The sequence below is a fragment of the Magnolia sinica genome, chromosome 8, assembly GCF_029962835.1.
Source record: "Magnolia sinica isolate HGM2019 chromosome 8, MsV1, whole genome shotgun sequence".
In the NCBI taxonomy this organism is placed as follows: Eukaryota; Viridiplantae; Streptophyta; class Magnoliopsida; order Magnoliales; family Magnoliaceae; genus Magnolia; species Magnolia sinica.
The window spans coordinates 51,624,920-51,697,008 of record NC_080580.1 but is presented as its reverse complement, the minus strand read 5'-3'; the positions used below and the strand labels follow the sequence as shown (position 1 = coordinate 51,697,008).

At 40.3% G+C, this 72,089-nt stretch overlaps 1 protein-coding gene across 1 annotated transcript; it reads left to right on the top strand.

The window, feature by feature from the left end:
• Positions 1-18,731: 18,731 nt before the first annotated feature.
• LOC131253306 (cell number regulator 8) lies at positions 18,732-49,394 on the top strand. Its single transcript, XM_058254267.1, has 3 exons — positions 18,732-19,138; positions 43,971-44,173; positions 48,999-49,394. Exons 1-3 carry the CDS (start codon positions 18,841-18,843, stop codon positions 49,236-49,238), a joined length of 741 nt encoding a protein of 246 aa, XP_058110250.1. The 5' UTR covers positions 18,732-18,840; the 3' UTR covers positions 49,239-49,394.
• The last annotated feature ends 22,695 nt before the right edge of the window (positions 49,395-72,089 follow it).

Below are 72,089 nucleotides of genomic sequence, written 5' to 3'. Positions count from 1 at the left end.
AGACAAAGACACAATTGTAAAGGTTTGGGTGACTGGGAAAACCTATGTTGTTAGTGAACGCTAATATCCGTGTGAGGATATTAGGTGGAGTAGCATTTGTGTGATCAAGGTATACACTATGGTGAGACACAAGTACCACTATAAACCCTTGTGTTGTGGTTGATTGATTTATTCTTCTAATCTTTAATTAATTTTTGTGGGATGTATGTATGGTGGTGAATGTTGTACTTATTTCATTCAAGCTCTGTGAGAATGTTGTAATAGTTAGAATTTATTTTCCTTATTCCTTTATCGCTTGATTTTCAATTTCATTTGAAAGTTGCTCCAAGGTTGCCTGCCATTTTTATGGTGTAAGGTTGTCATAGAACAATACATTTTTAACTACAATTTATTCAGTTTGTTTTATTTTCGTATTCCTCTTCGATTTGAGATTGGATAGCAAAGATCTTTCTAGAAATAAGGTTGTACTACCATAAAACTCTGGTTTTTGGGGTAAGGTTGTCCTTAGAACAACGTTTGTATCAACCTCTCAAGATCTGAATTTTGAGGTAATATTAATTTACTGCTTTGTGATTTAAATTGGCTATCATTTTCTTTTTATTTCCGCTGTTATAAGTTTTATTTGGCATTGTCCTATTCACCCCCCCTCTAGGACATATAGCTTGGCCTTTTCAGCATCCCCAGGCCAATGTGCATTCATGCATCCATCTAATAAGACTGCATATTGCCTGTTTTGGATTACTGCTTGTTTTTCCTTTTAACTATGTTTGTTAAGGCGAAGATGTGTAATCTTGAGGAGAATTCACACTGAGCTGGTCACTCATCCATCAACTATCCAACCGTACAGAAAATGCAGGGACGGATGTAGAGGGCGTCGGTGCCAGCCTTAATGATGCCACCATGGAGCAAGAGGAGGAGTATTATGAGGACGAGCCGTATCATGACGCAGCGGCTTATTTTGGTGTTAATCAGTAGCTCTATATTTTATTTCCAATGGATTAGTATTTTGGGAACTTTTAAAATTTTGTAACTAAGACCCCCAGCTGAGCGGGTCAAATTTTGAGCTCTCATGAATATACATGCTTCTTTTGGCTATCGCACTCTGAGTTTATATTCCGACCTATGTCCAACCTATCTACATACATGATTCCTATTAGGTCCACTGTGTCTACCGGGTCCGACCAAGGTCCAATTTATAGGATCCGACCTATGTCCGACCTATCTATAGGATCCGACCTACATCCAACCTATCTATAAGATCTAACCTATGGTTGACCTAATCGCAAGATCCAACTTATGTCCAATTTATATACTGGATCCGACTCGACTATTGGGTGGATCTACTTAACTTAAAAGAATATGCGAATGAACACATTATCTTAAAAAATGGGTAAAATTCCATTGATAAAGCCCCAAAGGGCATGTTTACATCGATCTACATTTGAAAAAAAAAAGAACAGAGAAGTTGGTCTTTAAGCCTCAGGGGGTTGCTCGGGAGCTGCGTCGTCACCAGATGCGTCAGAGCCTAACCCAGTATCATCAAAGCTAAAGAGGTCTAACTCTGGAAAGGCCTCCTTCATAGTCTTAACACACTTTGAGATTTGGTTATGTGTTTTGTCACTAATTTGACAAAGGGGGAGATTGTAAGTGCTATATTTTATATCCCGGTCTGTTTTCAAAGTTGTGGTGCCAAAATCATTGTTATATTATATATAACTTGCATAAGTGAAGCTCTCTCAAGGATCAACATTCATGAACAAGCTAAGCTCACAAGACAAGACTCAAGTTGAAGCAAGGCAGTTGGTAAAGAACTCAAGACCCTTTCAAGATTGAGCTACATGAAGATTTCAAGATTGATCTACATCAAGACTTCAAGGCTCATACTTTAAGGTCACTTGTTCCTAATGTTTCAATGTCCATACTTCATGATTGAGGTTTGATGACCATAGGTTGACCTTAGAAGTAGGTCATTTCGGATACATAAACCGAATGTTTATTTTACATGTGATTGGTCTGTTTCTTCGACTAGTCCTAGACTTGCTTCGACGACTAAGAAATTCCTCGATCATCGTGAGTTTGTTACAAATTCCTGGATGAAAATAGCTTCGACTAGTCCAGAATCATTCGACCATCGAACATCTTCGACTAATTTCAAGCTTTTAGGACCTACGACGCGAAGGAGAGCTACGACGTAGGTGACTCACGACCGTAGGAGACCTTCGACTCGTCAGAACGGTCGAGCATATCCCGCCGAATTTTTCAAAAATCGTTGTTGCTTCGACTAGTCGAAGAGCTCCTTAGACAAACACGATCTGCTCACCTATAAATAGTGCACGAATCTCAGAAGAAATCATCGATTTAATTAATTTATTCAAGCCAATCTTCATCGAACTTCTGAGAGATAATTCTGTGCTCCATCTAAGCTAAGTGTGCTTATTTAATATTCTCTTTCCTTAGCTTTATTTTAATTAATTTTGTTTCTGCTATTCCAATCTGATTTGATAAGAGGAATTGTTATTCCCTTTCTTTGGAATCAAAATCAATTAAGGCAAGCCCTATTAGGTTTAATTTAAAATCTATTAGAATTAGAACCATTGTAATTGATTGAACTTGGACATTCAATCATCTACTCTAATTTGGTTCTACCGGGCTGCTACAATGAAGGAGATAATCATGTATTTTACATTTAATTATAAATCCCTTTCTATTTTGGTTTCTTTCAAGATTTGCCAGAAAAATCTTGTTGTATTGGTTTTTTGAGGAGAGCCAGGAAAACTCAGAAGTGGGGTTTTTTTAATTGTGTAAGTCCACAGACAAAGACACAATTGTAAAGGTTTTGGGTGAACTTGGGAAAACCTATTTTTAGTGAACGCTAATATCCCCTGTGTGAGGATATTAGGAGTGGAGTAGCATTTTGTGTGGCTGTTGTATAACAGTTGGTGAACACACAGGCGAACCACTATAAACCCTTGTGTTGTGGTTGATTGATTTATTCTTCTAATCTTTAATTAATTTTTGTGGGATGTATGTATGGTGGTGAATGTTGTAATTATTTAATTCAAGCTTTGTGAGAATGTTGTAATAGTTTAGAATTTATTTTCTGTTATTCCTTTATCAGCTTGATTTTCAATTTCATTTGAAAGTTGTTCCAGCAAGGTTGCCCTGCCATTTTTATGGTGTATGGCTGTCCCTAGAACAATACATTTTTAACTACAATTTATTCAGTTTGTATTTAATTCTGTATTCCTCTTCGATTTGAGATTTGATACAAAGATCTTTCTAGAAATAAGGTTGTCCTACCATAAACTCTGGTTTTTGGTGTAAGGTTGTCCTTAGAACAACGTTTGTATCAACCTCTCAAGATCTGAATTTTGAGGTTATTTTAATTTACTGCTTTGTGATTTACTTTGGCTATCATTTTCTTTTTATTTCCGCTGTTATAAGTTTTATTTAGCATTGTCCTATTCACCCCCCCTCTAGGACATATAGCTTGGCCTTTTCAGCATCTCCAGGCCAATGTGCATTCATGCATCCATCTAATAAGACTGTATATTGCCTGTTTTGGATTACTGCTTGTTTTTCCTTTTAACTATGTTTGTTAAGGCGAAGATGTGTAATCTTGAGGAGAATTCACACTGAGCTGGTCACTCATCCATCAACTATCCAACCGTACAGAAAATGCAGGGACGGATGTAGAGGGCGTCGGTGCCAGCCTTGATGATGCCACCATGGAGCAAGAGGAGGAGTATTATGAGGACGAGCCGTATCATGACGCAGCGGCTTATTTTGGTGTTAATCAGTAGCTCTATATTTTATTTCCAATGGATTAGTATTTTGGGAACTTTTAAAATTTTGTAACTAAGACCCCCAGCTGAGCGGGTCAAATTTTGAGCTCTCATGAATATACATGCTTCTTTTGGCTATCGCACTCTGAGTTTATATTCCGACCTATGTCCAACCTATCTACATACATGATTCCTATTAGGTCCACTGTGTCTACCGGGTCCGACCAAGGTCCAATTTATAGGATCCGACCTATGTCCGACCTATCTATAGGATCCGACCTACATCCAACCTATCTATAAGATCTAACCTATGGTTGACCTAATCGCAAGATCCAACTTATGTCCAATTTATATACTGGATCCGACTCGACTATTGGGTGGATCTACTTAACTTAAAAGAATATGCGAATGAACACATTATCTTAAAAAATGGGTAAAATTCCATTGATAAAGCCCCAAAGGGCATGTTTACATCGATCTACATTTGAAAAAAAAAAGAACAGAGAAGTTGGTCTTTAAGCCTCAGGGGGTTGCTCGGGAGCTGCGTCGTCACCAGATGCGTCAGAGCCTAACCCAGTATCATCAAAGCTAAAGAGGTCTAACTCTGGAAAGGCCTCCTTCATAGTCTTAACACACTTTGAGAAGCTTAGCCGGTACAAAGAATTTTTGTCATCCATGTATGCCTGGGAAGACTTCTATTCTTTGACAGCATCCTCCCGAGTTAAGGCAATAGCTGCTTGGGTTTCTACCTTGATCTTCTAGAGCTTCGCTTCAATCTCCCTAAGCTTTGCCCCTGCACCCTCAAGCTTCGCCTCAAGCTCAGCCTCCCGCCGAGTCGACTTATCAAAAGCCTCTGCAAGAAGCTTCTTTGTGGCCTCCAGCTCGGCCACTAGAGAAGAAACATGAACCTGGGATTGTGCAGCCTCAAATTCCTTCTGCGGACCTTTTGATCAGTCTCGCACATTTTCCCTTATAGACGAGTGATCTCACTATGCACCTTCAACATACAAGGGGCAAGCTGCCAAGGAAAAGAAAGAATGAGTAAAGTCAAATGATCGGGGAGAAAAATGAACTACTTATGGAAACGCACTTATCCCAAGAAGGCTCGTCACTACAAACGTGAGGACCGAGTTTGCGGGAGAGTCTAACAAGCCAAGGAATTCGGCCTTGAACACTGCCAATCTACCCAAGGAAGGATCTCCTCGATAGCTCGGAAGAAGCCTCGACCTTCCTCCTCTTGGACTCCTAAAGGATGACCTGAAAAATGACAACTGCTCCCTCTGGAGGATAATTAAGAAGCTCGTGTGGAGAGGGAATCCAGAGGATTATGGACTCAGGAATGTGATAGCCCAGTCTAATTCGATCTAATTCCGCCTTAGTAAGGGTTGAGGGCACAAGACCTCTCGAACCCTACTCACCAGAGGACTCCTTTAGATCCTCTTCGCCAGATAGGCCACGGTCCATCCTAACTAGCCTCTCTACCAGGGACCTCTCTATCACCCTCGATGACTGCGATGCCCAGAAATCGGCATCAACTATCATCACCAACGACGACGGTGGGTTCGACATAGTCCGAAGGCTACTCGCCCCACTGTCACCGCCGGAAACCCCCTCCCATAAGCTCAAAGAGTTAGACATGGTAGCTTTTATAGATGTTGAGAGTCGCTGACAAAAAGGAAAAAGAAAGGAGGGTGCGGGTAAAAAATGGAGCTCACCAGGGAAGAAATCACGCTTGGTTTTTGGAAAGCACAGTCACCAGAAATCGCTTCTGTGGCTGTAACGCCCTAAATTTCGGGGGTCAAACAAAGCTCCACTCCTGAGATCCAGCACATCACTTATGCAATATGGATGATAATGTTCAGATTTCACCCATATTAATGGGTTGAGCATAAGTGAGATTATACTAAAATAATATATCATACTCTGGATATAATTAAATTAAGCAAGCGGAAGACTGAAACATATATATTTAAATATGTGGGTGTTTTACCAACTCCAGAGTATGAGTATGTAACCAGGCTAAATATATACAAGTATTGTTTCAAAATATACAAAAAGGGGAAATGTAAAGTGTTTAACTACATCAAAATCCCAGTGTTCCTTGCGTATCAGCACGAGGTCTACATCGATCCGCCTGATAATTGAAAGTAGGAGAACTCCTCCTCCTCATCCATGTTGTCATGCTCTATAGCATAGATTACCTCAGTACCTGCATCTAAACCATAGTTTGGTTGGTATTTTAAAACACCATCCCAAGTGAGAATGAGTAGCTAATTCAGTGGAACTATAAAGCAAAGGTTAATATGTTATTAAGTCAATCAAGCAGTAATGGTAAAACAATACAACAAGCATTTTCTAACTACTCTTATTAATGCAAGGGTGATATGCAGTAATGATGTATGCCCTCGCACAAGACTCCCTCAAAAGTGACTTCATCAACCACTCGCGAATGACGAACTTCCTAAACGTGCACTTCCTCGCCAAAGCACATGCAAATGCGGTGCATGGTCGTATAAGCCAAGTACTTAATTAGGCTTATTCATACAGCAGATTTTGGAAGCTAAGGTACCTCTCTTTATATCATTTACCAAACCGAAGGATCCATCTAGGGTCGTCAATCCTAGTTAACCACATACGATAGGCAGGTTATAGGGCATCACCCCTAATGAAAAGCAGTGGATAAGCAAATTCAAGAGTTTATATTTGCGATCATTACAGGGAGGCTCGTCATCTCAGCGCAGGCCGACAACTCGAATACAGTGTCCCATACCACCATATTCGGCTCACGAGTTTGGGTTGCTCACTGGTCACTACAGGGAGGCTCATCACCCCAGCATAGGCTGACAGCTCGACCACAGTGTCCCATACTACCATGCCCGGCTCATGAGTCTTAGCGAATCATGGTACTATGGTTAAAATGGACTTTTACACTGGTGGGGGTATCTTAGATTCAAGCAGTGGTGTCCATACATGGTGAACATATAATAGGCTAATCGGTTTGTTAGGGAAGTTTGATTAGTACAGGTACACGTTGATTTAGTCGACATGGAGCGCATAAGCACCTCGTGTGGCCTAACCACTGCCGACAATCCTCGTGTGACCTGAATTCGTTGAATTTTTCCAATGTGAAGCGATTAATTTGGCCACCTGAACAAGGACTGTTACCGATTGCCTGGACTACATTGTAGTCCCAATCTTACTCAGATGTAGCGAATAAATACATGTAATAATCATTTTAGCATAATCTAAGTAAATACTTCATTTGAGCATTTTATCAAACACCTTTAACATGTTAACAAACACTTGCATTTTATTCATAAATTGCGTAGAGGCAAGTATGATTACATGAAATAAATTATACATACGTACAAGGTAATGCAAAATACTATCTTAAAACTTCTAATAAGTACAAATCATCAACAATTTCTCATTCAGACAATTCATCAAACACTTAGACTACACTGTGCCAAATACATAGACTAGGTTAGTTACAACACACATTTTAGCGATTCCTTATATGGAGAGGTTAACTTACATATATGTCAATGACTAACCTTAGATCAGAAATCATGGAACGCACAAATCATATTCAAATACTCTTTCAAACATTTCAACAAACACATGGAGTGCATATTTTTTTCAAAATAATTTATACATGTATATTATACAAAAATCGGTGTATTAAAGACAATATGACAACAATCAAGTCAGACATAAATCATTAGCTGATATTGAAAGCATTAAAAATCATAATCTAAACGTTTATAATCCGCACCTTTCATCGGAATACTCGATTCAGACGCGGTTCAAACACTACGTTCCCGAAAACGAAACGTCGGGCACCTAAACAATGAAATAGGTTAGCTATTTCGTTGATTACTCTATTTGGATCTCTAAATCAAGATTAGGGTTAAAATTTCTTACCCAAATCGTAGCTAAAATAGATCGTGTAGCGAAACAGAAGAGGTGATTCAGCACGTGGAGTAGCGGGAGAGAATCACAGCAACAATCTCCCTATTTCTCTCCTCTCCTTACTCTCTTCTCTTCTTTTCTCTCTTCTCTCTCCTAGGGTTTGGAGAAAATCGTATGGGAGAGATATGGGGTGGTTTAAAGGCTATATATAGGCCCAGAATTGATGTAAATGGCCCCGGGGCCGTGGTATACTTGATTTCCATCCAAAGGGCGACTGTTTTTGACAAACAGGGCCCATAAGAAGGTCCACAACTCACATACATCGCAGGGTAAGTTCTCTGACAATGGATCTATGCCATGATGTGAATTTTGGTGCGGTGGGATTAGTTGATTGACCATGGAGGACCCATGTTAGATCAACGGTCGTACTTACTCGATCGAGGCCACAAGTATACGGATATGTGCAGGAAAATTTTCTTTTCCCATGGGTGAAGTTTGGTCAGAAATAGACGGTCCGAAATCCTCAATTTCGTACATGAGCGAATGACCCAATTCACTTAAGTTCTAATATATTTTCTAAAGATATTCATGTTTCTCACACACTTCACTCAAGGCTCAAGTTGTGCATTTTTGGATACCATCTGGCTTCAATTCCTGCGATGGTTGTCAAGCCCAATAGGACGAACATAATCCTATAGTTTCGTGGTCATCGGACCTTCGACGTGCGGTCTAGGTCTGATACAGACTTTCAATGTACTCCCAAGAGCGATAGGCTCTTGGGATTTCTCCTAAGTTTTTAATGGACATTGAGTCAATGGTATTAATAATTTTGGGTCTTGTCATTTGTGGAAATGGTGGTTCGAGTTAAATCCACCAATTATTTAGTTTAGTACTTAACTAAATTCCACCCTAATTATGACAGAATAAGGTCCTAGGGTAGTTTTATGTCCTTTTTTGATACTTTTGGTTAGTATATTATTTTAATTATTTTTTCAGTAGTTCATCATCAAGTTTACTTTATCTTCACCAAATTTCATTAAATTTCGTTTTCTTGAAAATTTTTAAAAATTATGGAAGTAGCAGCTGTCCGAATTAATAATTTTTCGATAGTTGTCACATCAACCTAGATTTAACTATATTAAAATTTTTATTTTATTTTTCACTTATTTTTATATGAAATTAGACTTATCAAGATTCAATCTAACTTTTGAATCACCTAAATCAGAGTTATATTGATCGAGATATGACTTTTTGAAGTCGATCGAAAAATGTAAAAAATTGCAGCGAGGGTCCACCAAAATTTGGTGCACCAGTGGCGCGCCGCTGACCGGGCGATGGTGTCGTGCCCCTTTGGTTTCTTAGTGGTAATTCTGCCACTCAGTTCTTAAAATGAGTGTATCTTGTAAACCGGAATGAGTTATTCGATGTGCAATATATGATTTTGGGGTAGGAGAAGCTAAGCTATCCAAATAACCTAGTTATTTCCCTAGATTCCATTAGGCTAATGGTCTAAAGTCTATTTTATTTATATTTTTACTATTTATAGTAAATTTTAGTTTAATTATAGTTTTTCATCCTTTGAGCTTTAGGATTGATGTCTAATATGGAAGTACTTAAAAAATTTTGAAGAATAAGGTGGTGAAAGGTGAGATTTTTGAAAGAAATGGGTTGAAAGGGGATTTGAAACTTTGGGATTGAGTTTTGAGAAGTCGATAAGGTATTATGATAGACCCATTGCCCAAGGACGTCCATCTCCAAGTTGGTAAAAATTCGAGATGTTACAATGGGTTAAGGAAGACGACCGCAAAGGGAAAAAATGCAAATGGGCATCTGAAGCGCATTAGGGCTTTCCTTATAAAGGTGAGCTACATGGCGACTCTCGAGTGCACCCATCAATGCGGGTTCCATACGATGCCCTCTTGACTACCCTGGCTCGACACATGGCGCGACCCCATATGTCACTCGACTCTAATATCGAGAATTGGCCACGTGTCATGTTCTCATTAGTCTGACACTAAAACGGCAACTTGGCATATTACGTGACCTCGAGCCACGAAACGCCACCTTGATTATGCCGTACATGATTACTGACACGCTCGACTACCGTGTTGGTCACCATACTTGGCATTTATGATAACATAACCATAGGTCAGATATAGCTTGGCTATATGTCGGCTGCGGGTCAACCCGACCATAGGTCGGACATAGCTCAGCCATAGGTCGGCATAACTTCTAAAAAGGTGAATGTTGAAATGTCAAAAGGCTCAACATTATCTACTTTAACTGTATCTAGTGCCTCCACCATCCAACTTTTTCCCGAAGTAGCAGCTCAGGAATCCCTCCAACGGCCCGAAGATCTTTAAGAGATAAAATCAGATCCCACGGATCTCGGACAACCATAATCTCAGGAAGATCCCTTGCGGATCTGGAAATCTATGCGAGAAGATCTACGACATATCAGGAATCCTAAATAAGAAAGACTCCCTATGGTGTGATCTTCTCTCTCATATACATAGGAATGTTTCTAGCCAATGTGGGGTACACATACATATCCTTATACTCACCCATATACACAACTGGTGACTCTTTTCCCTAAGATCATCTCCTACAAAGACCCGAGATCCTAACTTAGGCATCAGAGGGTCCCCTGTACTAGTCAGGGCCTCTTTTATCTCTTACTTTCTTCTGTGCAGGGCCCAAAGGGTTAACCAGGGAGGGTCTATTGGAAAACCACATGAACAAAAATCAATAAGAATAAAGTACCAGAACACCAAGGATTTACTTATAGCTATTCATTTGTTTAATTCACTATATTCAATTGGATTACTCAATTGGACTCGAAGTTCTATCATATACAATTGAATAATAGAGCAGTTAAATCACCGTTCATAAACTCAAAACAGATTTGAACTTCGATTAAATTGATTCTCACTTAATGCATCAAAGTATTGATCGCAGGGAATTAAAAGCATCTAGAGTTTAGGTGAAAGTTGTGCTTTACATTAATTTTGAATCTTTATAATCTGTATTATTTTTAGAATTGTTTGAGTTTATAGAAAATTTGTTCATCTAGTTTTGAAATATATTATGCATGTTTTGCTCGGGACTAGCAAAATACTGATTAAGAAGTGTGATAACGCCTAAATATTGCATATTTATACCCTATTTTGTTTGCTTTTATCATATCCATTAATTTAATTAATTATAATTATGTGTGTTTCATGTGCAAGGAGATATTTGAAGCCAAAGACCAGATATGAGTTAAAGGTGATGATTTAAAGCCCAATGACAATCAAGAGTACTGTGATTAAAGATTTAAGAGCTCAAGGGATAAAGATCAAGCAGATTCGATTATGTGGACCAAAGGAGAGTAAGAGAAAGTCGAATGATGCTTGAAAATAAGTAAAGAAACCAACGAAAATGAGTCATGAAAATTTAGGGCCTGAAAATTCAAAATTTGAAATTTAAGGGCCAAAAAGATAAAATCTTGAAAACTGCAAAAACGACCCTTCAATGTCATCAAGGATAGTTTCAATGTTATCGAACACAACTTCAATCCCATCAAACCTTCTTCGATCCCATCGAGAAATTCATGAAATTTTCAAGGTAATTGCTAAACACATTCTTTGATGCCATCAAAGAAACTTTGATGCCATCGAATGTGCACACGGCTGCATAAATTCAAAGTTGGTTTGCGATTTTTTAGAAGTGATGCGAAACTTAGATATCCAGAACTATAAATTGGGGTCCCTAGGACGTCCCAAATCATCTTTTAGGATTTGAAGAGGGAGAGAATGTACATATCTATAGGCTGATCTTTGAGTGCATCATGCATACTCGTACATATCACACATAACCTACTCCGATTGGTCTTGGCAGGGTACAACCAAAATGGGTGCGAACATCCCCGAGCTCGTCTTCTTTTATCTAGTGTATGACGTAGATCAGACTTGACAAGCTCGGTGGTTTATGGGATATGTGTTGGGACAAGCATGCTCCCCCCTGACTGGCCCTTTGCGGTGTGTGGCTCAGGGCACATAGGCACGGAGTGGGATTATTCGGTCACTGCCTCCAACTCTTCTTGTTGATCAATGGGAAACGCGTGTTGCCTTTCTAATAGCCTCATGCCTCATGCTACAGTCGATGTTTTTGATAAAGGCTCCTACCTGATTCTTAAGAGAGATGTGCCGGCTTCCTCGGTTCCAAGATCTTTACACTATTACACGTGATGATAGCTGGGACCAGGGGGCCAACTGTGAAGCCTGAGCGTCTTCGGTTTGCTCCCCATGAGTAGGTTGAGCCATAGTCGGTGCCGTACCCTTTTTCTTAACCATTAAATGGGAAGAGGGGAGAATCGCGATTCGTGCTAATGTTGATGGAAACTTTATGGCTTTGTTGTCGCTCCCACGGACGGTGTCAAACTGTTATTGCTTGAATATGGATGGACATGTGTAGTCACTTGTAGATGTACGCATACCTAAACTAACAATATGTAAAAGACAACAAGGGTGTCAATTACGTCCAATGACCCTTCGATACCTAAGTCAGGCGGGTAGACTGAAAGTAGAAGCATGACTTAAGGTAGAGTTTTTATTAATTACTTCACTCCAATTGCGATGGATGTACTTATGGGTGTTTAAGCAGTTTCAAGACTTGCGTATCCTAGTGGAATCCACTGGATTCACTAGAGGGTCTTTATTTAGATGAGAATTTACTTATGAAAGTATTGTCGAGCCCACCTTAGTTGGCGTGATTTTCAGGTAGAATCATGTTGAATCTTTCCTTTCTTTATTCAAGGTGGGATTCTTTTCGACTTTTCCATCCTGCCTTTGGTTGAGATCAATCTGATAAGCTCGGGAGATAATTCCCATTACTGAGCTCTACCCTTAAGCAACTCAGCTCAAGGTCAGCTTAAGGCTTTTCTCTCTATTAAGAGGGTCATTTATTATATCTTCCGAGCTTGGTGTCTTACCAATTCGGAAAGCTCATTATGGTATTCTAATCGGCTCAATTTTAAGGGTTGTTTGACTTTTAAATTTCATAGTAAATAAGTGTAAGTAAGTAATTATGACTAACTTCACCTGCTTTAAATCAGCGAGGAATCACATATCGAAAATTGGTCCACAAAAACTATGTTATTATCGATTTAAACTCGTGGGTCCCATCGTGATGTATGTGACTTATCCACACCATCTAACCATTTTAACAATAATTTTTAGGGCATGAGTCCAAAAAATGAGGTAAATCCTAAGGTTGAGTGGACCACACCTTAAGAAATAATGATTGTAAAGACATCAATCGTTGAAAGCTATTTTCTCCCCAGGGCCCACATTAATGTTTATTGTCATCCAACCTGTCCATAAGGTCATAGAGTCATAGATAAAGGGAAAACAAAAATATCAGCTTGATCCAAAACTTCTAGGGCCCTCAAAAAGCTTTCAATGGTAGGAGCTCAATTCCAATTGTTTCATACGATGTGGTCCACCTGAGCTTTGGATTTGCCTCATTTTTCGGCTCATGCCTAAAATGAGCTGGTTAAAAGGATGAACAGTGTGGATAAGACACGTATATCATGGTGGACCCCTACAAATGTAATGATTTATTATTCCCCGGGTGATGTGATAGTGCTATAAATGAAGGTTGCTATTAACATCACCTTGAAAATGCAACAAAAATTCAAAGGTATTTAATTATTACCCATCTTCCTTGAATTACCATTGCAATTAGAAAATCAAACAACCCCTTGAGACTTTTCTTATAATTACCTACAATTTCTACACAGCTGGCCAGTTCGATTTCGATTTTCTCGCAGCACAATCAAGTCATGTGTGAGATCGAGGGTGTTTGTTGCATGTATGCCATCCAATCTATTCACGTGATATAGGACACCTCGACAAATGATGCCCTCGAGTCAGGACTGGAGGTGGGAATCGAGTCAAGTCGGACCAAATTGAGTCCAACTCGACTCGATCTGAATTTTTCAATAATTGATCTGAACTCAATCCGATACGGGACCAAGTCCAGGTAAGCTGACTCGATCCGATCCGATACATCACTGGCCTGACCCGAACCGAGTCTGACTCAGTTAGGGAAACCGAGTCGGATCGGGTTGGGTGCGGTTCGGATCGAGTCTTCTGTCTTTTTTTGAAAAATTTTTAAAAATAAAAAAATATGGACGACATGGATGAAACACATACATCATGGTGGGGCCCATAGAGCACCGACCATTCACCATTGGCTGGTGGCAGGGGGAGTAGCCCATTCATTTCCAACCTACTTAGTAGGGACTCTAGGCAGTGGCGAGATTTGGGCAGAGGAGAGGGAAGCGGATTGCGTGCATACTGAGTAAACTATGTGGGGCCTAACATGATGTGTTTATTTTATCCACTCTGTTCATACATTTTATAATTTAATTTTAATAAATGAGACCAAAAATAGAGAATATCCAAAGCTCAAGTGGACCACACCACAAGGAACAATATGACTTGAACATTTATCGTTTTAAATTCTTTAGTTCGACAGACTTTTTGTATCAAGCTGATATTTGTTTTTTCCCTTCATCCTTGTTCTTGTGATCTTATGAACAGGTAGGATGACAAATAAACGTTAATGTGGACCCTAAGAAGGTTTCAACGGTTGTAATGCCCTGAAATTTGGGGGTCGAGCATAACTCAACTCTTGAGTTTCAAAACATCACTTATGCAACATATGTAATGATGGATGTATGTTGTCTGTATGAGTGCATAAAACATGGAGTAGATTAAGCCAAACTGCAAATATAATCCAGGGATAGGTGAAATCTGCAAGTGGAAGACGTAAAGAAATATATATGTATATCTATATAAGTCCCTGAGATATATATGCTCTGTCAGGTCATAATTACAAGTGTTTGTCTTCAAAATATAAGTATCAAAATAAAATCATCTATCACAAAGAAAACCCAGAATCCTCGTAGATCAGGACACGACTCATATGAACCCCCTGGGAACTACATAAAAGAAAACGCGTCCTCGTCATCCTCATACTCCTGCTCTGCCTCGGGGGTCACATCATCATCTGCATCTAAGACAGAGTCTGGTTGGTATTGAAACACTGTCCCAGAATGTAGGAGTGAGTGATCAACTTAGTGGAACTATACAGTAAAAGTTAATATGTTATTAAATCAATCAAGCAGTAATGATAAGGCAATACAATCAAACACGTCCTAATTATTCTTGTTAATGCAATGATGTATGTAGAAATGATGCATGCTCTCGTTTGCACTCCCTCAGCATCTTCATCTTACGGTACGCATGACAACCTTCCACAGTGCCACGACGCCAAAGCACATGCAATGCGGTGCATGAACATGATTACCAAGTTGTTATTAGTCCTTTTCATACAACAGGATTTGGGAAGCTAATGTACCTTCCTCATATCAATTTCCACACAGTGATCTATTCAATGGTCGTCAGTCCTAGACAATCTCATACGATCATATAGTTCTAGGCCGCTGTAAAGGGCTCGTCACCAATCAATGCATGCCTATGATACCTTAGTTACTACCCTAAGGCTCGTCGCCTCAATGCAGTATCAAGGTATGCTCGAGGTCACTACAAAAGGCTCGTCACCAATCAATGTAGGCTGACAACACGAATATAGTGTCCCATACCACCATAATCGGCTCATGAGTCTGGTGTGCTCACTGGTCACTACGGGGAGGCTCGTCACCCCAGCGTAGGCCAACAGCTTGACCACGGTGTCCCATACCACCATGTCCGGCCCATGAGTCTTAGCGGATTAAGATACAATGGTTAACGGGATTGCATTGGTAAATTTGGTACCCTAGATTCAAACAATAACGTCCATACATGGTGCACATCCACCGGGACAATCGGGTTACTTGACGAGCTCGACTAGCACGAGCGCACGTTGAGTTAAACGACATAGAGTGCGCAAATACTCCATGTGGCCAAGCCACTGCCGATAACCCTAATACGACTCGGGTTCGTCAAACACGTCCTACGTGGCGAAAACAATCTCGGCCACGAACTCAAGGTTTATTACCGATTCCCTTGACTATTTCATAGTCTCAAACACATTCAAGCATAACAGATATTCATACCAACAATTTAGAACAATAATGGATCAACAATTCTAATCATACAGTATGTGAGCATTTGATGAATATCAACTTAACATGGATTTACACATAAGTAGTGCCTGAATTTAAACAACAAAGAATGTAAATTGCATGTAGGAAATCATACACATCAATAAGATAGTTGAGAATCTCTCCTCAACGCCCATAAATAGGATAATATATTACACACTTGATCATTCAGACATTTCTACAAACACTTAGACTACATATTCCAACCTATATGACGTATGTTGGTGATAACACATATTTGGACAATTTCTTTCGCCAAGGAGTTGATACACATATAACTAGCAAAAATACACGACAATTAATCATGGCAAACACATGTTCGTATTTCATACGTATACGATACTTTCTACCTATACATAGAATATACAAATCTCAATATAGCTCATATATATCAGGAATGCAATATAAACATCGCATTTGGCATGTGAAATTGCACCCACAACAATAATAAACCATTAACCGACATTGAAAGCCTTGGAAACCATAACCTATACGAATATAGTCCCCACCTTAAACCAGAAAATGCGCAACAGATTTGATTCAGATTATAAGTCTTCGTCAATAGCGACTAGATAACCTAAGGCATGAATGAAATTAATTACATTAACACTTAGACTATTCTATGCTCTAAAACAGGTTAAGGTTTGAATGACTTACCCAAGAATGAACTTAAAATCGCCGGAATAACGATTCAGAAGTGATGGTTTATGGACGCAGAATAATAGGGAAGAATCTCAAGATGATTCACCAACTTTTCTCTCACTTTCTCTCTTTTCCTCTCTCTCTCTTAGCTAGGCTTTAAAAAATTCGTATGAAATTTGAGAGTGAGGGTTTAAAGTCTTTATATAGGCCTAATATAGATGAAAATAGCCCTAGGGCCAAGGTATACTTAGGTTATAACCAAATCGGGTCTATTTCGATCCAATGGAGCACTTTTGGTGGTTCCTTTTCCACGTGCGGTTGGACTTAAGCTCACTGACCATGGATCTAGGTCAGGCTGAGTTTTTGTACCGATCGGATTTATAGATCAGTCGTGGCGGACCGGTTTCAATTCAACGGTAACCGAAACTCGATCTGGTCCACCGGCACTATGACATGCCTGGGCCATCTTCCCTGATCCGAGGGTAACTTTAGGTCAGAATTCAACGGTCAGAATGCTTAAAATCGGCGCGCAAGCGACATGACTCAGATTTTATAAATTTATATTTAATTTCTCACCTTTCTTACACTCTTTACTCTGGACTCAAGCAAATCGTCTCAGGATATCATCTGGTCTTGATTTTTGACGTGATTGTCAAGCCAAATGAGGTAATCATAATTGTCTAAGATCATCGTTATCGGATTTCCGACGCGCGGTCCAGGTTCGATATAAAGTTTCCAAGTACTCTAGAGAGCAACTGGATTTAGCGTTGAATCCTAGATTTCAAGGTAACATAGCGCTAACGATTCTGCAGGTTTTGAGTCTTGCAGATCAAATTTAAAGTGATGGGTGCTAATTTCATAAGCAATCGAGTTTAGCACTAATTAACCCACATATAACATCTAAAGAATTTGAGGTAGTACTCGGGTCTTTGCACAAAATTTTTCGGGTCATTACAACAGTGGAAATAATTATTCCCACTGTTTTATGTGGTATGACCCACTTGCGCTTTGGATATGTTTCAATTTTTGGCCCAACGGCTAAAATTAGATTAAAAAAACAGATGGGCGGCATGGATAAACCACATGAATTCAAGGTGGGCCAACAGAGTTTACTCGGTATAATAAAAGCGTACTAAGTAACTCAGTATGCAATCCGATTTCAGAGGAGAGAGAAGTGGAGTACTCGCCCACCACAACTGGCTGCTTGCCTGCCTGCCCAACCCAGGCCTCATCAATGCGTCACCCACTGCCCTCGCATCACCTTTTTTTGGGAAATGGTTTAACCCCACCCCCATCCATTTATTTCTCATATAGGATTCTCATATAGGACCCGACTGAGTCGGATCGGATCCGGGATCGGATCGGTCCGAATTGACCACGATTTGAAAAACTATTGGATCTGAATGACCCTACTCGACCGCACCAATCCAGGTCGTCAATTCGGTTCAGATCGGGTCGGGTCGGATTCACCGGATCGGGTCAGATATGCCCAGCTCCAGCACTCAGGACATTCCAAGACTGGCATGGAACATGATTTCATATCGTTTTTTATTGTATGGCGCATGTGTCTAGACGGGTAGATTTGATGGGACGTGGATTGGCTACTGATAGGTTGAGCAGTGAAACTTGAAGTGACATCACCAAGTTTTGTGGGTCCCACCATGATGTATGTGTTGTATACACATTGTCCATCCATTTGGAGATATCATTTTAGAGCATGATTCAAAGAATTAAGCAGATCCAAAGCTATAGTGGACCCCACCAATGAAAATAGTGGAGAGAGTGACACTCACCATTGAAACCTTCCTAAGGTCCCCCGTGATGTTTATTTGAGATTCAACTGGTTCATAACTTAAAACAGACATTAAAGACGGGAGATAACAAATATCATCTTGATAAAAAACTCCTGTACCCTTACAACTTTTTAATGGTGGGCATTACTATCTCTACTGTTTTCTTTGGTGGGGTCTACTCGACGCATTCTTTGGATCATGCCCTAAACCGGTTTCTCCAAATGGATGACCAGGGTAGATACAAAACATACATCATAGTGGGACCCACGTAAGTGGCGTCACTTGAGTAGCGAGTCTCGCTACTCAACCTGTCAGTAGCTAATCCGCGTCCGATTTGATGCATGTTTCTCTAACGTGGCGCCAAGCGCAAGTTACGGACTCGGCGTTCCTAAGCAAGCCACGGTAGCGCAGACCCTTTAATAAAACATGCGTACCCGCGCGAATGGAGTAACTTCTCCATCTATTTATTAATTCTGTCGTGAACCGATCGCCTCCACCTCTGCAGTCGTCGCTTTCTCATTTTCTTGTCCTGTTTTTAGGGTTGGTTGGGATTTTCATGGCGAATCCGGAGGAAGTAAGCCCTCTCCTGACGAAGAAGGAAGCCGAACAAGGCAAAGTCATCCCTCTTCTGACGAAGAAGGAAGCCGATCAGGGCAAAGGCATCGCGGATGGAGGACTGAAAAAGACGGAGAAGACTGATTTCAATGGTGGTCCCGTCGGATGGACGGCTGACGGATTACCCTTAGGGCATGGGAGCGTCCTCGGAGAACCGGTAGCCCGCTTCCGCTGGGATTCCAGTCTTTTTGCCTGCCTCGGCCGCAACGATGATTTTTGTAGCAGCGACCTTGAAGTCTGTACGTATGCATGCAAATTCACCCAATTTTTTTTCCTAATAATCTTTTATTATTAGATCTCTCTTTGGATTTTGATATTTTTCTCTGGATGTTCCACATTTGGTATATGGATCGATTGAGATCTGTCACTATGCTTTCGAGTTCATGAGATTTGAATTGCCTTTTTGAAGCATTGGATTGTTTTCTTCTTATTCTCTTTCCTGCCATTTCCCATTTGGTCAGTGTTGTTTTTCCCCCTTTTCAGTTTGGTCTTGGTCCTTGATCTGTAAAATTTCAGCTTCTTTGCGGTTTCATTTCATGTAAACAGTGGATCAGGGCTGATTAACATCTTACATGCCAGTTGGTCTCACTGTCTTGTGAAAAATCCAAAAGGCTTGATTACCAGATGTAATTGTGTACTACTTTCGGCCCACATGATCATTTCAATCCATAAATCGACTTTAGAAGCTTGACATTCCTTTCATACCCTTTAACTTCTTATTCTGATTAGAATGTGGTCCATATAAATTTACCCGTCCAAATGCTGTCCATTTAGAACGTGGTCTCTGCATCCATTTGAAAATCCCAAGTTCAAGCATGCAATTGTTAACTAGATCATGCGAGTAATGAATAATCTTGGAATGTGGGGAAACATCTCCTCACAGTCCATTCAATCAATATGAGAGAGCCACCTTCCAGGTAGTCTGGCTTAGTTTTGGCTGGTTTGAGTGGGTTTTCGACACCAGTACATGAGTGTGCACATTGGGTCATATGCCACATTGAACATGGACCATAGTGAAGGATTGCTTTCTGGGCTTCATGCTTCCTCTAATCTACTAGTCCTTTGACATGAGGTATGATATGGAGCCTTAAGCTCTCTCCTAGGAAGCTTCAGTCAAGGTGTGCCTGACAAAAGAGGCAAAACATAGTGTTTTGGGTCCGCAAAAAGAGATGTAGAGTATGGCCATGTGCATCCAAATGGGGTCCATTAGATAGTCTCTCAGAAGACGGAGTCACAAAGGATGGACAATCTGATTAACACAAGGCTCCCACCTGTACTGTGTATAGATGGCTCTTCCATATTCAGATTCTGTCAGCTCTACCTTATCATCTTCCAAGAATTGGGTGAAGGCTATTCACTAGGGTAGACTTAGTAGAGTTAGTAGTCAATGGACTCAATACCATGGTATTAGAAAACAATTACATTATGGCCGTAAAGGCCATACTTAAAGGAAATGGTTATCCCTGTCATGTGATTCAGGGGTGAATTAGTCTATTATGAAAACAATGGGTAGTATCGACCGATATGGGGCCAATAATCCCCATTTCCACACAATTATGGGGCTGATAGACTGTTACAGGATGATTCAATCATAAATGCCCCGTCTTGAAAATTTTTATTTTTAAAATCTCTTGTTTTTCCACTTCTTTATTTATTTCAACCTTGAAGGAAACTTAGAAAGTAGGTTTAAACCAGTGTTCGCAATATCGATACTATTGGCTGATTTTATTGGTATCGCGGTCCAGCGATATGAAACCCTTTGGAAGAGACTAAGAAATAAAAAAAATCATGTAATACTTGGTATCGATTGATATTATATCGCACAATATCGCTAAATATTGTTCGATATTGCTAAATATCGTGCGGTATCGATGATATTATCTCTTTTATCGGGATTTTTTCACCATATTTTGTTGTACAACACCTACCCGGTCACGAGGCTATTTAACCAACTACCAAATTCGTCGATAAAAGGGTCGGGATGTCGGGAGACTCGGGACAACCTAAATATCCGAAAAAATTAGATTTTTTTTTTAAATAAAAATAAAAATAGAAGCTTTCAATGGGTTGGATTTGGTACCTATAAAAGAGTTTGCCTTGATTGGAAGCTTCATTTGGTGGGCCATTCGAATCGAAGCGCTGTGCCGTTCGTAGGTGAGAGTGCAAACAAAATCTATGAGTTCGTTTCGAGCTAACCCAATCGAAATGCAAGTGATTTTAGTATCGTGCTCTGAAAAAATCTGGAGAAATCCTGAGATTTGGGAGAGATTTTGGGGTCCGGCCTGGCTTTCGAAATAGGCTTCTGAGCCCTTTTTACGGGCACGAATCGAGTTAGCTCGAGACGGACGGTCTTGTCATGGGCCCTGTAGGGCCTACCATTTGTGTTTTATCCACACCGTCCATCCATTTTGATAGGTCATTTTAGGGCATGAGCCCAAAAAATAGGCAGATATAAGGTTCAAGTGAACCACACCATAGGAAGCCGTGGCGGTAATGATGTTCACCATTGAAGCTTTCTTAGGGCCCACTGTGATGTGGATTTGCCATCCAATCTGTTCGTATGGTCTGACAAACTTGGATGAAGGGAAAACATAAATATTAGTTTGATCCAAAACTTTTGTAGTCCCCAATTTTTTTTTTAATGGTGGCCATTCAATGACCACTATTTCGTGTGGTGTGATCTACCTCAGATTTGGATTTGCCTCGTTTTTCGGCCCTTTCCCTAAAATGATCTGTCAAAATGAGTTGATGGTGTAGCTACATCGTATTACAACATGGTGGCCTCACAGTCAGGGTCCTAACCAATTCTCTGGTTGGCCTAGTGGTGTGGATTTGGGGACGTGGATTGCATACGTGAGTAAACTCTTTGGTGCCCACCTTGATGTACATATCCACGCTGTCCATTTGTTTGGACTTCTTATTTTATAGCATCATCCCAAAAATGAAGTAGATACAAGTTTCAAGTGGACCACACTTCAAGAAATAGTGGTCATTGATCTCCCACTATTAAAAACTTCCTAGGGTCCACCGTAATGGTTATTGATCATCCAACCTTTTGATAAGTTCACACAGACTTGGATGAAAGGAAAAAACAAATATCAGCTTGATCCAAAAATTGTGGCCCAGAAAAGGTTTTTAATGGTCAATAACCACTGTTTCGTGTGGAGTGGTCCACGACTACTTGAAATTTGTATTTGCATCATTTTTGGGACAAACCCCTAAATTCATGTGGCAAAACAGATGGACGGTGTGGATATATCGTGCATGCATCGAGGTGGGACCTACTGTTAGGATCCCACCCACATCGCTGGTTCCGCATTGCATGAGACCCGGATGTGTATTTCCTACCAAAGCCTTTCGCAGGAAGTTGCTGTGCTGGGATGTTAGGTGGGGCCCACCGTGATGTTTGTGAGAAATCCACTCTGTCCATCTGTTTTTCCAGGTCATTTTAGGACGAGACCAAAAATAAGATGGATAAAAAAATCAAGGCATCCATATGAGAGGGAAAACTGGGGAAAGATTTGCCTACCGTTGAAACCTTCCTGGGCTCCACCTTGATGTTTATATGCCATCCAAACCACTTATAAGGTCTTTCCCACTGGGATAAAGTGAAAACACAAAAAACTTAGCCTAATACGAAACTTTTGTGGCCATACAAAATTTTTGATGGTGGTCACTTAATCCCCATTGTTTCCTCTCGTATGGCAGGTCACTTAATCCCCACTACTTCCTCTTGTATGGCCGCCTTGAGTTTTGAATTCATTTGATTTTTGGTCTCATGTCCAAAAATTATCAGGAAAAACAGATGGACGGAGTGGATTTCTCACAAACATAACGATGGGCCTCACCTAGCATCATAGTGCAGGAACTTCTTGTGAATGGCTTTAGTAGGAAATCTGCGTCTGTGAGGCCTTGGCCTCGCCCAAGACGGTGTGGCCCTTATCATGGGGCCCACCTTTATGTATGTATTATGTATCCATGTGTCCATCCATTTTCTAGATCATTTTAGGGCGTTATTCTAAAAATGAAGCAAATTCAATTATCAGGTGGGACCATAAGAACAAGTGGTGATTGATTGTTAATGGGCTCTACAAGTTTTGAATGAAGCTGAAATTTGTTTTTTCCCTTCATCCAGGCTCTTGTGACCTTATCAACAGATTGGATGGTAAATAAATACTACGGAAACATTAAGGTGCGCTTGAAGAAGTTTTTAATGGTAGGACGATCAATCACCACTGTTTCTTATGGTATGGTCCACCTGATAATTGGATCTGCTTCATTTTTGAGATAATGACCTAAAATGATTTGGAAAAACGGATGGATGGCTTGGATACATATTACATACATTTATAAATGTTATGCATCATATTTGAACATAGTTTGCCTTAGTTCAATCAGATAGTGCATAGCTTAGGACCCTATACAAATGAAACCTATTATGTGCACTTCTTTTTTGAGATTTTATGATTTGAAAGTGTGTATTAAGGTATTTTTTTTTTTAATAATCCCTGAAGTTTTATTGAAAAATTCAACCATTTCCCCAATGTTTCCTCATGTTTCCCAAAAAGTGCAATAAATTACGCAATACAAACGATATATCCTGTGCGATAACCTATGTGTATTTGTATCCCAAGGTTGTGATACATTGCACAATACCGATATTTCAAACATTGGTTAAAACTAGATGTAAAATTATTTTGAGAATCAAAACATAAAATTGAGTGGGATTCGATGAATCAAAGCAGAGTGGAACATGTTGGAAAATATCGAAAGGGGTAAACTATCACTTTTTTAATTTTATTTAAATATAGTGATTATATAACGGCCTATAATTATGCATAAACTAATCATTACTCATATTTAAACTTTTTTTAAGAGATAATCACAGATTTATTAAAAAACCCACAAAAAATGAGAAAGGACTACAACTCCAATGCTACACTAAGAAGAACTACAAAGATTTGTGGCTAAGCTGGCCTTTACATAGATAGCCCAACTTAGCACAAGCTGTTTGATATTCCTTATCACCTCATTCACCCCATGCTTTCATTCTGAAAGTACCTGCCATTCCTAACTCCCCAAATAACCCAAAAGACGACAATAAGGATCAACCTCCACTTAGCTTTGCCGAGTTTCCCAACTCCTCCCCCATGCCAAGCCCACAAAAGATCTTCCACATGCTTTGACATCACCCAATCCATGTGCATCAAATACAAAATAATGCGGGGGCATTTTCACATCGGGCTTGACTCGAGTGGGGTGGCTTGTGGGATGCAGGGGCACACTCGGGTTGGGCGGCCCGCATAACCCATGGATTTGGGGCTCGTGTCAGGTGGGTGACTCGTGTGAGGTAGAGCCCATGGATTTGGGGCCCACGAGGAGGGTTCAACTGAGGACCTAACCTAAAGATTTGGGGCCTGGGCTATGAGATAAAGGGATTAATTCGCCATGCTCTATCAATTTGAGCTTTTAGAGCAAGTGGTTAATTGTCTTGCATCAAATTGGTATCAGAGCGGGAGGTCTCGTGTTCGAGACTCCTCATCGGGGGTGATTAATGCGGGGGCATTTTCACACCGGGCTCGAGTGGGGTGTCCTATGGGATGCAGGGGCACACTTAGGGTGGGTGACCCGCATAACCCATGGATTTGGGGCTCGTGTGAGGCGAAGCCCATGGATTTGGGGCCCACGAAGGGGCGGAACCTATGGATTTGGGGCCCACGAGGAGGGTTTGACCGATGACCTAACGCATAGATTTTGGGCATGGGCTATGAGATAAAGGGATTAATTCGCTATGCTCAATCAGTTCGAGCTTTTAGAGCAAGTGGTTAATTGTCCTGCATCAGAAAAAGTTGGCGCAAACTTTAGAAACAAATGGACAATGCACGAAAAGATTATCGTTTGACTTTGCATCCTCCATGCATAATAGACAAATATTAGTAAGAACTAATCTCTCCTTTGTAACTTGTCCATGGTGAGAACGCTCTTATGACCCATAATCCAAACAAACACTGGCACCCTAGGGGAAGCTCCATAGAGCCAATAATGGAAAGGATGAGGTGGGCAAGATAGGGAAGGAGGCTTGCTAATGATACTAAAAAGCGACTGAACAAAGAACTTTCCCGAACAATTGCCTGACAAAATCATCAAATCCACTTGAATAGAAGAAGAATAAACACTCCTGATGTGGTCTAATAACCCAATGAACTCAACAATCTCCTCATTCGACATGTTCCTATGGCAAGGAGCATTCTACACCATTGGACCACTACAATAAGAAAAGCAATCCACCATGGATATAAAGTGATCGGGAGCAAGCTGTGTTGCTCTAGGGAAGAGATCTTGAAGCGCACGGTTGCCACATCAAATGTCTACCCAAAAACGAATATGATGACCATTTCCTAATGAAAAAGCAGTCCTCCTTCTAACTTGATCAGTTGCTGCAATCGCTTTCTAAATATGAGAAGCTCCGTAAAGCGAGGAGCTCTTCACAAACCCATCATCCTCTTGGGCCCCGTACTTGCTATAAGCTCCCTCCAAAGACTTCCCTCTTCTGAACCATATGTCTAGATCCACTTCCTAAAAAAGTCTAAATTTAATCGCCCAAACTTTTAAGACTAGCGCCACCTTCAATCGGCTTGCAAACCTCAACCCACTTAAAGAGATGAAACTTCCTATAATTAGAAGCACCTTTCTAGGAAAAAAACTCTTCATAGCTTATCAAGCCTATCCAACACCACTTTGGGACATTTAAACAAAGACATGAAGTACACAGGCATATTAGAAAAAGCTGCATTGATAAGGGTCAACTGACCTCACAATGAGAGAGATTGACACATCCAAGAAGTCAACTTCCTCTCGATCCTTTCAATCACCTTGTTCCAAAGATGTTTATGCAGCTTACCAATATAGAGGGGCAACCCTAAGTACGTCGCTACAGCTTCCCAAAGATGTTTAGGCAAGCTAGACGACAAAGATCTTCACCACTAACATGAACTCCCAACATTTTGGGCCATATTAATCTTCAAACCCTAAACAAGCTTCAAAATAAACTATTAATTTCCAAAGATCATCCACCAGAGTCTCTTTCGCATCACAAAAGATTATTATCTTAATTCTATATTGATATTGGTTATTTAAAGTCCAAATATATAGTTTTACTAATTTAGAATCTGTCTCAAGTTAATAATATTAGGTAGCCTGAGATAGCATTCTTATTAAAGAATGGCCCTTTTGATCCTCCCATTTAGTTCAGAATAAAGTCATAATGGTAAGCCTCCACACAGCTTTCTCAGATTTTCCTAGTCCCAAATGCCAAATCCACATAAGGTCTTCCACCATCGGCATCACCCAATCGGTATGGAACAATAAAAAGGAGTGCTCCCATACTTTCGTAACAAAATGGCAGTGAATGAAAATGTGATCAATTGTCTTCATGTTCTTCATCACATCAAGTAGATATTAAGGGGGACTGAGGATCTCCTTTGAAGATTGCCAATAGTGAGAACTCGCTACTCTAAGCTGAATAACGAGCAAACATAAAATTTACTCGAGCAATGCTTTATCCAAATCATTTAGTCTTCTTCTTGAGATATACTCTTCAGGAAATCCAGTGACTCGACAAACTTAACAATCTCCTCGTCTGTCATATTACTGTGGCAAGGAGTATTCCACATAATGGAACCGCCACAATAAGAATAATAACCAGCGAAAAAAATGAAATGATCAGAAGTGAGGCGAGCCATTCTGGGGAAAAGATCTTGAAGCGCATGCTCTCCACACCAAATATCCACCCAGAAAGGATGTGATGTCCATTCTCAAGTGAAAAGGCAATCCTTCTTTGGACCAAATGCTTTGTTGACGCTATTTCTTTCCAAATGCTAGAGGCTTGATATAGAGAGGAGCTCTTCACATACCAATGTCCCACCTGCACTCTGTACATACTTGCAATAAACTCCCTTCATAGTCTTCTTGCTTCAGTACCAAATCTCCTAATCTACTTCTCAAGGAGGGCTAAATTCATGATACCCAAGCTTTTGAAACCAACTTTACATGCAACAATTAGCTTGCACACCTCTTTCCCATATGAGGAGATGAAAACTTCTTTTCATCCTTAGCACTTCTCCAGAAAAATAAATGTCTTCTCAACTATTCAAGGCTATCCAAAACTGAGCACTTCTCCAGAAAAATAAATGTCTTCTCAACTATTCAAGGCTATCCAAAACTGATTTAGGATATTTGAAGAGAGACATAAAATACATGGGCATATTAGAGAAAGCCACTTTAATGAGAATCAACCGCCCTCCCAAGGATAAATATTGACACTTTCAGCTCAATAAGTTTCTCTCAATTCTTTCAATAACCTTATCCTAAGGGTGTTTAGCTGGCTTCCCTATGCATAAAGGCAATCCTAAATATTTCGAGGGGAACTCTCCCATCTTACAGTCGAAGAACACTCATTAATTGCAATAGGTCCTCGTCACTAATATGAATTCACAGCATTTTAGTTTTGGCTACATTAATTGTTAAGCTCAAATCTACTTCAAAACAAATAATGATTTTTCGAAGGTTATTTATTGAGACCATATCCTCATTGCATAACAGGAGCAATCATTTGCATGTTAAAGATGGCTAATTTGAATCCCAACATATTACACCTTGAACCAATTAATTAAACCATTCTCCTCCCCTTTATGAAGCACCTTACTAAGTGCTTCCTCAATAAAAACAAATAGATAACTAGAGATAATAGAAAGGGGATCCCCTTGCATGAGACCATTGGATGCCTTGAAAATAACCTTTTGGCGATCCATTAACCAAAATAGAGGAGGCTGATTGTACGCATGATTGGATCTAACCCCTCCACTTCTGACCATACCCCAATCTCTCAAACCCAGTTTAAAAACTCCCAATCCACATGATCTTAGGCCTTTTCAATGCCAAGCTTGGAAATTATCCCACTTTTTCTCTCTCTAATTTTGAAATTGTTGCATTCATGGGCGATAAGAGCGCTATCCAAAATCTGTTCACCTGCAAAAAAATGCGCCTTGATTATAAGATATAATAATCTTCCAAAGAGCTCCTCGAAATCTTAGTGAAAGGACCTTGGCAAGAATTTTATAAGGTCCCCGATTAGACTGATAGGCCTGTAGCCTTTTAGTTGTTCCGCCCCCTTGATTTTAGGAATAAGAGCGAGAAATGAAGCCCCGAGATCACTTGAAAGACGACTTCGTTAAAAAAACTCAAATAAAATCTATCACGCCCCTTTTGATCTATTGCCAAAATTGACACTTGACAATTTATGGAACTCGTAGGCCCCGTTTGTTAAATCTGTAGTCTAAACCTGAATTTGAAATCTGAAGCCTGAATCTAAAATCCAAAACCTGAATCTGAAATCTGAAGTCAAAAAACTTGTTTGGTAACTATGGCTGAAGTCTGAAAATTAAGTACTGAATTTGAAACAATCTGTTTGTTAACAAACATCTGAAATGTCTGAAATATGTTATTTTGACACATTTGCCCCTATCTATCTCCTGTTTGGAAATGCTTTACATTATAAAGAAATTATTTTTTATTAAATGAAAATAAAATTATTCTATTTAATTCAAATAAACTATAAAGTACTTAATAGAAAATTAAAATATTAGATGGTATAAAAATGCCATTGACCTAGACCCCTGAATTCCAGATCACATGGTTCCCATAATCTGCCTCATGTGAGATTTTTTACTAGGCCTAATGATCATAAATTAATCATACACGTTGAATTTTAGCCCTTAGATCGTAATAAATTAGCTACTTAACCTCTACATCCATTCGTACACTTATCAGATCAAGATTATGACTTGTCCATCTTGTTCACACCATATGAATATGCTTTACTTACCATTAGAATTACAATTTGAGAAACTTAGACATGTGAAAAAGTCACTCGAATCTAACGATATACCGGTCTTACCCCTAATCACTTCATAAACCCGCTTTATGTCCATCCAATTACAAAACTGACAATACAATCACCTGGATACATGACTAGAATACCAACAATCAAGTCTTCCTAGTTTTAGCATGTCATATGACCGTCCATCGTGGTTGGATCCGCCAAATGGGCCACGTGAATATCATGATAAACCGATCATCATTAAGAGCTTAAGGTATAGGCCCAAACTACCTGAAAATTTGTTAAATAAATATGCACAAATATTATTTTGAATTACCGAGTGAGCTAGTCCATTTAAAAAGGCACGTGGGTCATCTATAGTCGATCAAGGCCTAAACTGGACCGATGGAAAGAGTACGAAAAATGAGGAATGTTCAACAAATTTAAAGACATTCGGACGGCGCACCTTGATATAACGGACATCGGAAGCTACTTGAGAAGTGGATGGCAATCACCTGGATACATGGCCCACCCGATCAATATACCTGCTCCATTTCTGGACCTATGTCCTAACATGTTGTGCCAATCTCGGTGAACAGAGTAGATTATACCACTTCAAACAATCTAGTGAACTCCACGAAAATATTCAAGTTTACGTTACTTCCCTGTTTACACGGCACACGTTAATGTAAAGAGTTTTAATGTTACGGGTCATGCATAGGCGGATCCTTTGCCCCACCTGAAGATTGGATCTACTTCAAATTTGGGACCATGGGTTAGCACGGGGTGCTGAAGATGGTGAATGGAGTGGATCTTCCGGAAGATCATCACAGTGGACCCCACTTATTTTTAATAACAATATAGAAAAGAAACTCGGCCGCATGCGGTAACAGAGGTCGTGAAATCAGAAGTGACATCCATCGTTGAAACCTTTCTAAGGGCCACTGTGATGTTTTGTTACCATCCAACCTATTCATTAGGTCATGTACACATGGATGAAGTGAAAACACAAATATCAGCTTGATCTGAAACTTCTCCATCTCTCAAGAAGTTTTTAACGGTGGACGTTCAATCCCCACCTTATGGCCCAATTAATCATTGGACCTGCTTGTTTTATTGGATCACACCTTAAATTATCTGAAAAAGTTGATGGACGGTGTGGATCAAATGCATAAATCATGGTAGGGCATAAAGAAGTTTCACAAAGGTTGATTTTGTATTGTGCAAACAATTTAAAAGAAAAAATTTTCCGTAGTCACTTGAAAGGGGTACTTTTAAAAATAAAAAATTTTTGTTTAATGAAAAATCACAGAGCGCATTCCGTGTTCACCATTAAGCCAGACTCCTATCATGGAAAGAATTCAGTGAAAAACCACTTAGCACTTTCCGTCTTCTGCGTTAATAACGCATTAACAAACACCACTAAACACGGAAAATTTTCCCCATTCCATGTTAAGTGCAAAAATTCAGCGTTAACAAACACGGCCTTAGTTATCTAACCGCAGTCTCTCCCACTGGTCACAAGTTAACAATTTCCTATACAATTGGACCATAGAGTCGCATATCTAACCCTGAACTCCTTCAAGTTTTAAGGCTCTCTTAGCCAATGCATTTCTAGTTTAAATTATCTCTGTTCAAAATCACTTCAATAAAATTTCTACATTGTTTTTTTTTTCCCCACAGTTGTTAGTATATGTATTCATTTGAGTAATATTTGTTGACTTGTTATAGTCTAATAGTCTAGTAGATGTTATAAATATAACACAATTTTAATGAAATTGGTAATAAAACTATGAAAAAAGTTCCGTACACTAGTTAGTATTTTTACATGATTTTTTCAAAACTTTCCATTTTCCTTGGTTTTTCCAAAATTTTATTAAAAATAAAAAACTTTAAGAGCTGTGTGATCGCATTTGTGTACATTCCCTTGCGTCGCGTTTGATCACTTATGCCATTTGACAACATTGCTGTCTGGTGCGGAATAGGTAGGCACAAATGATTGTGAGGAAAATTGAAACTGTAACAGGTTTTGAGTTTCCGGAGCATTCGTCAGGTCGTTCTCACCTATTCAAGGGTTTTCTGATGGGAACTATTTCCTCGATGTTTTGCTTGGAGAACTGTTTTCTTGTGGTCATGATCTTGGCTGTGGCCATGACGATGAGTTTTGTCGTTGTCATCCTTTTTTTGTTCGGTTTAGTTTTCTTACCATTAATAATCCCCCTTTTTAGAAATTTTGGGCTAGTATTTTTAGGATGAATATTGGAAGCATCGTGTTGTGAATTTGATGAGCCCAAAACTGGTAATGCGTTTGACTTGTGCATGTCATTTCGAGTTAACTTGTCAACAGAACCGTTCAGATGTTTTATTGCCAAGGCCTTGTTGAGTCTGTCAAAGTATACTTGCTTAGTTGTGGGAATATAAACTTCTAGCAAGAGCATGTAACTTCATCAAACAAGAACAAAAAAATTCATAAAGCTCCTGGTAGTTCTTCAAATTTGTCGATATTTGCTCTGCTAATTTTGTACTAGGTTAATGGGTGCTATGTAAGATAACTAATTCTGATTATGCTTGATGCTGCTTGACCATAACTATGATGGTTGTGGGCTATACAATGTTCTTGGATATTTTCCCTTTGCGGTTCATTGTGATGCAGGTTTTATATGGATGGGAACCTATGTTGCATGTGTCAAAAAATGTCAGCCTTGTTCTCTACTAAAATTCATTTAATATAATTGGCAGAATCCATGTAGTCCAAGGCAGTTCGCCAAGGCTCCCAGGCAATTGATCTAGGTGACTTGGCCTACGTCTATCATCTGGGCTGTCTGCCTAGGCCTTTGTAGGCCTAGATTATCACCGTACATGTGTAGGGGATCGAGACTGTCTTTTGGACCATTTTGTGGAAGGCTGTAGTCAAAACATTTTGTGATTGGACAATTCAAACACTTCATTAGTTTTGTCTACTGCTCACTCAATGTTGACCATCTCTCATCAGTAATCAATTGTTTGAACAGTTTTTAACTGTTAATTGAATAAATTAATCATATGGCTACCAGGGTCCGATTACTTGGCCTTTGGTTTATGGCCCATCATCGTAATGGCTTCCCTAATTGATGTCCCTCAAGTAAATGAGTACTAGGGAGATGATTAGCGTGTGGACTATATGGAATTTCCAAGAAGCATACTTTTGAGCAGTGTTTTAAATAGCGGTAGTGTGTTGCGTAGCGTTCAACCCTCCGTAGCGTGTATCGAAATAGTGTAGCGTGTAGCGTAAGCTATACAATACTTCTATTTTACATATATATATATATATGTTAAATAGTAAGAAAAAAGCAAAATATATAAATGTCACATTCTTCAAAATAAAAATCCCAAAGTTAAGAGCATTAAGTACAGTACAAATGTCACATTCCTCAAAATCAATATCTCAAATTCTCAATAATTAGTCTCTAGACTCTAGTGTCTAAACTCTAAAGGTCATCTTCATCTAATAGATCATCGTCGTTGTCGTCATCCTCATTCACTTCGTCACCAGGTCTAGGCCTTTCATGATCAGCATTAGCATCTACATCTGCATGTACATCATCCACGCCATGAACACTCATTCCTATATCTCCTTCCTCTCTTATAGGAGTAAGAAATCTTCCCATGGGACCACCTACACATAAAAAAGAAGAAGAGATTCATTGGTCTTTTACTTTCTTTGTTAAAAATGTTCATGTAATTTAGTCTATAACTATAAACACTTAAAGTAGTTGCCTTCCTTTTCTTTGAGGAAGGTGGGGGGCAAACTCCTTCAGAAATATTAGATGTTGATGGTGCATTGCTGTCAACTAGATCGTCAGACTCTGGAATAGTTGTAATGGCACTAATATCAAAGGCCATATTTTGATCTTCGAGCCATGATGGATCAGTTGGGAGAACAGGGCCTTCTTTCTCAGCAATCCATTCATCATCTGATTCAATGTGGTCCACCAATATTGGATCCATTGCCGCCCTTCTCTTCATGCTTCTTTCTCTCAGTTTCATATTATACATCACATATACTAGAGAGTTGAGCTTTTGTTGCTTTAGCGGATTTCTCTTCTTTGTGTGGATTTGATCATATGATGATCTATGTCAGTCAATTATCAAAGACTTGCTAATCTACTAAATAAAAATTAGCCAATTTAGAATATTGAATGGTACAAAAGTCACCTGCTCAAAAGTATTCCAATTTCTCTCACAGCCAGAAGCACTGCATGTGAGGCTTAAAACTCGTATTGCAAACTTTGTAAGCTGTGGAGTTCTATGTCCAAAGCGTTCCCACCAATCAGCTGCATAAATTAGTTATAATTTATAAATTAACAAAATACTTTCACCAATTATAAAAATATAATTTACATAAAAATGAAAATATCAAAATATAAAATTATAAATTACCTAGGGAATGCCTTGTCATGGTTTCGAGTTTAAGGCAAGGGCTAAAATCCCCTCTTCTCTTCTCATATTCATCCAACTGAATATCAACATCAACATGCTCTTCATGGGGGATCATCCTATCCATGCACTCTAACAACCCCCTTTTTTATCTCGGGGTGTGTAGAGAACTTATCTGAGTACCATATTTGAGGATTCAAATAGTACTCGCTAAATCCTCAAAGCATGTAGAGGACGATGAAGCTAAGGAGTCCATCTTTTATCTATTTTGTTCCAAATTGGAACATATCTCTTTTTTACATCATTGCAATTAAATGCAAATTTCTCCTTTGCTAAGTTCATCAATTCATAAATGAACCCCATTTCTGGCCTCTCTTCTGAATCTACTTCTCTTAAAACGCTTAACAATGGCATGGTGCTCTTAACACATAAGGCAACATTCGGCCAAAACTTCAGATCAAACATTATAATAGCCCGTACCTTTATTCCTTCAGGTTTTTTAGCCCAAGAACATGAGCACCATTGTTCCGATGCAAACATGGCTATAAGACCATTCTTTTGCTTGTAAATACTTCGAAGGGTGAGGTATGATGTTGCAAAGTGTGTCACTGCCGGCCGTAGAAGCTCATGGTTATTTGTGAAGCTTCTCATCATGATTAATACAATTCCATGCCCATAAATAAACTTGGTCACTGTCCTTGCCTTTTCAAGCGTTTCAGAATATATTTTCATTTTTCCAATATCCTCCAACATCAGATCTATGCAGTGTACAACACACGGAGTCCAATATATACTTTTCCTCTTATCCATCAACTTCTTCCCAGCACTCACATACCTTGAATGGTTATCTGTGATAACCTGGACCACATTTTCTTCCCCAATTTCTTCCACAATTTCATCAAGATATTTGGATAACAAATTTCCATCTTTTATTGAATCTGAAGCATCAATAGACTTATAAAACATTGTTTTGATTGGAGAATTAATCAAAAAGTTAATGATGCTTCTATTCTTTTCATCCGTCCAACCATCAGACATAATTGAACATCCATAAGTTTTCCAGGAAGCTTTGTATGCTTTCATTAAACTATCAATATTAGCAACCTCCTCTTTTAGTATCCATGTTCTCATCTCATGCATGGATGGTGGCTTCAATCCCGGTCCAAACTTGCCAATAGCCCCACACAATGTTGAAAAGTATGGGCTATTACACAGGTTGAAGGACAAAGCATTCCCCAAAAAAAAATAATCTTCCAATCACCCTGCATACTTCTTTTCTTTCTTCCTTCTTCCACCTTGAATTCATTGTGGATTGACGTTGCTTACTACTAACAAATTGATCCATAGGACCCCTTGCTCTTGCCATTGGTTGATTACCAGAAGATCCACTACCAAGTTGGCTGCCAATGAAAGTATCATTACCCACACTGGCGCTATCACTTGTAGAACCAGAAAGATATGTCGATCCCCCTCTCCCAATATCTCGAAACACCTCATTTCTTTTATTTTTTCCGTCATGATATTCCTTTAAAGCCTTTCTACACTCCTCCTTGGCTTCTTCCGTCACTTTTGAGCACGACTTTATCGTATTGTGGGTTCCAGTCAAATGATTCTTTAGGCGAGTCACGCCTCTTGTACAACTTTGACCGCAAAATTTGCATTGCACATAATTTCTATGAGATTGTCCAAGTGGATTATCAGTCACATATTTCCATGCAAAATCTCTCTCTCTTTTTCTTCAAACATTTTTCTCTCTTTAGTTCACTAGTTAACCAAAAAAAAAAAAACACGTCACAAACAAATCAGTGAATCACAAAAATCAACATATGCACACCACTTGCACACCACAGTGGGCCCACCATAGAAAACAATGCAAATCCACCCCTTCACGCACCTCAGTGGGCCCCATGTGGGCCACATCATAGAAAACAATGAACATCCACCCCTTCACGCACCTCAGTAGGCCCCACGTGGGCCACATTATAGAAAATAATGCACGTCCACCCCTTCACGCACCTCAGTGGGCCCCACGTGGGCCACATTATAGAAAATAATGCACATCCACGCCTTCACGCACCTCAGTGGGGCCTACGTGGGCCATACCACAGAAAAAGAAATGAAAAAAATATAAAGAACAAAAAAAGACAGTAATCAGCATTTTAAAAGGGAAAAAATGAGGAAAAAACTGAAAATACTAGGTTATTGTCAGTGTACATCGAAAAAAATTCAAAAAAAAAAAAAAGAACGAGCGTACTTGTTTTTGTCTTAAGATGAGATTGAATCAGTGAAACCTGCAAATGTTGAAGCTCCACAGCCAATCGGTTTGCATCTGGAAGCAGCTTTTCGATCTCAAGATTGGAGAGTGGGGTGAGGAGCAATGTCGGCTTGCGTCTGGAAGTAGCTTTTCGATCTCAAGATTGAAGAGTGGGGAGAGGAGCAGCGTCGTCAGCGTCGGTTTGCGTCTGGAAGCCCTTTCGAATAGGTTTTTTTTTTTTTTTAAATTTAATTTTATTTAATTTGTTTAATTTTTTAAACTCAAGTTGTTGCTTGTGGTGTGAGTTCACCACTGTTTAATATAGTGAAAACAAAAAAGAACAGGTAGTGCACGCTACCTGCGTTACACGCTATGAATTTGTAGCGTACGCTACGACCCCTGTAGCGTGCGTGATGTAGGACGACCTAATCCAACCTTAAATGAGCAAGGTATATGAAAGGGGCAGATTTATGCAATCTTCAAAAAAAATAAAATATCAGCCTTATACATCATAAAACGAGAAAGAAATAAGGTTAATATAGTATTGATTATGGCCATTCATCACAAACATGAAGTATTGAATCTTAAAATCTGAGTTTAGTTGGATCCGGTGAAAGATAGAACTTTCGTCTTGCAATAGGTCCGTCTAACGATCCAAGTGGATTTTCTAATCCAGAAAAATAGGAATTTCCTGGATTGGGAAATCTGAAAAATTCAGAAAAGAATTGGTAGTTCTTCAAATTTAGATTTGGGTGATGGGTTTTATGTGGGGATGAAAATCTTTTGAGATCTAATGATTTAGATAAAAGAAACAAGATTTGGCTTCTAGATCTAAAGATTCTAGGAGAAAAGGAAGAGAATGGGGTTAAAGAAAAGAGTACTTTGAGAAAAGAGAGAATGAGAAAGAAGTAGAGGATGAGAAATCGTTTACCTGGGCCTCACGCCCTCTTTCAATCACTGGAAGTCGAAGACGAAATTGTCAGAAGCAAAAAGCTCACTTTTTCCTTTTTCATAAACATAACATAACATGCTATAGGTTTAGGGCAACCCTTATAAATTCGTAATTACATGAAATTACCAAAATACCCCTACTTAAAAAAGTTTCAAAAAAAAAAAAGAAATTTGCACAAAATTGTGCGCAAACTGTCTCAAAACTTAAATAAATCAAATGTTCATAGACTAAATGCAAATTTAAGATGCTCGATGGGCCCCGATGATAGCGCCGTGAAGGTGGCGTAATGAAGGTGGGCTGTGACGATCCAACGGTCCAAATGTCTCCTCTAAGCAACTTACACATATCACGAACACATGTGTAAGGTCTTCAACCTTTAGAGACCCGACTCGTATCCGTCATCTAACCACATTGACACGGGTAACGCATGCCTCCTGCGTTGATATACTTTGAATGACCTGGTGTCCGCATCAACTCCTCTCGGCTGAGAAGATCTAGACTCCGGCGAGATAAAACTCTTGTGCTTTTTTAACAAATCTGGATCTAGTTGCTGCAACTCTGCTTCCGTCAACTATGTACAGTCGGATGATGGTCTGTTCTTCCACTTCACTAAGTACCTCTGAAATCCACCGTCCCGAGTGGAAACACTTTGCTCATCCACAATTCCTTCAATTTCTTCTCTTTTCTCAGGTATAGTAGGCATAGGTGGTGTAGGTTGGGAAGAAAATTTAGAAATTGGCCAATGGTTTGTAACAAAATTAGGGTCTATGGGATGGCTTGAACAAGGCATTAGATCATCCACATTGAATGTTGAACTAATCCCCATGCGAGGTGGAAGATCTATCACATACGCATTGGACCCAATCTTTTTCAGAATCTTAAATGGTCCAGCACTGCGTGCTTGTAACTTCTTAACGGTACCTTGTGGGAACTGTTCTGGCCTCATCCTAACCATTACATAATCGCCCTTATTAAATTCTTGAATTCTACGATGTAAGTCAGCTAAAATTTTGTATTGTTCATTACTAGCATTTATCCGCCTCCTAATCTTTGCATGCAACTCATGAATGTGATGGGAAAATGCATCGGCTGACTTTGAGGTCCTCTAGGTGACTGACATAGGTAACAAATCTATGGGTAGTCTAGGTTCGTAACCACTAACCATCTTGAATGGACTCATACCCGTAGACCGATTAACTGAACTGTTATATGCAAACTCAGCGACTGGTAGGAATAAGTCCCATGTTTTAATGCGTTCACCTACCAAACATCGTAGTAGAGTTCCGAGACTTTGATTCACAACCTCAGTTTGGCCATCAGTTTGAGGATGGTAGGCAGACGAGAACTAGAGTCTCATACCCATCATATGCCATAATGTCTTCCAAAAATAACTAGTAAACTGGACATCTTTGTTAGACACTATGGTCTTAGGCAAACCATGTAATTGAACCACCCCCTCAAAGAAAATCTTGGCTATGTTGGACGCATCTGAGGTTTTAGAACAAGGGAGAAAGTGGGTCATTTTTGAGAAACGGTCTACGACCACAAAAATGGAATCGTGCTTTTTAATTGTCTTGGGAAGTCTAAGCATGAAATCCATACTGATGTCTTGCCACAGCGCGTGTGGCACTGGCAATGGTGTGTACAATCCAGTATTTTGCTTCTTTTTGTTTTGCCAGTTGACATGCTCGACATTGCCCTAAAATTTTGGTTACGTCTCGCTTGAGACTTGACCAATAAAATCGATCCTCCACTAGGGCGATGGTCTTATCTTAACCAAAATGGCCAGCAATACCTCCAACATGAAGCTCCCAAACAAGGAAATCCTGGAGGGAAGTGCGGAGAATACAAAGTCAGTCTCCTTTGAAAAGGAAACCATCTTTTAGTACAAACTCACCTGAACTATGCTGGGCACCTAAGAGTGACACGTATGTTCTCCAAAATCTGGACACATGGGATACTCGTCTTTCAATTGCTCAAACCCGACAACTTCTACACTCAAGGAGTTGAGCAACATTACTCTCCTATTAAGGGCATCGGCTGGTTTGTTCTTGCTCCTGGCTTTATGTTTTAGGACAAATGAATATTCCTGAAAAAATGTTGCCCACTTGGCATGCCTTGGGTTAAGCTTCTTTTGAGAATTCAAATACCTCAAAGCCTCGTGATCAGAAAACAAGACAAATTGTTACGGTAGAAGATAATGACGCCAATGACGTAGCGACTGCACAACCGCATAAAATTCTTTGTCATAGGTGAAATACTTTTGTTTTGCCTCACTCAATTTCTCATTGAAATAGGCAACTGGATGACTCTCGTGGCTTAGTACTCCTATACCTACGCCTGAAGCATCACACGCTACTTCAAAGACTTTAGAAAAATCTGGAAGACGCATGACGGGAGCCTTTATCATCTTGCCCTTAATATCTTTAAATGCCTTAGCTGCGGCATTAGACCATATGAACTCTCCCTTTTTAATGCAATCAGTAATTGGGGCCATAATAGTGCTAAACCCTCGAATGAACCGACGATAAAATGTGGCTAAGCCATGAAAGCTTCTCACTTCATGTATGTTCCGCGGTTCAGGCCAGTCAACTATAGCCTTGACTTTTTCTGGATCTGCTCGCATCCCTACAGACGACACTATGAACCCTAAGAAGACAACCCTATTAGACAGGAACGAACATTTCTTAAGGTTCGCATATAACCTCTCCGCCCTTAGGACACTACAGACCTGCCTCAAGTGGTCGAGATGTAGCTCTTTAGTGGTACTATATATGAGTATGTCATCAAAATAAACCACTAAGAACTTCCCCATAAACGGTCTCAAGACCTGGGTCATCACATGCATAAAAGTACTGAGTGCATTAGTCAAGCTAAAGGGCATGACCAACCACTCGTACAACCCATCCTTCGTTTTGAAGGCTATCTTCCACTCATCTTCAGGGCGTATGCGTATCTGGTGATACCCGCTCTTGAGGTCTATCTTGGAAAAAATGGTGGATCTGGCCATCATGTCTAACATATCATCAAGCCTCGGTATCGGAAACCGATACTTGATCGTGATCTTATTAATGGCCCTACTGTCCACACACATCCGCCACGTACCATCTTTCTTAGGCGTTAATAGCGCTGGTACGGCACACAGACTCATGCTCTCACGGATGAAACCTTTTTGCAGGAGCTCATTTACTTGTCCATGCAACTCTGCATGCTCTACAGGATTCATTCTGTAATGAGGAAGGTTCGGTAAAGTAGACCTCGGGACAAAATCAATGGCATGCTGGATGTCACGCATAGTTAGAAGCTCATTTGGTAAATCCTCAGGGAATACATCACTGTACTCCTCAAGAACCGAAGTCACCTCAGGGGGTAACTCTACATGAACCTCGGGTGTAACTTCCCTAGCTATTAGGGCATACACCGTCGAATCATCCGCTGTCTCTTTCTCAAACTTTTTTGCATTTATGATATGTAGAGACTTTAGAATAGATTTCCTCATATCCTTCCTTGACTCACTCGTTTTCACATCCCTAGCCTTGTCCGTGTGGCTCTTTGGGTGGCAACGGATTAATCTTGATTTTCTTGCCCTCATGCGTGAATGTACACACGTTCGAGCGACCAAAAATCGTGACATCTCTATCGTATAACCATAGCCTCCTTAGAATGATGTGACCTACATCCATAGGTAAAACATCACACCACAACATGTCTTGATATGAACTGATTTGGATGGGGACTAAACACTGCTGGGACACAGGCATAGAAGATATGTCAACCCAAGAAACCTTGTAGGGTTGAGGGTGAGGAATGGGCTTCAAACCCAAACGAGTGACTGTGCTAGCTGAGACCACGTTGGTGCAACTACCACTATCCACGATGACTTTGCAATTTTTGTCACCGCTCTTGATAAACGTGTAGAAAATTGTGCTTCTGCGCCAATCATCACTCTTTGGCCTGCGCTAAAGCACATCTAACTACAGCTAGTGGTGCAGTCTCCGGTTCTTTTTCTTCATAATCACTGGTACCTATCTCTGGGTGATATTCCTCAACTTCATAATCACCCATATCATCCGCATTTTCATTTGACTCGTCTATGACTAAGGCTTTCCCGCGAGTCTTTGCCGTGCACTAGTATGCGAAATGACCTGTACCTCCGCACTCATAACATCTCAAATGACTACCACCACCAGGATTGGCACTAAGGACACCTTTTCCCTTATCATCCTTAGGCTTAAGCGGTGTACTAGCTTGTGCCCTAGGCTGACTTCCAATATTAGGTTTGGTTCCCTGAAAACCAGATCTAATAGTAGAGTCTCGAGACTCAAAGCGCCTCGTAACAAGAGACTTTAGGTAAAGATCTAACTCTTGTACAACTTGGTAAGCTTGATCCAAGTCACCCGCTGCATGGGTCATAAGCTCACGCTGTAGATCCATGCGAAGACCGACCTTGAAACGCGCCAGCGTCACTAAGAAATCCTCCTGAATCTCACACCGCATCATATACTCCTCAAATTTTGCGATGTAATTTGCAACCGACATAGATCCTTGGCGGAATGCTTGCCATTGATCTAGGAGCTTTTGACGGTAAAAGAGAGGAAGATATTTTTCCTTTAATAACTCCATCTCTACCCAATGCGCGACTGAGACACCTCTTGATCTCTTGATCCTACGCTCCGTATTTGTCCAAAATAATTTAGCTTGACCTACAAGTTTCATCTTTTCAAACCGCACTTGTCAGTTCTCAGACATCTCATATCATTCAAAATAATGGTCCATGTCCGCTAACCAATCAAGGAATGCTTTTGGGTCAAGACGCCCATCAAAATTAGGAGCATCTACTTTAACACTCTTTAGGACCCTCTCATCGACATCATAACGGTCTTGATACTCGACAACGGGCTGCGGATTTCGTGCCCCTCCACGTCCTACCCCTCGGCCACGTACTCCACGACCTCTACCACGATTTCCTACCTGTTCCTTAACTACTCCCCCCATGTGAGACTGTTCATCCCCGCCAATGTTGGAGATTTCTCTTAGGGACACTCCTATCTGATTCATACGGGTATTCGTGTTCCTAGATTGCGCCTCAATGGTGGCCAAACGTTGGTTGATCGTGTTCATCATCTCGGTTAACTATTCCATATTGAAAATCGGGTGTAGATCAAATCCTCTACCAGTTCGATTGGGCATACACAATAAGAGTCAACTTAGGTTTCCTAAAACACGACTCTAAAAGATTGTTTTGACACAAGACTATGGACACCGATGATCCCAACCTTTAGAATGATGCAAATGTGGAAAAATTCAGATATAGACTCTTTTTTTTTTTTTTTTTTTTTTTTTTTTTGTGTGCAAGTTTGAAAATTTCAGATCTAGACTTTATATGCAATGCATGAAACCCTAGAAAAAAAATAAAATAAAATAAAAATCTAGACTCTTGATAACTCGATCTAAGACGACCCAATGCAAGGACCTAAGCTTTGATACCAAAAATTTGATATAGGTCGACCTAATCCAACCTTAAATGAGCATGATATATGAAAGGGGCAGATTTATGCAATCTTAAAAAATAAAATAAAATATCAGCCTTATACATCATAAAACAAGAAAAAAATAAGGTTAATATAGTATTGATTATGGCCATTCATCACAAACACGAAGTATTGAATCTTAAAATCTGAGTTTAGTTGGATCCGGCGAAAGATAGAACTTTCGTCTTGCAATAGGTCCGTCTAACGATCCAAGTGGATTTTCTAATCCAGAAAAATAGGAATTTCCTGGATTGGGAAATCTGAAAAATTCAGAAAAGAATTGGTGGTTCTTCAAATTTAGATTTTGGTAATGGGTTTTATGTGGGGATGAAAATCTTTTGAGATCTAATGATTTAGATAAAAAGAAATAAGATTTGGCTTCTAGATCTAAATATTCTAGGAGAAAAGGAAGTGGATGGGGTTAAAGAAAAGAGTACCTTGAGAAAAGAGAGAAGGAGAAAGAAGTAGAGGATGAGAAATCGTTTACCTGGGCCTCACGCCCTCTTTCAATCACTGGAAGTCGAAGACGAAATTGTTAGAAGCAAACCTTTTCTTTTTCATAAACATAACATAACATGCTCTAGGTTTAGGGCAACCCTTATAAATTCGTAATTACATGAAATCGTCAAAATACCCCTAAAAAAAAAGGTTCAAAAAAAAGAAATTCGCACAAAATTGTGCGCAAACTGTCTCAAAATCTAAATAAATCAAATGTTCATAGACTAAATGCAAATTTAAGATGCCCGATGGGCTCCGATGATAACGCTGTGAAGGTGGCGTAATGAAGGTGGGCCGTGACGATCCAACGGTCCGATCACACCCTCCTCGCGATCCAACGGTCCAAATGTCTCCTCTAAGTAACTTACACATGTCACGAACACATGTGTACGGCCTTCAACCTCTAGAGACCCGACCCGTATCCGTCATCTAACCACATTGACACGGGTAACGCACGCCTCCTGCGTTGATATACTTTGAATGGCCTGGTGTCTGCATTAGTGTGCTACAGGGGATATACGCTATTTGCTGCGTTACGTAGCGATTTTGCTACACTACGCTACGTAGCGTACGCTACCGCTACGCTACGCACGCTACTCACAACATTGCTTTTGAGTAGTATTTCTCAGTAATTCTCATTTGGTTATTGTAGGGAACATCAAATATGAGCAATAATTGCACATAAGTATATTTACTTATATAATTCTAGAGGCACTAATAAAATCTTTATCGAAGCAATGACCTTTCTTTTGGAGATCCTTCTTCTCTGATTGCCATGAACCCTAGGGAATTTCCTTTGCACCTAGCATGGGATATCACCTCGTAGTCCCTTGGTAAAGGATATTGGTTTACAGAAGCTAAATTTCTACTCACCACAATTCAAACACTTCATTAGTTTTGTCTACTGCTCACTCAATGCTGATCATCTCTCATCAGTCATCAATTGTTTGAACAGTTTTTAACTGTTAATTGAATAAATTAATCATATGGCTACCAGGGTCCGATTACTTGGCCTTTGGTTTATGGCCCATCATCATAATGGCTTCCCTAATTGATGTCCCTCAGGTAAATGAGTACTAGGGAGATGATTAGCGTGTGGACTTTATGGAATTTCCAAGAAGCATACTTTTGAGTAGTATATCTCAGTAATTCTCATATGGTTATTGTAGGGAACATCAAATATGAGCAATAATTGCACATAAGTATACTTACTTACATAATTCTAGAGGCACTAATAAAATCTTTATTGAAGCAAGGACCTTTCTTTTGGAGATCCTTCTTCTCTGATTTCCATGAACCCTAGGGAATTTCCTTAGCACCTAGCATGGGATATCACCTTGTAGTCCCTTGGTAAGGATATTGGTTTACAGAAGCTAAATTTCTACTTACCCACCAATGCTTATTGTGCTTGCTGACCAACGTGCTGAAAATCTCTTGATTGGTCTGATACGCACCATCTCATATTTTTTACTTTTGAAGGTTCAAACTATATCATATTCTGTTTTGATCTTATTTAAATTGACAGCCATGATAAATTGATCAGGTCTTCTTGGAAGTTTTGCTCCTTGTATCCTGTATGGCAGTAATGCTGAGAGGCTGGGAGCAAGTCCAGGCACTTTTGCAAATCACTGCTTGCCTTACACCGGTCTTTATCTGCTTGGAAATTCCCTTTTTGGTTCGAATTACTTGGCACCCTGGTTCTCATATCCAAGCCGCACAGCAATCCGCCAGAAGTTCAATCTTGAGGCAAGTTTTTCTTCTTAAAAATTTCTGTATTTTTGATTTCTTTGTTTGCAGATAAATACTGCTATTGATTAAATTTTGATCCTACTGGTACCGAGACAGTTTTAGACTTTTTTTTTTCCTCTCTTGCCCCTTTTTTCACTAATTCGTCGTTTTCCTTGGAAATGATGTAGTTTTAGGGTTCTTTCAACTCTTCATTTTCTGCTGCAACCTTTCCCTCTTTCCAATGCAATGCTGCATTTTGTGTGATGGTGATGTCTGTTTGAAAAAATTTGACCGTTGCACCCATGTTTGTATCATGGTCATCAAACTATGGAAAACAGAAAAATGTACAACGAGTTGGGACTATTGTTGCTTCAAAATTCACTGTTAACTTGATCAGCAATGCACTTGGGAAAGAAAAAAGACTGAACGCCACCAAGCAATGCACGTGGAAAGAACAAAGGTTGAATGCCGCCATGTATCGTTACTGGGAGTAATTGGAAATTCTCCACTCCTGGAAGCTCTTTTCCTGTTGCATGTGAGAAATCAGTTAATTCACTGGAACATAAAAGCTGATCCTGCTATAGTTTGTCACAAAGATTGTGAGATCAATGTTTTTCTCCACAATCTTAGAAGAAATTCATGTTTTAGGAAATCCCCTACTCAGTGAGACTAAGTTCCATTGCTAGATGTGTCCATGTTTGTTTTTATTTTTGATGGATGACAAAAATTATTTGTAGGCAGTCAAAAAGGCTCCATCCTGTCCAGCGAGATGGCTTTGGAATTAGCTGCCATGATTACACCAGAAATGGAAATTTTGTTGTAGCTACCTCTGCAAGCTCATTACATAGAAATGCTAACTTCCATGGTTTCACAAGTAATGTACGAGGAAAAGGACAAAGGTTGAATGGCACCATGTTCTATCAGTGGGAGTAATTGAAGATTCTCCACTTCTAAAAGCTCTTACTGTTGCATGTGAGAAATCAGTAACTAACTGGAACCTAAAAGCTGATCCTGCTATAGTTTGTCACCAAAATTGTGAGATTAATGTTTTTCTCCACAATCTTAGAAAACATTTGTTTTTGGATATCCCCAACTTCTCAATGAGACCAAGTCCTGTTGCTAGATGTGCACCTGGTTTTTTTTTTGGATTGATACGAAAATTATTTGTAGATGGTCCAAGGGCTCTATCTTTAGCCAGCGAGATGGCTTTGGAATTAGCTGCTGCACTGACACCGGATACGAATTTTTTTGTTGTAGCTACCTCCTCTTCAAGCTCATTACATAGAATCCTAACTCCTAACCTCCATGGTTCCGCAAACTTACTCCTAAACCATGGATAGTTGATGTTGAAATTCGTTCAACAATCCCCCCATCTGGGTATCACAACCTTCATCTATAATCCTTCACAATCGCTCTGATTTCGGCTTCCACCACATCCCCAGCTCTGGAGGGACACAAATGATGTGCTTTCCATTGGAATCCCTTGCAATGAAGTTAATGCTACTGTTGCCATCTTGACCAGACTGATGAGCAGTCCGCATTTAAATTTCCACAAGAGAGGGCCATCCACCTTTGGAGACAGCATTTCCAAACTTATGATTGAGAATAGTTCTAAAGGAAAATTTTCTCAAACTCAGCAACTTCTTTAGAATGTTTTTCAGAGAATTACACATGACTCCAACAAAAGCTTCCCACCAAGGAATCTATTGGGGCCTTGGGGGCCAATGGGTGTAGCTGTAAGTTCCAATAACTAGGTTTTTATAATGTTAAAGCTTGATAGTACTTGTTTGTTCTTATGTCTAGTTTATAAATATATTGCTTAAGTGAAAAAAATTACTAGAAGTCTGTGGTTGATGCATTTGCTATTGGTGCTTTTGGATGGACTATTGAATTGAAGTTCAGTCATTTTGCCTGTTGAAGCAGAAATAATCAAAGTTGTAATTTTCTTAACCTTGTCTCCTACAGATTAGGTTGTTGGATTCACAAGGAATTATAGATTGAAACATCTAGCTTTATGAGGAAATGACCTAATATTCAAGTGAGAAAGTAGCCCTCAAATTCTGGTTACATTTCTTTCAGGTCCAATGCCATCCCAATTTTGAGTCCATCCCCCAAACAAGAGTCATCCCTTCACCAAGCAGCCTAATGGCACGTTCTGCTTAGGAGCCTCAGAGAATTGGCCATTTGCAGTTCCATTTTCTGCAAAACCCTGTTGACCTCCAAAACTCTGATAGTAATATACCATCTGTGAGTACTTTAATCCTCTATACGCCAATTTCATTTCATGAATCAATCTCCAACACTTGCATCTGGTGCTTTGAAGGTTGGATGTCCCATGCATGGAGTGGTGCCTCCCACACTTCATGTGATGTGATCCTACTCAGAGGAAAGCCTTCAGCAGGCTTCTCTTCTTGGTGGCCCTCACCAGGGATTTTACCTTCTTAGCTGTAGCTGTCCCCCATCACTACCTTCTTAGCCGTTCCCCATCACAACTTTTACCTCCTGATAAGATCATTCTTTCCCTTATTTGACCAACATATTTACCCCTTCAATCCGAATTGAATTCCTAACCCTCTTATCCCATTTCAGCACTGATTAGCTTTTTTTTTTCCCCCAGCCATCTCTCAAAAAAAAACAAAAAAAAAAACACTTTTTTTTTTTCCCCAGCCTGCTCATGCCTATATTTGGTGAAGTGAAACATCAATCTGTTTCCATCCGACCTTGCCATCTAGGAACCCGATCATGCATTTTTGTCCTACATCTAAAAAGGACAAACCCAAACCTTCTCAGTTTTTCCATTGATCTGTCTCATAATCAACATTTCTACCATCACCCCATAGTTCTAAAAAATGGCAGCAACATGGTCAGCCATCCACCTAGGGTCAATGTCGAAGGCAAACAGAATAAATTAAGCCCCTTTAGCTTTCTTTGTTACTTCCCAGGGACGAACGTGGTCCAGCCCCTGCCACAATTAGAGTCACCCCCCCACTGCCGTCATTGTTCATCCTCTTCAAGTGCCAATGTTGCAATTGTTTGTAGACAAATATTGGAAGTCCCTAGCAGAAGCACAGGAACCCCAATTCTGTAATTTATTTCCTGGATTAGTAACGGTTTTAGAAGGAAAATTAGTATGGGGGAAGAAATTACCCCTCCCTCTCTGTAGTATTGTCAAGAAGGAAAATCATGCACCAAGACTGTCGGAAATCAGGACACACTGAATCTGGGCAATGCTTTTGTTTAATATATTACAAAATTACATCGTTGATGAGGAAGCTTCCAACATTGCTCATTTTCGGATTACATGATGATGCTCCTGTTGCAGCAGATTACCCTCCCTGGTAGCAGTTGTGCTCAGTAGTATGTTTTCCCTTTGTTTCGTCTATAAATTTTGTAGAGTATTGCTGGTAGTAAATGAAACTTGGCCCAAAAATCCAGTGATTTTTTCAACAGCCGATGGATGTGGATTAGTTAGTGAGGCCCTCACCACCCTCAGCAGTGGTGTGGTGACGTGGCCAGATTTAATTGGTGTGGCCATATGCTGTCAGAGATACTCGACCAAAAAAAAACCTTAAAAAAGGCCAGGGCCCATCTCTGACAGTGTATGGCCCTACCAATCAAATCTCGCCACATCACCCCACCGCCGCTGAGGGTTGTGAGCTCCCTAATCCGCATCCTCACATGGGGTGGCTTCTGGTACAAGTCCTGTCGGTATCTTAGTGACACTCAGAATGAAATGAGTGGAAAAGGAACCTTTCGAATAAAAAAAAGAGCATGGAAAAGGAGAATAAGTAGGAGGAGAAGAATAAGAACAAGAAAGGAGATCCATTGGTATAAACTGGCTTCAATGCGGAGCTGTTTCAAATGTGGATGATGATGGTTTACTGCACAAAGGCATTTGAGCCCCTCAGCTGCAGGTTTAATCATTACCTGTATAAGGCCTGTCAAAGGAATGCTTATACGGGCATTCGCAGTAGAACAAGCTTGTCCAATTAAGGGCATCTTGCATTATGTAGACGAAAATAGTTTTCTTGTGTTTGAGGCTGGCTTCCTCTCTTTTGATAGATATAACTGTTTCGTTGTTTCAAATTATGAGAACATTTTAGTGCTGTCAAATTTTGGCACTCTCTCTTTAGATCATAGTTACTCTTCAATGCAGATCACCCTCCCTAATAATTCTGGGGAAATACATTAAGCTCAGGCATGCTTTGTTTCTATTGGCACTTTTGTATCAAGACAATGTGTCCCTGTGTGCGTTTTTTCCCCTCTTTTATCTTTTTCTACATGCTATAGGATGTTGTCATCTATCATGATTAAGAAGTTATTGGTCACAAATGGGTGTCTGGACCATACTGACATGCAAAGTTAGTGTTTTGAGTATCTTTACATTTTCTCCACGTGTGGATGCCCCCCAAGTGGGAAGCTCAATTCTGCTACCCAAGCTGGTCTTTTTATTTTATTTTTGAAATTACACTGAAAAGGTGATGCTGCTTTTAGATGTGATTTTACTTGACATGCTATGTCTGCAGCACAACTTGGAGAAGTATGATTTTTTGTCCATTCCAACCTCTTGGTTGTTGGGAAAAAAAAAACCTTACAATGGCAAAGGTATTTTTATCAACATTTGGGAAATCAGGAAAAGATTCTTGATGAGCATGGCAATCAGACTAAAGCATATGCAAGATGGCCATTTATTTTTTTAATTATGCGGAAGTGTTTGCCTGCGAAACATACGACTTTTTTTTTTCCTTGTGGTGCTTGATGCATTATGTTGTTTCCAGTTTGTTTAGAAAGCAAAATATGGAAGTGGTGCTATTGCCCCTTTGTGTTATTGTTTGGAGAACAGGGCAGCTGCGAGGCATTATCTAGATCCTGTGGATGCTGCAGAGGCATCATAGAAGACGAAGTGCAACGCGAGAATTGTGAATCAGCATGTGATTTTACAACCCACTTCTTCTGCCATACATGTGCTCTGTGCCAAGAAGGAAGAGAGTTGCGCCGCAGGCTTCCTCATCCTGGTTTTAATGGGCGGTCAGTTGTGGTTATGATCCCACCAGCAGAACAAGCGATGGGACGTGGACCCTAAAGTCTCTGCATTATCATCTATCTGGATTGCACTCGTTATTGTAAAACTAAAGACCGTTTGCTTTTGTAACTCATGCGCAACATGTCCTATATATGTCCTGATCCATCTTTACTATTACTTTCATTTTAAAGGGCAAGGGTAAAATGATTTGAAGGATGATGCATTTGGAGAATATAATCTCATGGAGTTGGCTCCCCTTGCTGTATATGGCATCCAGCCTGATTCCGCCACCACAAATATAGGATGCCCCAAAAATCAGTCCCATCCAGACATCAGGCTGGTACGTAAATGAAGAGAACTTTAGGTGGTAGTCTATTATTGTCATGGTATGGCCCACCTGATGATTTTAACTTCCTCAATTTTGGGGCGTCCATTATGGGGAGCAGGTGTTGGTTGGGTTGATGCTATACAGCACATGGCCCAGCATAGCTCTATTGTAATTTACTATGGAGTTCTGAGTTCATGTGATCATTTTTCTGCCAGTATGACAGGTTTAAGATCTCCAATACGTCAATTTAGCATCCCACTGCTTAGATGCCTTGGTCCATTGATTAGGTTGATCTGGTAATCTGGTTGGGGAACTTCAAGACATCCAATTGGCCAAAATTTACAAAACTCTGTTGTAGTTCATTGGAAAGCTTAATCAATCATCTTTCCAATGAGACCAAAATCACCCTCATTTGAACTATATTGAAGGAGATATTGTTTCATCAATGAAGATGTGCGAACCTCATCATGAAAGGTAGTGCAGGCCACAACATTTAAGAATTTGGGCTACGTCTAGTCGGCCAAATGGACTCCAACGATCCTGAATTTTAGCTTGTTGGAAAGCTTAGTCAATTATCTTTTCAATTCAAGGAGCCTAAGATCATCTCAATCAAAATTATAACAAAGAAGATACAGTCATTTTCTTAAAACTGGGCGATGCTGTCTATGAACGACGTTGTTACAGAGTGTTGGGCCATCTCAAAGCGGGCCTTTTGAGCTCAACCAATCTAAACGCATCATGTGTTTGCTGTTTTAGTGTGATACAATTGTCATCTTAACCCCTGTTTTAGTGTGATACATTGTCATCTTAACCCCTCTAGTAGGGAACAATTGTCACCTTGTATCCCTATGGGCTATTAGAGTGCGGAATGTTTCCCTTGTTCTCAGCCTTTGCCTATAAATATCCTATTTGGGAAGCATTAGGGTCTATTTGGATGCTTATAACTTCTTACTTGCAGGTAAGTTACTTATAGGTGGAAGTTGCTTACAAAATATTATGTTATAATGCAAGCTGTAAGTCACTTACAGGTAGGTTGGTTTTTGTGTTTTGATGAGTTGTAATTTATTTATTTATTTATTTATTATTATTATTATTTTTAATGTTTGGATGAGCTGTAAGTTAGTTACATAAGTTGGTTTTTGTGTTTGGATGAGACAAGTTAATTACAGGTAAAAAGCTGTATATTTACATTAAGTAGATCCTAGAGTGTAGAATCGTTCTAAAATATTATAATCACAAAAGAAATGTAGGCACTAAATATATTAATTTGTTAAGCCAATTTAGATGGATATTTAAGTTAATTCTTATGCTAAATCAATGATCAAGTGGGTCCACGGATTCAAAATACATTTGATGTAGAAATCCTAATAATGCTAAGATGCCAAAAAACGAAGAATAGTCAATGGCCTAATACAACTCATATGTAACTCATAAGAAGAAGAGAAGCATTGTACAATAGCCTTGAATTACGTAATCGGATGCCTGGTTAGATAATCTCCTTGTAATAAACACACTATTTGACCTAACAATATTATAGGTGAGACTCAAATTTCAGTAAGCTAATTCGATTATTTGATCAATCATCAAGAACGTCTGCAATGGAGATGATCCTAGCCATCTAATTGGTGGGTTGTGAATAAGCAAATGCAGCACATCAGATAGAGCCATGTATACTAGAGTTCAGATGAATAATGTCTTAATACTACAACTAGAATTCATGGCTCCCTGATACAAACTATTGACCTGATGGGCCCCCACTTAGATAGGGCATAGTAAAAGCCATGTAAATGGAGACTATCAATTGCTTCAGGAACAAAAGGTTGCATAGGGACGCATGGACAATCCAATCAATTGATCAGGACGTTTTTATCAATTTTGCTTCAGGAACAAAAGGTTCCAAATAAACACCGTCCATCGGTTTTCGCAGCTCATTTTAGGGCTTGGGCCAAAAAATGAAGTAGATCTAAATCTTAGATGGGCCCATACTACAAGAAATAGTGGTGATTGAATGCCCATCAATAAAACTTCCGGTGCACCACAAACGTTTTGGATCAAGTTGACATTTATGTTTACCTTTATTTAGGTATGTGTTGAAAATGCAGGTATCACACCAATTCCACAAAGCTAGGGGCGTGAGGTTACGGATAAGTCCCGTGGGGGGTTGAATAGGACCTTTAAAAAAAATTACAAATCAATTCAAATGAAACCACATGAACAAGGTGAAGTGGGCACAAACTAAGACTAACATAAGAGAAATTGTATGTGAAAAGAATAGTATATGATGTGAAATAGATATATCAAGTGAGGGTAATAAATGAAACACCTGACATTCAATCTACTCATGCATTCATAGAGAATAAGAATGAAGTTCTAAGCATAAAGAGAAATGCATCAACACATTGCAAATACGATGATATATAGTGGTTCGACAACTTGCATACTACACTCCTGGATGACAAACTCAAACTCGAGTTTTCCAAAATTTGACTATTTCACATGGTTTTCAAGGTTTGCTATAAACCATTACAATATGACTTCCTACAAAACCATTACAATATGATATCTTACACAAGGACCTACATGTTCACACCCGTCGATGGCCTATATAAGGTCTCACGAGTTTGGATCACAAACTCTCTAATTGTTTTACACAAGAACTAAACACATACACACCTGCCAGTGGCCTACACAAGGTCTTCTTGAATAGTTCTACACAAAAACTAATCATGTACACACTTGCTGGTGGACTATACAAGGACTTGACTTTGAGTTTGGGTCTCAAACTCTCGAATAGTTCTACACAAGAACTAAACACGTACACACCCACCAATGGCCTACACAAGGACTTGACTTTGAGTTTATGGACTCTTTAATAAAAACTCTTATAAGTTTGGATAAGCCCCTTTGATAGCAAGAGAGTCTTGAAATGCTCATTCAATCCTGAAGCGACTTCTCTTCAGCTCACACAAACAACTACTTTGCAATTGATCTTCCTATGAGAGTACCAAGGTAATGGGAGAATGTGATGCTGGTTGAATGTCCTACAACTAAGGTATAGTTGGTTCCAAAAGGGGATTCACCTATATGGGTATTCCAAAGGCTATTAGACAAAGGGTTTTCTTAGAGAAACATGGTCTAGCCTCTAAAGAATGCAAGAGGTCATGTACATCTTCAAATCGAGCTTGAAATGCTCATATAGAGTGATTAATTACAAGGAAAATGACATGAACTCAAATGAATTAGAGCCTAAGATGAAGGATAGGAGTTGTATTTACAATGACTCCAACACCATAAAATATTCATTAGATTGCAAAAGGCCCAAATGATCATTTATCAAGAAAAGAGACACAACGGATCTATAACGACTATTTGTCGGTCGGACCCTCGAGTTTGTCAGTTCGACCAACAAAGGCCAAAACAAAGATTGGTGATTGTCTAAGTCTGTATGTTCAACCTGTAGGTCAAACCTATAGGTTTTGTCTATCGGACAAATAGACTCAGTTTGTTGGATACTATCCATAGTTAGTCTAAAAAGGAGAACTTAACATGTCCTAGAGAAGGGGGGAGGTGGAGGGTGTGAATAGGACTATGCCAAATAATCGAATAAAGTGCTGAATAATAAATAAATCGGAGATCTCAATCGCACTAGTATTAAATCGTTGATTCAAACTGATTCGTAGGATAACCTTCACCCAAACAAGTTTAGGCAGGACAACCTTATTTCACGAATTTGATGAGAATCAAAATTCCAAACTGAGCAAGAGTAAATAAAAACTATCTATTACAAACATTCACCACTTTTGCATAAAAAAATTTCAACCATTCACCACAAAAGTAATAAAAGCATTCACCATAACACCAAGAATTATAGTAGTTCGGTGTGTCAACAACTATTCTCAAAAAGCCACACCTACTCCACTCTCTAGATTACTAACCATGTAATCTCAGCTTTCACTATGAATAAGGTTTTCATAGAGTCACCTTAAAACCTGATACAATTGTGATTTTACTAAGCTATCACAAACACAGAAACCCTTCACTGAGATTTTTTGGCTATCTCAGAAAAACCAACACTGAGATTTTCTGGCTATATCAGAAAACCAAATACAAAGTAAAAAGAATACTTATCTTCACTGTAGAAGAAGTTATAGCCATAGAAAGCTTTTCTTCAATGACGAATGTTCAATGTTTAGTCCGATAAAAAAGATCCAGGGTTATATTGATTTTAATTAAGTTTAAACCAAGGGCTACTTCTATTAATTCCTTTAAATCTCAAGAAGAGTAATCACTCTTTATAGAATCAGAATGGCAGAATTTTGAGATGAAGGAGTTAAACAAAAAGCTATAAAATAAATTATAAATACCGTTTGATAGCTTCACAATAAATGAGGCTTCTTTCTCTCTTTATAAGGACTTTGATAGGCTTGAATTGTACTTTTAGATTGAGAAAGAACCTCAATTTATAGGTAAAAAGTTAGTTGCTTCGACTCGTCTAAGACAGTCTTCGACTCGTCTAAGCTCCGGATTCAGTTCCAACAAATTTTTAAAATCGAGCGGGATAAGAACTAACGGATCTTCTACTGGTTGAAGGCCTTGCTCGACTGGTTGAAGGTGGTCTTCGACTGGTCGAGGATGCCAAAATCTGAACGGTTTTTTGTTGCTGAACTTCGAGTGGAGGAACCTTTGACTGTTTGAAGAAGTATCGGAATTTCTGTTTTACTTTGGCTAGAACTAGGACTAGTCGAAAAATTCCTCGATCGATCAAGCCACAACTTAGGCTAGTTGAAACTCAGCCAAATATAAGTATAAAAACCTAATTTTAAATATATTTTGAAAGCACTGAAGCCTAAGGTCTTTCTAGGGTTTATAATACTTGTATGGACTGAATTTCATAGGATTAGAAACTTGAACTTCTCAAAGGAGCTTGATCTTCTACTAAAGCTTTTAGTAGATCGAGCTTGGTCTTCAACTTAAGCTTGAGTAAGAACTTGAGCTTGAACTTAAGCTTGAACTTGAGCTTGAACTTGAACTTAAATTGAACTTGAACTTGAACATGAACTTGTCTTGAACTTCAACATGATCTTTACTTGAAGATCACTTGCTAAGTTGTTTTGATAAGTCGAAATTTGACAAACCAGGTGCAAAATGTGCTTTAAACATAATAACACTTACAATATCTCCCTTTGTCAATTTCGTGACAAAACACTTAGTATTAAAAAATCTGAATGAAGCCCTGTATCCTTGTACTCATGTTGTAAACGAGTTATTGAAGATTGTAAAAATTAGTACTCCCCCTCAAGTTGTACTTTCCTTGTATATACAACATTCCATACATTCTCCAACAATATATGCAAAACATTTCAATCATTCATATATGCATCATGCATCATATATTCATGCCATTTGTCTCTTTAGCATGTATTCCATCAACTCTCTCCCCCCTTTTGTCACAAGTTGATAAAGGAAGAAGGATGGTAATAAGCAAGTAAAACTTATGCATTATCACAGAAACATGTAGAAGAAATAGAACATATGATTAAGTTAAGGAGAGTAGCATAATAGATTGTTAAAGTAAGCAAATAATCATCTAAGAAGAGTTTTAAGTAGTCATCAAGCAAACTAAATAAAATTTATACAGCCCCATAGAAATAAAAGTGAAATGAAATGAACTCAGTCGGATCCAGATGAAGGAGCAGGCATGGAGGGATCAAGTTGGTGCAAACTCTTGGCGACATGGTGGAAGTACTTTTTCATGTACTTCATAGATGATTTCTAAGTTTGAACCACACTATCCTGTGAGACCTGTAGAGCCTCAACATTCTCCTTTAAGGATTTAAGCCGTTCATCAACCTGAGAATGCTGATAGTCTAGATCTTCTGGATCATCCGACTCATTGGGCTCAACAAATATGTCATCCATTGATGTGTCTTCTGGTGTGGGTGCTTCCTCTTCTTCTTCGTCATGTTGACCAGGAAGATATTTCAAGTTCATCTTATTCAGATTCATGTTGTTAAATGATAAACAGATTCCGGTGCCTTAAATGGAGGAATTGTGATATTACAGTGTAAAGCAATACATGTCATGAGATAGGAAAACGGAATAGAACCATGACCAGGGTGAAGATGAAACTGGATAATTAGATAACATATAAGAGAAGGAAGATAGACTTGTATACTGGATGCAACTGAATGGAGGATTCGAGTCATGAAGGGAGTAAGTTCTGACTTATTCCCAGATCTAAGATAGACATTTGATGTAAAGATTCAATGCAGGGCTCGATATTTGGGGAGCATCTGGTTGGCACGTAGTACATTATCGGATTGCCAATTGGCATTAAAACAACATAGCTTATAATTAATTGTTTGTCGTTTAATATGCGTCATTTTGTCAGTTAGATTATTGATTGGAATCGCATCATCTGAAACAAAAGTCTCAGTCAATGCTGAGATAGTATAACGATTGACAGTAAATGTGTCTTCAACAAATTTAATTGTAAAAGAAAGGTCTTCGAGAGACACATCACAAATTGATGCGTACATCGCTTGCGCAATGGAGCGGTAAGCCATTCCACCCCAACCAAATATGCCTTCCTGTCCGATATTTGTAAGAAGAGGAACAAGTTCGAATTGAGCAATGTGAGCTACATTGACACTACGCTCAATAATTATATCTCTTGAGTGGAAATCCCTAACGTGCTCTGAATCTTCTTCGGGGCCCCTTAGGGTTCTTACATTAGATGAAGTTGACCTAGATGACAAGCTACAATGAGCTTTGAGTGATGTCGTTCTTATAGTACGATGCTCCATTTAATGATTGCTCAAAAAATAACTAAAGAGAGTAATGTGATTGTGGATAGATCAGATTTTTCACAAATCTCACAACAAAAAGGGTTTAAAAATAATAATAAACCCCAAATACAAGATTAACTAGCAAAGCAGTACCCAAATCTTGGAGGAAATAAAAAAATAACCACTTACAAGCAAAATTGGAAGTTTGGTTCGTCGAGAGGAGCACTGGCTAGTTGAAGAAGAAGGTAGAAATGAAATGAAAAAAGTAATTTTCTCCTTTAGGTGAAATCGCACGGTCCTCGACTGGTCGAGCACGTGCTCGACTCGTCGAGTGTTCGATTGGTTGAGCATGTACTCAACCCGTCGAGAAACCCAAAAATTCTAAATTTTTTGACATTTAAATTATTATATATATATATTTTATCATATTATGCATTAAATATACACAGAGCAGGAGCGCGCGAGCTCCCTTCTATGTGACTTTACTTAGCTCGATCCCCACGTTTTCAGGGAGAACCCGACCCGACGGCAGCGGAGAGATGGAGATCTGAGGTGGAGAGGATTTTTGATACCATGAGGTGCACGACCCAGCAACACGTCCCATTAGAAGCATTTCTTCTTCAGGGTGAGGCCGAGCACTGGTGGGCATCGGTCGCTCGTACGGTAGGGGCCGAGTTCGAGTGGACTTGGTAGGATTTTATAGACTGGTTCGACTGGAAGTTCTTTCCAGACCACGTTTGTCAGCACTGCACACTTTAGTTTGAGACTCTTGTGTAGGGGGACATGTCGGTGTCCCAGTATGAGGCTCATTTCGTCGCGCTGTATAGATTCACGACATACCTTGTTGATGATGAGGGACAGAAGGCCCGCCGTTTAGAGAATGACTTACGTTTTGGCCTCCGGATCTGTGTCGTTGGACACATGCTTGACATTTGAGCAGGTCAAGTAGCGAGCCTAGATATATGAGGAGGATTGGGTCGATTCATAGAGTGTCCATGAGCAGAGAGGAGACTAGAAGAGGAAGGCCCCCTCCGGTAGCTCCCAATAATAGCAGCATCGATCGTAGCAGAGGCGCATGGACTGCCCAGCCTTCCGACCACCATCAGTAGCTCCAACACCACCTTTGTGTCAGTTCATAGGTACTAGCTATAGATGCGGTGGGACAGGGCACCGTAGGCAGGAGTGTCTCCACCCTTAGCAGTAGCAGCAGTAGCCGAGAGCGGCGGAGCAGCCTCCACAGCACCAGCAATGATCGCAGTACTTACCGCCAAGGCCCCAATAGTAGCAGCAGTAGCCACACCAGCTGGCGAGGCCCCAGCAGTAGCCGAGGCAGTAGTATAGGCTGCCACAGCGGTGACAGCAGTAGCAATGACCTTAGAGGGGACATACACCTCCCCAGAAGGCTCAGGGTAGATTTTACGCAACCCAACAGGACCCTTAGTCATCAGGAGGGGTCGTTGAGGGTACACTTCTCGTATCGTCATGCATAGCTCATGTATTGTTTGATTCTGGTGCATTGCATTCCTTTGTGGCCAAAGATTTCTGTTGATCGACCGGTTTGCCATTAGGGTCTGCTCGTGAGGGTTTGTTAGTATCGACGCCCTTGGGGAAGACGCAGTGTTAGGTCAGTTTTGCTCATCGCCCTGTTTTGGTAGGGGAGACCTTTTGCTTGCTGATTTGTTTGCTTTGCTGATGTTTGAGTTCGATGTCATCTTGGGCATGGATGGCTCGCCAAGTATCACGCCATATTGGACTGCTCCACGAGGACAGTCACGTTTTGTATACTCGGCGTGCTGTAGTTCCAGTTTGTAGCCGAGCCCAGAGGAGAGCAGCTTTCTAGCCTGATGTCATGTGTCATGGAGGAGCCAGTCGCATTGTGTATCGACCAGCTGCTTATCATTTGTGGCTTTCCCAATGTGTTTCAGGAGCACCTCGCCAGTACATTGAGTTTCAGATCGATCTCGTGCATGGTACCACACCTATTTCAAAGGCCCTGTATCGTATGGCATCGTTGGAGTTGCGGGAACTGCAGAAGCAGTTGGATGAGTTGCTCGAGTTGGTCTTTATCCGTCTAAGCAGTTCACCGTGGGGAGCGCCGGTAATCTTTGTGAAGAAGAGGATGACTCGTTGAGGCTTTGCGTGGATTACCGTGAGCTCAACAAGGTCACCATTAGGAACAAGTACCCGCTTTCGAGGATTGATGGTTTGTTCAATCAGCTGTAGGAGGTGTAATTTTTTTCGAAGATATACTTACGGTCTAGTTATCATCAGGTTTGTGTTTGAGAGGAGGATATCTCGAAGATAGCATTCATGACATGCTATGGTCATTTTAAGTTTCAGGTCAAGTCCTTCGGATTGACCAATGCGCCCGTAGTGTTTATTTAGTTGATGAACGAGGTGTTCCGTCCATATCTTGATCAGTTTGTTGTGGTATTCATCGACGACATCCTGATATATTCGAGGAACCGTGAGGAGCATGAATAACATTTGGAGATTACCCTACAGACCCTCCGTGCACATCAGCGTTATGTAAAGTTGGAGAAGTACGAGTTTTGACAGGAGGGGGTGAAGTTCCTCGGTCACGTGGTGACAAGGCAGGGTGTCGCAATGGACCCTTCGAAGATTGAAGCCATGCGTCAGTGGAGCCAGCCCACGAACACGTACGAGATCTGCATTTTCTCGTTTTAGCAAGCTATTACCGATGTTTCATTGAGGCATTATCCCGTATTGCAGCCCGTTGACCAGGTTGACCCGGAAGGGCGTTGAGTTTGTTTGGAGCAATGCATGTGAGCGAGCATTCGTAGAGCTGAAGGACCGTCTTACGTCTGCACCAATCCTCACTCTCCCCTCTGGGAGTGAAGGATTCATGATTTTTACTGATGCTTCACATATTAGCTTGGGTACTGTCCTGATGCAACACATGAACCCCGTGACCTTTGCATCTCGTCAGCTCAAGGTCCATGAGCAGAACTACCCCATGCATGATCTAGAGTTGGTTGCAGTTGTCTTCACACTGAATGTGTGGAGGTATTATCTTTATGGGGTTAGGTTCAAACTCTTCTCTAACCATAAGAGCTTGAAGTATCTCTTATCGCAGTCAGAGTTGAACATGAGACAGACGCTGGATGGAGCTTCTAAAGGACTACGATTTCGATCTTCAGTACCACCCCGGTAAGGTGAACATGGTGGCAGATGCCCTTAGCCATCAGCCACGGGGCTTGGTGGTGCATCTGATGGTCCAGGAGTGGAGGATGTTCGAGGATGTAGCTGAGTACGACTTCAAGTTTGGTTTGCAGTCTACTATCGTTCACTTATCGAGCTTGTCGATTTAACCCTTTCCTGTCGCAAGGTTAATCGAGCTTAGCAGATAAATTAGTCGTTGCATGATTATCGAGCAGAGGTCACATCTGAAGAGTAGTCGAATTAGCAGGTTGGGTCCGATGGTGGAATTCGTTTTAGAGGTCGATATTGTACCGGACGTTCTAGAGTTGTGTAGAGATTTGATGACCAAGGCAAATCAATCGAGGTTTATTATCCACCCTAGCTTCATGAAGATGTATCTGGACATGAGGAGGCAGTATTTTTAGGCTGAGATGAAGTGCCAGATAGCTAGTTTTTTAGTTGAGTGTGATACGTGCCAGCATATCAAGGCCGATCATCAGAAATCCCCAGGTTCTTTGCAGCCATTGAGCATCCCGTTGTGGAAGTGGGAACACGTATCCACAGATTTTATTATGGGTTTGCCGAGGACTCAGTATGGTCATGACGCCATTTGGGTTGTCATCGATCGTCTGACGAAGTCGGTGCACTTTCTTGTGATTCATGCGACTTGGCCTTTGGACCGTCTTACTAGATTATTCATTGATGAGATTGTGAGACTGCACAGTGTCTCAGTTTCGATCGTTTCTAACCGAGATCCGTGGTTTACATCTTAGTTTTGGGAGAGTTTTTTGAAGGCGATGGGGTCCACTTTGAGCTCAGCACCGCGTATCATCTGCAGATCGATGGGCAGACCGAGAGGGTCAACTAGATCCTTAAGGATATACTTCAGGCTTGCGTGATCGATTTCTTAGGTAGTTGGGATGAACACCTATGTTTGACTGAGTTTGCGTATAACAACAGGTACCGGGCGATTATTAGCATGATTCCTTTAGAGGCGTTGTATGACAGGCTGTGTAGATCTCCGAGTTGCTGGACCGAAGTTGGAGAGCATCGTCTCCTAGGTCCCGAGCTTATGCAGAGGACATCAGAGGCCATCGATATCATTAGGCAGAGGATACACATAGCTCAGAGCTGGCAGAAGAGTTTTGTTGATCGTCGGCGTCGTCCCTTGGAGTTTGCCGTTGTGGACCATGTGTATCTCAAGGTCTCACCCATGAAGGGTGTGGTTCGTTTGGAGCGAATGGTAAGCTTGCTCCGAGATTCATTGGACCTTTTGAGATCACTGGGCACGTTAGTGCCGTGGCCTATCGGCTTGCCTTACCACTTCTATTGTCTGGCGTTCACAATGTTTTCCATGTTTCTATATTACGGAAGTGTGGGTCAGATATAATTCTCGTGATAGATCGGCAGCCTTTAGAGGTTCATGAGGATGCTTCTTACATTGACCAGTCAGTTCGTATCCTTGATTGAAAGGAGCAGGTCCTCCAGACCAAGGTCATTCCCTTGGTGAAGGTTCAGTAGGGTCATCATAGTGTAAATGAGGAGTCTTGAGAGCGAGAGGCTGAGATTCATGAGTGCTATCCCCATCTCTTTGATGTTTGATTGTATTTTGTATTGTGTCTCTGATTGTATATGATGTTATGATTTCTCTTCCCTTTCTTTTATGAGTTCTGTCTAGTTGCATGATAGTGTAAATTTCGAGGATAAAATTTTTATTAAGAGGGGAGAGATGTAAGGCCCATATCCTGGTATCGTACCATTTCACCAACTCCCGCGATCCTCCCTGTTAAATTCTGGCAACCCGCGACCTGTAGATAGTGATTGTGCTTGACCCTAAGGTGCATCCAGAAGACCTGAGTCGACTTAACCCAAAACTTATACCCTTGCAACCGCACTGTCGCCGCAGTTCCAACGTCGCGTCTTGTGCACTAATACGATACCCAGGCTAGGAGTAGTGGGCCCGCGTATATTTTGAGGAAACACCGCATGTTGCAAATCCTGAAAGAGAAATCTCTACCCATCCTTTCACATCAACTAGTCAAGTACAACCTATGACTAACCCAAGCCTTTCTTCCCACCAAGACAAGCAACTTATTCCCAAAGTCAACTCTCATGTCACCCTTACACCACCATAACTTCCACCTCATCCTTTCTTACCCACCCATCCCTCTCTCCTTACATCTCCCATCTTTCACTTATTCCATTCTCTACCATTCCCTAGCAACCAAGAGAAGAAAAATCCTAAGGAGAGAAAAGAAGCCAAGTGCGAGACCCATCTCCCTACCACCTAATCTCACCATCCAACCATCCAATCTTCATCATCCACCATTAAAGTGGAAGCTTAGGAGCTAAGGATTCCAAGGAACCAAGATGATAAGCTATAGGTGGGTGTTCATAGGACTAGATCTTGATTTTGATGCATGGAACAAGTGGGGCCTACCGATCAATGGTATGGATCCCATTTTGGATCCAAGTTGTGGTCAATGGCCCACCATGATATGCATGTGTAATCCATGATGGGGCCAATCTCCATGGACCCCACCACGATGTTTATTTGATAATCTATATGTACAGGATCATCTAGACCCTTGATTTTATGGTGGGGATGGTATCCCCACCTTGATTTGCTGTTTTGAGGGCCACACAATTTTAGGGCCCATCTTGATATATGCATTGTATTGTAAGGGAGCTCATAGTGGCGGAGCTCCCTCCACTATGCGATTCTTTCTCTCTCTCATCTCTCTCTTTCCCCTGATGATGGCCCACCTCAATGCATGAGTTTCATCCACATAGTCCACCCAAGTGGGACGCCCATGCTACCTAAATCGGGGCCCACATTGCAGCCACGTCCAGTCATCCCACCTTGCTGCTCATTTTTGGGCAGGCTTGGACGAAGAGAAAATAAAAATATTGGCTTGATTTGGAACTGGGGCGGCCACTCACGTGGACCCCACCTTGATATATATGTGTTGTATCCACGCCGTCCCATTTTGGGACGCCCTTGCCATCCAGTGGGCACGGCCCACCTGCTTGTTCGTTTTGGATAGGCCTGTATGAAGGGAAACACCAATATCAGCTTGATCTGAGCATTGGTGGGCCACGTTAACGTGGACCTACCTAATGTATATTGTATCCACACCATCCAACATGTGGGATGGCGGGACCCACTTGATGTATGTTGTATCCACATCGTCTAACACGTGGGACGGTGGGGCCCACCTGATATATGTTGTATCCATACTGTCCAGCACGTGGGACAGTGGGACGCACCATGTATGTATTATATCCACACCGTCCGGCAGGTGGGATGGTGGGACCCACCATGTTGTACTTCATCCAGGTTGTCCGTTAGTGGGATGCCCAATTGGCTCACGTGATGCATGTATTCTATATCTGTTTCGAACAAGAAATAAAAGCATTGGATTTGGGGGAAATTATTTTATTCGAACGTAACAAAGAGAATAGATATAGAATAATCATCGTGTTATTAGTGCTGGGTTCATTTACATCCCTACAGTATCCCTTGATTCCAAGATAATCATTTGAAATAAATAAATTGGAATTAACAAAGCTTATATGTTAAATCTCAAATTCGGTAGCATTTTGACAGTTGCTTCGGTCATCTCTCTAGGAGGAATGTCATGTTGATGAACTCATCCTCTTTCGAGCTTGTCCTTTATGTAAAGGAGAGCTTGGAGCAATGAAGGTCGAATTGGACGATTTCGGCAGCATCTTGTTCCCTTTTAGAAATTATCACATAGTGACCTGGTTGCGTGACCCGCATAACCAATTTTTTGGTTGTGCAATCCACACAATTGATTCTTTCTCTTCTCACCTTCAGTCTTCCCTCAGAGCTCTGCTCCTCTTCTAAAATTCCTCTACTGTGTCAAATGAGAGGGGGAGTGGGGTATTTATAGGCCTCCACACTTGTCAACCCTCAAACTTTATGCCATGGGGCCCAATTTGCATTAGATCTGACTGTTCATCTCGATTGCTCTCTGCTCTTGATTACGCTCCTTACGCAACAAAAAAGTTAGTTGCGTGATTCGCGCAACGGTGCAATCAGTTGCGCGATCTGTGTTAAAAGATGAAATCTTGTTGCTAACATATTAGGCTATTTGTGCTATTCGCGCTACTACTTCTATGAGTTGCACGATCCGCGCAACCACTACTGGTTGCGCGACCCGTGCAACTGCCAAACAAAGCACTTGGTTCTTTTTTTCATTCCTTCCCTCCATGTCTAGTTTCTGATCTTCAATCTTTCTTCATGATTTTTATGCTCCAATAGATGCCCTCTTGATCCGTTCTTTGTTCCCTTGAATCAAAGAATCAGGATCAATCTTCTCAGATTCCTGCATTCCCTGAGGTCGTTGCATGACCTGCACAACGGCTGCCCGAGTTTGTACTTGATCCCATCTTCTATAAATAGTCCATCAGATTTCATTTCTTCACTTCTTCATTCTGCAGCGAAACTCTGTCCCTTTGATTTCACCCCGCGCAACAATTTTTCACCTGCGCAAGGCTTCGAATCGCTATGCTTCCCGCTCAACGTAGAACCCGTTGCGTGACTCGCGCAACCACTACTTAGGTGAATTTCTCAGATTTAGCCTATGGCCTGTTCTCAAGCTTCCTCTTCTAGAAGGAAGAACCGTCCATCCTCTTCTAGACTGAAACAACCTCTTCTTTATTCTTGGAAATACGTGGAGATAAATGAAGAAAATTTAGATCTCCATAACCCTTTCACCAGTAATCATACCATTATCCCTATCAATTTACCAACATCACTGGTCGATTTTACACAGTGAACCCTTTGATTGACAAAATATCTTTGTCTCAGTGAACAAATGGGTCACGAGAGAGCCGAGAATTCTGATAAGATATTTGGGAGAAAACGGGCTCTGTCAAAGAGCGGGTAGAATTCACAAGATGAGATTTTTGCACTGCACTATGATCCCAGCAACCTTTCCCTTTCCATTACTTCGAAACAACTCAGCAACTCTTCTTTCTTAAGAAATTGCCCTAAAGTACAGGGAGATTCACAGTCACAAGCCTGCTGTCTATTCGTGATTTTTATAGTGCTTCGGCTCATGCTGTCGTTCGGAGACATACCGCCATACTGGAGCAGATTACGCTTTTTGACACAATTATAGCCACATCGGAACACTTTCGCGTGAATGCTACTTTCCTCAGATGCTTTCTTGATCATTGGTCTCCAACCACCAATTCATTTCATCTTCCCCTAGGAGAAATGAGCATCACTTTATGGGATCTATTTTGTATAGCAGGTCTTGCCATCATGGGTGATATCTTTGATGCATATATACCCTCTAATGAAGAGCTTGCTCTTACGTCTCTGGGAGGAGGTATATCCAAAATTTCTAAAACTACCCTTGAACTTTTCAGTGCATTGGCCGCCTTCCCTCATCCTGATCGCATCTCTTCTCTTGAATGGTTGGCTCACTTCTCTAAAAAATTGTGGTATACTCCTTTCCTCTTAATTTCTATTTTTGTTAATCCCATTTTTAAACAATGTTGCTGAAGTATTGCATCTACATCTTGATAGCTTCACAGGCCATAACCATTCAACACTCAAGGACATCCGTAAGAAAATAGAACATTCTGCGGAATACAGTCCTTCTTATGAATTAGCCGCCTTTCTTGCTTACTGGTTAAGCTTTGTGATATTCCCTGATCTTGATCAAGCGGACACTATTAAGCCCTCGTTCTTTGTGGTCGTAGGAGTAATGGCGGAAGGTCAGAAAAATTCGCTAGCTCCCCCAGTTCTGTGTTCTCTCTATTGTGCCTTCGGAGATGTTATTTCTAGTTCAAAAGATCCAATCCCTGAAGCTTTTCCTGTCTGCGCTCATTAGCATTTCTTCATAGGTTAGCTAGGGGTATACTTTCCTTGGACATTTGCAGACTCTTGAAGGGCATACTTGAACCCCGATCGACTTGCTCTTCAACATTTTCAATTGAGAGATATGATTAAGGAATCAAGTGGATGGATTTCTAGAAGAATAAAAAGCAATGATCCCATTGATTTTCACCAATTTCCATTGTCTAGCTACCCTGAAGATGTAGACGTCATTGATGATGATTCTATTTCATTCAGTGAGCATTCCTTCCTTGTATCTATCAGATCCAGTACTCTTCCATAGAGAGAAGGTAGCATATTCTGGTGCAAACCATACTACCCTAGTAGGTTTGCTTGCCAGTTTGGCTTTGATTGAGCCGTACCTGAGACTCATGATATTGTCACAAGAGTGATGAGAAGTTAAGGCATTGGGCCGTAAATTGGGCCCTGATATGAAAGCAGCTCTTCATCGTTCATACTGGATCACACTTCATAATTCCTGGCTATAATTATCCTGTTAGCGCTTCTTACTACTGGATGCGATGGTGGGTTCACCAACATTACTTGGTAGATAATTATCTTCCGGTAGATCATGCCATGTGGATTCCCCCTCCTTGCCTTAGGGATTATCAGAAAGATCAGGGCATTAGCTATTTTGAAGAAACGAGTCCTCCCCCTTTCCAGATTAGCTTGGTATGAAGATCTCTTTAGAAAATGCTATTTATGAAGTAAAGCTTGCTGATGTCCTTGAAGGATGGATAGCTTTCGGCACTCCTCTGACGAATACTCATGAATTTCTTGCAACAAATGGCAATTCCTTATAGTTCTATCCTCCTCCACCTTTACAGATATTACGAGATAATCCTCCTTCATCGCCAGAAAGGAAGGAAATGTCAGAACATCGTCATCCACCTCAGAAGGACAAACATATTATCATTGAAGACTTATCCTCTTCAGAAGAATAAATATATTTTGTAACATTAACTTTAGAGTAAAAGATATCAAACATTGGATATTTTGATCTTACTTGATATAATTGTGATTTTATCTACTTTAGAAGAAACGCATTCCGCATATGGAACTTTGTGATTCATGTCATTATATCAAACAATTGACATATTTTGACATATTTTAGATGAATATATGGCCGTGCATTCTTACATCATCTCAGTATTTCGTATTCTTACATATGTGTTCATTTACATGTAGCTTCTTTTGATTCCCAATTTATATTATTGAAAATATTGGGGTATTTTGTTCTGAGATAGTTTGCCTTTTCATAAATTTCCAAATCATAAATCATTTCAAGCACATTCATCTGTGCAATTATCTTGACATAATATTGAATGAAGAATTAAAATAAAAGCCTTAACTTACTACGATTTTCAGTGTGGGATTTCTTATATGATTTTTTGTCTTAATTGGCGGTGCTAAATTTCAGTTTAGTTACATGATCACACACAGTTTAAGCTCTTGAGTAGTGGAGCCCACACAGTTTTTTAGACTCTTGAGTAGTGGAGTCGGGTCTTAAGTGATAGTCTCTGTAACTCTTAGGAGTTCACTGGACTTCTCATAGCCTGGTGAGTTAACAAACTGCGATCCATCACAGGGGCTTAGTGAAGCTACTGGGGTCGTGAACTTGGTTGGAATTACGCACAGGGTTAGCTGCAGTAACTCTCTAAAGTTCACGGGGCTCGTAAGGCGACCTTTGGGGTACCAAATCTAGGGCTGCCAGTCCATCAATGAGTAGGTTTAAGCCCTTCCTCATGAGTTATATTGAAATCAAGCCAAAGATCTGGGGGGTCTTACGCATGGTTGGCCTATCTATGGACATGGCCAAAAATCTCACACTACGGCCCGTGTTTTCTTCATCTGCAAGGTCATACCCATTCACGTGAGGGCATTTTCCTCCATTCCCCGTGACACTGTCTAAAAGCTATATAGATGACATTGGTCTCACGCGAGACTAGCCATTGAGGACTTTTTAGCCTTTTAGGCTTTTAGTCTCTGGCTCCGTCAACTGCCCGCATAGGTATGCGTACGATGGCCTCTAGGGATTTTTAGGGCCACTGGCTTCTCGCCGCTACCCGAATGGTGAAAATGGTAGGCCTTATGTGTAGCTGGTCATTTTTAGGGGCTTAACTAGGCTATCTTAAAAGATAATAGTAGGTGGCCATTGTTGTTGCGAGGATGATAGACATCTCTGACTGAGATTGATACGTCACCGCTTCTGCTAATATCTTCAACGGTATTCACATGTGTTGTTCACAATACATCATCTTAGTGACAATATCAATTTCAACAGAATTTTGGCCATCGTTGTTGCGAGGATGATAGACATCTCTGACTGAGATTGATACGTCATCGCTTCTGCTAATATCTTCAATTGTATTCATATGTGTTGTTCATAATACATCAGCTTGGTGGCGATATCAATTTCAATAGAATTTTGCAGAGTTCACTTGATGATGACGATGGTCACTTTCTTTTCACAACACTTGTTGGTACGTAGCCTTGATGTGCTCACAAATTTCTTCTTTATTCATTCATCTGACTGACAGTACATAACCATGTTCTTGTTTATTCTTGCCCCCTTTTGATACAGAATCATTATGTTATAATATTCTGGATAAAAAACAGTAGTATCTTCAGGGATGATGTCTTTTGATGAAGTGAGCATTGACCGGTATACTGATACCTTGTCCATCTTGATCCACAACTCTGTATGCTCCATTGGAGTACACTTCTTTTATTATATACGGTCCGTCCCATTTCGGCTCGAACTTGCCCCCTGTTCGATGGGTGACCACTATAGGTCTTTTTAACATTAGCACCATATCCCTTTTTTGAAAGAGCAATATTTAACTCGTTTATCAAAAGAAGTTGATATCCTTGATTGATATGACTGCAATCGCTGCTGGGCTGCCAGATGTTTCTCATTAAGTAAATCCAGTTCTTTCAGCCTTATTTTTGTATTTTCATCATCTGTAATAGACTGATGTACTGCCACTCTGAGTGACGCTACTTGTATTTCAATTGGGATCACCGCCTCTACACCATACACCAGTGAATACGGTGTTGCTTTTGTTGCTGTCCGGTGAGTAGTTCTATATGCCCACAATGCTTCTTGTAACCTTTCATCCTAATCATGTTTGTTCCCTGTCACTGTTTTCTTCAGTATCTTGACTATCGTTTTATCAAATGCCATTGGTAATCCATTGACCGATGGATAATAAGGTGTTAAAAATGAATGATGAATATTGAATTTTTGGCATAGCTTTTCCATGCCTCTGTTTTTGAAGGGAGTGCCATTATCTGTGACAATTTTCTTCGGAATACCATAGCGGTATATTATTGCATGCTGGATGAAATTAACCACATCTTTTTCTTTAACATTGCGTAATGCAACTACTTATGTCCACTTGGAGAAATAATCTATCCTGCTAAGATATATTACTTCCCTTTGGACGAAGGCAGATTTATAAGACCAATGACGTCAAGGCCCTAGGCCGAGAAGGGCCAAGAGGCGACTGACTGATGCAGGTCTTCTGGAGGAGTGTGTATAACATCTTCGTGAATCTGACATTCATGACACCGTTTCGCATAATCTATCACGTCTTTGAGCATGGTAGGCCAATAATACCCCATTCGATGTATTCTATGGAATAAATTTTGACTAGCTTAATGTGCCCCACATTCCCCAGAGTGCGCTTCTCGCAATGTTTAGCATGCTTCGTGTTCGTCCAAGCAACGTAGCAGCATTCCATTGTAAGATTTTCTGTACAGTACTTCGCTGCATATGATGAATTTTCTTGACCTTTGCTTGATTTGTTCTCTTTACGCTGGATCTTCTGGCAGGATATTATATTTGAGATAATCTATGAAAGGCTGGCGCCAATCATCTGTCGTTACCTCTAAACACGATATAGGAAGTGTCTCCACAATTTCATCGATGACCTCTGAAGAAGGCAAAAATCTTCTTTCTTCTATAGTTACTTGGAGAGGGCTTCTATTTGGGCAGGACAAAGTCACTACCAAGCTGGCCAAAGCATTTGCTCTCACATTTTCAGATCATGGTATGTGCTTGATCTTGAAATGACAGAACTGTTTTAGCAATTGCTGTGCTTTTCGGCAGTACGACAAAAGCACTTGCTTTCTTATCTTGAATTCAGTTGTTAATTGATTTATAATCAATTTGGAATCCCCGAAGATATGTAACATTCTTATCTTCATTTCTTGAGCAATTTCCATCCCAATGATGAGGGCTCTGTATTCAGCTTCATTGTTTGTGTATGTACTTCCCAATGTGAAGGATTAAGGTAGCAAGTCACCTTGAGGAGTAATGAATATTACTCCTGCCCCCGCTCTTGATGCTCGAGAAGCAAAGTACATCTGCCATGGGCTTTATGACTCAGCCAACATAATTGTTCATCTGGAAAATCATCACTGATGGTTTCACATTCTGCTACAGGGTGCGCTGTGAGGAAGTCCGCCACTGCTTGTCCTTTTACTGCTTTTGCCGGCTCATATGTAATAGTATATTCCGAAAGTAATAGCATCCATTTGGCCAATCTCCCGCACAACATCAGTCTTGTCATTAAAAAATTTATCGGATCTACTCTTAAAATTAAAGTTATGTCATGGGAGAGACAATAGTGTCTCAATTTCTGTACTGCGAATATTAGCGCCAAGCATTCTTTCTTGATTTGGAGAGTAGTTGCATTTCGCGCCCATTAGAATTCTACTTAAATAATAAAGAGCGGTCTCTTTTCCAGATTCATTCACCTGTGCCAACAAAGCTCCTAAAGAATTCTCGCCTACCGATATATACAAAATCAGTGGCTTCCCTTTTATCGGAGTTGTCAGTACCGGCGGTTGTCTCAGCAATTCCTTTATTGAGTCAAACACATTCTGACAGGCTTGGTCCCATACGAACTCTATACCTTTCTTCATCAAATGAGAAAATGGCTGACATCTCCCTGCCAGATTTGAAATGAAATGATGAATAGACACCAGCTTTCCTTGCAAACTTTTCAATTCCTTTAATGTATTTGGTGGTGGCATATTTTGAATGGCTCTGACTTTCCCTGGATCTATCTCAATGCCCCTATGTTGAACGACAAAACCAAGAAATTTACCTGTAGATACCCGAAAGCACATTTAGTTAGATTCATCTTCAATTGTTTCTTTCTGAGTCGACAGAAAATCGATGTTAGGTGTTCGCGATGTTCCTGATGATCTCCTGACTTGACTAACAAGTCATCGACATAACACTTAATATGCTTGTGCATCATGTCTTGGAAGATATTCTGCATTGCCCTTTAATATGTCACTCCGACATTTTTGAGGGCAAATGGCATAACTTTATAGCAATAAATACCCAGCGACGTTCTGAATGCTGTTGCTTCTTCATCTTCAGGTGCCATTTGAATATGATTATACCCTGCATAACCGTCCATGAAGGACATGATAACATATTGAGTTGTATTGTCAATCAATAATTCAGTTATCGGGAGAGAAAAATCATCTTTTGGACAGGCTTCATTCAGATCTCTGAAGTCAACTCACACCTTAACTTGTCTATTTTTCTTTTTCACAAGGACAATGTTCGATATCCACTTGGGATATTTGACCTCCTTGATAAACCTAACTTTTATCAACTTATTGACTTCTTCTTTTATCATGGGAACTAAGTCTGGATGGAATTGCCTTTGTGCTTGCTTAACTGGCCTTTTCTCTTTAGAAGTATTTAATCGGTGCATTGCTATGGAAGGCCCCAAACTCGGCATCTTTGCATATGTCCAAGCGAAGACATCTTTATTTTCCTTAAGAAGTTGGATGTATTTCTCGGACTCCTATTCAGAAAGACCGGTGCTGACAAATGTGTTCCTCGGCTCTTCCTTCGTACCCAAGTTTATCTCTTACAAACTGTCTATCGTTGGCTGCCCCCCTGTCTTCCATCTGTTTTGGAACCATTTCAGGATGTTCGATTGTTTCAAGGTCCCCTTTCGATAACTATTCGGTTGTAACCATATTCACCGATGACTCTGCCCCTAATCCTTGAAATTTCTTCACTTTTCCTGACCGACCCCAATAGGAATTTGAATTCCTCTTCCATGATTCAAGCCGGTAGGTGCTTCATAATCAAAGCCCATGCTTCTCATGATTTTATTGCTTGTCGGACTATATTTTTTAAGATCTTCCACTATTAGCTTGCCATGGTACACATTATTCTTGGCCGTTTCTCCTGCCTTCGCTTCCATTAAGGCGTAAAATTCTATTGGTTCCGGGTATTTTGCACTAGCCTTGACTTGAAATCTTCCTGGAGCGGCTAAAAATGGTTATTTCTTTCAACATGTGGCAACGACATTGTATAATTGGACTGTAGAATTTTAAACTGTTCAGGTAATAACAGTGTTAGTGGCGGTTGTCCTGGTTGTCTCAGATGTTTCGGCACAAAATAGAATTTCTTTTTTGCTTCTGCAGCCCTGGATGATTCTACCTTTTCTGTTTCTTCTTCAATCACTTTTACTTGAGTATCCTTTAGAACTTCGCTTTCATCAGGCTTTCTTTCTTCTTTAGCGAGCCCTTTATAATAACTGGCATCTGCAAAGAAGGACTCGGCCTCTGTATACGGCTTTGTCTCAGCCATTACTTTATACTGTATCCCACCTTTACAGTATTTGAAACATTGATGCAGAGTAGAGGGTATAATGCTATACCGATGTATCCATGACCTTCATAGCAGAAGATTTTATGTTGTCACTGCATTTATAACG

Excerpts from the sequence above, each read along its gene's own strand:
- LOC131253306 (XM_058254267.1), top strand. The coding sequence starts at position 18,841 with ATGGCGAATCCGGAGGAAGTAAGCCCTCTCCTGACGAAGAAGGAAGCC. Across the intron at positions 19,139-43,970 it reads TAGCAGCGACCTTGAAGTCT|GTCTTCTTGGAAGTTTTGCT; the intron begins GTACGTATGCAT and ends TAAATTGATCAG. Across the intron at positions 44,174-48,998 it reads GCCAGAAGTTCAATCTTGAG|GGCAGCTGCGAGGCATTATC; the intron begins GCAAGTTTTTCT and ends TTTGGAGAACAG.